We start from the raw sequence: 71,441 nt of genomic DNA, 5'->3' as shown, positions 1-71,441 counted from the left end.
CTCTTGTTCCCCTTCATAGCATGAGTTATGGCCACTTTTCAACGCTCGCCCATTCGATTGCTTGGCAATCACTTGTGAAGTTGGCATGTCATTGCAAAAGTACCAAGGGCTCCTCACTAAAGATAACAAAACCAATCACTCTTACGGGTGTTTCAGCATGCCGCAACTAGTTGTTCAGGTTCAGTTGCCTTCATACACATGAAAGGTACAGTCTTTAGGCAACATGTTTTATGGCACAAGAGCAACCAACGTTAAATGCGGGGGTGCAGCATGTAAAATCTTCAGCAGACAACGTTAAATGATTTCTGATTATTAAATATTATTCATAAAATAATGTTCCTATAAAAAATTCACACAGTATCCCTTTTTATCGTCATTATCACTGTCAGTTTAACATAATATTCACTCCCCTTCTGATAACTTCATGTTGCAGATTTTACGCTAGGGGATGTGGGCATCAATGCCATCCAATATTTCTAAAAACTACCCGAGACAATTATGAATACTTACGTATAATCTAAAAAAGGTATCATCATGACGCTGACCAACCTCATCTGCTCTTCCATGTTGCAAATTCTAGGCAATGCAAGTTTTATCTATCCACGCAATATTCTCAAATAAAATCCATCTTCACAATGTCTGAGGCTGTGGATCAGGAGGGGAAAGGGTAACAAGAAATCTGTGAATCATCTCAAAGCTGGTGAATGTAATAACAGCAGCTGGCGTTGTTCTAATAAGGTTGGTCGCACACCCTCGGTAAAATCCAGGGAGACCCTCTTGTTGAAATACTTTCTTTATGCAATCGACCACACCAGAGTAACGCTTTTCTGAGTGGTGGCCTTGTTCTTGAAGCCTTGAGCGAACTACCTGTACAATCATGTGAGAATAAATTTGTATGTTAGTGTTTCTGTCAACCAAAGACAACTAGCAACCAACAATTTACTGTCACATAGGAAACAAGCAAGAAGCTTAGGGGAGTTGGTGCATGAAGCTGTGGCTTTCTGTTGAGATATAAGTAGTTTGCTAGAAGTTAATAGCTCAAAGGGCCTGTGGTTTCTATATAGGCAATGGAGGTATTTGGGATAGCTTTTCTTGCATGATTTTTTGGCACGGAAATGAAATAAGAGAACATTTTTTAAAGTTATCTCTCTTCACTCCACAGGATTTCTGAATGAAGTCCTTGAGTATCAGCATTCAGGGTATGTTTTTTTTGTCAGTGAGCCCATTTCTCATCTTTATCTATTGTTTATATCTTCCAAACCAGGTCACATGCTCATAAAACTAAAACTTGAATGGTGCGTGATTCTTGCTACCCACGAAAGCTTATAAGCGCAAGAAACATCATAAGATTTTTTTCCTTTTTCTTAAGATAAAAGTGACTGCACAATTCAATGTGAGATCCTATATAATGACAGTCTTATCAACGATTCAACAGTTACTGGCAGCTTAGACAAGGCATTTTGAGTACGATTCTGATTGCTCAAAAACTGAATAGAACTTCAAGTTACAAGCAAGAAATATTTGACAGTCCAAAATTTTTCCTCTTCAAAAACAAATAAAATCCAGAAAGAAGACCATTGAAAGGCTACAGAGCTGCCTGAACCTGGGAGAAAGGAGGGGGCGAGGTGGGAAGGCAGCTGAGCATCTATGACGTTTCTATTTTTCATGCTGATCAGTGATTACATATATATTAACTCAAGAAATCAGACCATTTTTTCAACAACATACCTCGTGTGGATATGTCAGTGTTGAAGCAAATATTTTGGAGACTGATGAGGCAACAGCAACATCACGTGCACCTAGTTTATCCATTGCGGTATTATCTGAAACAAAAAAATAACTTATAAACAATTCTTTCCTGTTTTAAATTACTAAGAGATTAAAACCAGTTATAAATTACCTCGGGTGGCCAAATACATTTTGATCTTCTCGTATGTTGGAAATTGGATGGCAACATGACTGATACCAGCCAATGCAGGCACAAGACCACTGATTACCGCATAAAAAATCTTAAGTATTATTAAAACTCATCTTCAAACTTTAGACATAAATATCTAACACAGCCCAATGATATTCATTGAAGAATTCAATACCTGTACAACCCACGGATGCCTTCCTCATAAGCTATTCTTCTCAAAGCAGACAGTGTACTCCTATATGGAACAACACCAGCTCTCATTCCTTGAGTCTGCAGGACAGAAGCAAACAAAACAATGTGAATGCTGACCACCTCAGCACCTTGAAATATGCAATCATCCACTATTTTTTCCACTTTCCACACTAGAACAAGTCACTTGCATGTATAGAAGATTTAATTACCATTATCTTGTACAATGCACAAATTTCAATGTCATGACTTAGGTACATATTGCAAAACCATATCACATAAAATAAACAAAAACTAAAATCATAATCACAAGCAACCAAATTAAAACAACAAAATTGTTGCTCCTAAGCACGCTGAAGTTGTTGGCTGGACAACTAAGACATCTTACGCATCAGAAAATAATAACAAATGGGAACTCGAGAGAAGGTCCTCTCCTCTCCTCTCCACCATGAGCTCACACTTGGCTAATCCTCCTTGAATGAGCATCATAGGTGGGGGCATGGTATGTTCAGCAAGGAAACAAAAAAAAAAAGCATGACTCAAATGAGCTATAGGTTTTTGCATCCTGCTAAATCTACAAGGTGTATTAAATAAAAAAGCTTGACCTAAAATTCCATAGATGCTTCTGTTGGTAAGTGCTAGATTAACTAGCACATTTTTTTATAATAACAGACAAAATAAGACATGAGCAAAAATCACACACTTGAAGTCTTGTCTTTACAACCCAAAGAGGATTTGTGAAAATAGCTGTTACAGCTCCAGCACCAGAAGCAGCTATCATATTAGCACCTATTGAAAGATGATGACCTTCATCTACACAAGCAACACAATCACAGGCTCATTAACACCAAAAAGAAGAAAAAAAAAGGTACTGTGAGATAAATGTTAAGAGAAACTATGAAAGAGGGGAGAAAAGAAAGCAGCAATGAAGCTTTGTTTAATGACCAGTGAAAGTAACAAATTAGCACTGACCATTGGAACAAAGAAAGCTTTTGAGCTGTTCGTAGATTGTAAAATAAACCTGTAAAAAAAAAACCTAGATCATTAGGAAGAAAATTTAAGGCAGCATGATCTACAAAAAAAGGAAGTCGGAAATGCTAGGGGAAATGAGAAAATAGAATCAAATATTTTAATTCTGATATATTTCATTATCTTCAAAATTCATCCTGTGGCCTCAGTTCTCACTAGTGATTGTTTATTATAAGGATACAGAATCAAGTCCATGAAGTACCTAAAAGAAACAATGCATGGTGGCACTGAAAATTGCCTGTGCTGTAGAGATGAATTCATCAATGACTTCTAGATTGAGGGTTACGACAAGTTAATCATTGTTTTGTTGATTCAGTCTGTGAATGGATTATTTCTTCACTCACCACGTTTCTAAAATTCAGCATCTTACAAGAACGCAAACAAATTTAATCGCATAATAACAGAGTTTATAGATATGCTGTGCCATGCCCTCGTCAAATTCTCATAATCAAGCTCCAATTTAGTTAAAAATGCTTGCAAACATAATCACACACTTCACACAAACTAGCATGGAAACCCAACTCAAGTGCTTCTGTTTTATAACAATAACTAAATGTTGTGACGTACAAAACATAAGTTCGAAACAAAACTCACTATGAGAACTAAATTGAGGAGGTAAGGCTTCAACTTACAGCCCAGTTAGGAAGCAGTGCGAGCACGGTTGGAGCAAGCCCCCGGTACATACCACGCAACCCCTCCCTCCGGAATATTTGTTCCAAACTACTAACTATAAGACTCCCTGACCAAAATTCAAAGAGAATTTCTGTAATTAATAAGCAAACCACACGGATGCAAATATTTAAGGAACTAATTCAATTTTGGCATCTGTTAGAATTTTTATTTTTTTAAGAAAAAATCAAACCTTTAAAACTATTGGCAGCAACATCGAGTTTTGGCAGGCCATGAACCTGAAACCTAGTTTTGATAACATCTAAAGGACAGACGAATGTAGCGGCAATAACTCCTGAATCCAAATTAAAAAAGAAAGCATCAATATTTCAATTAATTGATCTAAGCTAGAGAAAAAAGAAAGAAGTAAGAGTACCGGCAGCAGCACCGGCGCCGGCATTGCAGAGAAGACATTGCTTGGGATTAGGACGAGGATGGACATGAGAATCGGTGGAGGACATTTCATGTGAAAAGAAAAAAAGCAGAGATTCGAGAATTAGAAAAAGAATACAAGGAATCCTCTCTGGAGAGGGAATTTGCTGACAGCCAGAGTTGCATGGCCAGAAGATGAAACCCTGTTTCGATTGTTCGTCGAACCCGTCCGAGTATGTTAGTTAGGGTTTTTTTGTGTGGTTAATAACGGATCGAAGAAATCGAATTAGGAGAAGGTATTCGATAGGGTCGAGGAAAGCATTTATTGTTGGGTTATTGCATTGTAGGAGAAAAGGAGAGAGAAGAACAACAAAAGGAGAAAGATTCAGTTTCCTGTGTGGATTTTATTAGTGAATTTCAAGAGAAGGTCCGGAATAAAAAACGTGAGGCTTTCTTTAATTTTCGTGGGGCAATAAACTTTATGTACAACAACGTCAATTTTATGTAGTCGCCACTCTAAATATCTTAATAAATAATCATATGAAGTATCTTTGTAAATTGACCCTCCATAACCTATCACAAGATTTTTAGTCAATATGATGATATTTTGGAACATGTAGATGGAAGATACGTGTCTCGTGTCTTTATCGTTCGACCAATACTATAATTAATATATAATTAAAATGTATGTCATGTAATTAACTGATCTTATAAAAATTAGCGTAATTAATAAATAAGTTGACACGCTCATGCAATTTCATCAAAGCATGTTTTCGAGGTGTTACAGGATTATAATCTTGAAAATCAAGCATTTTAGTTATTTAAAGAATTATAATAGTTAAGATTTTAATAATTTACCATGCTTAATTAAAATACTTATCTGACCTTCTTCAAATATCATCGGAACAATGCTGATCTTGCATATATAAAACAAACATATCATCATGACATACCTTAATAACAAAGTGGTCATGTTTGTTAGCACTCCTAGAAGTAGTCGAACCTTCTTTAGTCTGAACCATCTCTCTCGATGTCCTATATCAGCAAATTATTAGCCTTTGCAATACAATTGAACATCCATATAGTTTAATTAAAAATAATAATTGACGGTAATATAATTTAAAATAAATACAAAAAAAATATCATACATTATCTAGTTTCACAAGTTTTTCTGTTATGACCCCTTTCTGTTTAATTTAAAAATAATAATAATTATGAGTGCCCCTTTCTAGCTTTCATCTCATTATGTAGACGAGTGGATTTCCTTCGACCTTTATTCATTCACCATCTAGTTGGGCATTTATATACATTTGGACCACCATGTATAGGCCACAACAGTATATTATGCAAAGGTTGAAAACGATGACTATATGCATTTTTATACAACAAGTTAGAGTAGAAATCATCAACAAATTGCACATAGTCCACATTTCGTAAAGTGTAATATGCAATTAAGTGTGAACATGGTAGATAATACAGTTGTCATTTGCTATAAATACAAGTTGTTTCATTGATGTTAATTGTTTTCCACATTTATCGTGTAATGCCAGTTGTTGGAGGTATCTTAGACTGAAATATCTCGCCTTTAAGTTCAAATTGAAGATGTCCCATCAGCAAGTATTTCAGCTATGACATTTGAAGGTTACAATACATCACGACTAAAAAGATCTTCAACTTTTTCTTTGCGCTCCATAAAATATTTATTACAACTAAAACAAATTGTCTACATTAACCAATATAGGCAAGCCATAGACAGTTTTTTAAACATCATTAAAAATCTTTAACAAATTTGTTACCATATTGTCATAACAATGACCACCATAATTATATGACAATGCCTATTTTTCTTTAGACTCAACTTCTAGCCATGCTTTAATCATATCATCAATCTACACCAAATCCTAACATAAAATGTCAAACTCCTCTTTAGGAGGATTTGTACACATCATATGCAACATATTTTTCAAGGTAATATTTTTTAACTTAGTATTTAAGTTACTCACAAAGTGTTGTGAACAATTTCAATGTTATCCAATAGGCTCATGAAAAATTTATGCCATAGAATTCTTAATCACCACATGTTTATCTGATATAATAAACAACTCGGTGTGACCACCAATCACATATCAATGAAGCAAATCTAAAAACCAACTCCAATTTTTATTCATCTCTTTTTTGACAATAGTAAAACACAATGGATAAGCTCTATTATTCGCATCATAAGCAACTACAACCAATAACTTCACCTTGTACTGACTATAAAGGTCAGTATCGTCAATACTAATTAGAGGATGACAATATTGAAACCCATTAATTAAAGCATTAAATGCCCAAAATGCTCTCCCAAATGTTGCCTTATCACCATCAACTATTTTATGATCCCTAATGACAATTGTTCCTAAATTTGAATCTCTGATGGCTAATAGCATTCTAGGTAGGTTTTAAAATAACTATTTGTGTGTACCAAATAATCGCTTTAATATTTTCTGTTTATCCATCCACGTCTTTCAATTGGAGATTTCATGCTCATAATTTCTTTGCACAATACCTTGAATCATTGTAACACTCATACTTAAATCTCTTCATAATTGTCATAACTTAATTTTTGGTTTCCCTCAAAATCACCATTTTCTTTTAAAAAATGAAAAGCAACAAAAAATGAAAAAAAAATATTGGCAAATTGGAAAGAGCAGACTGAGGAGGGTTTCAAATGTATGGGGGTACCAAGTTGGAATTTTGGACAAGATTGGGAACCCAATTATATCCAAGTTCAAAAAATAATACAGATACAAAGTCAAATCAAATGATTATTGGATAAATTTGAAAAAGAATTAAGTTTAAGGATTTAATGAGACTTTAAATTGACCAATTTGATTTAATCATAAGCCTAATTAAAAGTTTAATTAAAATTTAAAAATTAATTTAGGTCAAATTAAAAGAAATAATTAAGTGCAATGACTTAATTAAATTTTTAATGGGTCAAAGTAATTTTATTAGGGACTTAATTGGTGAAAAATTAAGTCTAGAAGCTTAATTTGGACTTACTTGAGAAAATTGAAATTCTAGAGGACCATATTATTGTTTTTAAGCTTAATTGTTTGAAATTAGGGACATAATTACAAGAAAATCAAAGCTTGTTGATCAATCAAGGGTTAAATTGAAGAAATTCAATACCAAAGACCTTTATGTAAAAGGAACACGAATTTAGGGTCCAAACTCAATTGAAAACAAGGGTGAAATTGAAAAAATTAGAAGTTTGAAGGTTAATTAAGGGTAAAATCATAAATTTCAAAACCAAGGATCAAGTTGAAAGAGGCACACGCATTCAAGAGTTGAAATTGACTAAAATCATGGGTAAAATTGAAGAATATAAAAATTAAAAGGATAATTGAAGATGAAATTGAAGACATTCGGGACCAGGGACCATTTTACAAAAGGCACCAAATATTGAGGGTAAAAATCGACATGACCAGGGACTTAATCGAAAGAAAATCGAGAGAAATCAATCCAAAATGAGAGAAATCAACAAAATTAGAAGAACAGTGACCATTTTAAAGAAAGAACAAAATAATGCTGTTTTGGCACCATTATTCGCTTTCTTCTTCATTTTTCTAGCAAAAAGGTTGGTTAGAGCCCTACTTTGCAGAGCTATTTAATGCATATTTTCTCTACCAAATAGGACAAAAAACGCATCCTCTTTACCACTTGACATTGTACTTCAAGACCAACCCAATAATCACCAGTTTGTCACTCCTGAAACCGCTGCCATACTAGTCTAAAGTCACAGACCCAACTAGTTGTTATGAACATGGTTTAGAGGTACAATTTGTTGGGTTTTTAACAATGGCTATGATTAATCCCATAGGGTTGAATGATCGAGATTTGGTTTCAAATGGGAGCCAATAAACCTCCCTCATCTCCTACAAATAGGAGATCCTTTCTTTGGCAAAAAAGATAGGAAAAAAGAGAGAATTTCTAGCTCTTTCCTAGAAAACCAAAAACCACTATTTCCAGACCAACACTCTTTTCCCCCTATTTCCAGACCACTAAAAGACCCAAACCCGAGAACAAAGAAACATAGCCTTTTTTCTTCCATAAGATGATAAACCGCAATCTTTAGTCTCCCAACAACAGTTCCTCCAAGTGAACTAGAAACCATCCAACCAATATCACAACAAGCTGCATTTCCAGTAACAATCTTCTCTCCACCACCGGCAGTGTTTTTCCTTTCAGCAACATCATCTTCTCTGCGTCATGACCAACAACAGCCCAACACCTCTACAACTTCAGCTTATACTCTCGTAAAGAACACAACGCCAACGCCTCCCCCCTTGGTCGTACCATTACCCACGTTGCCAACAAGAATGCTAGACCACCAATTCCAGAGGTGCCTCATCCTGCAATCCCTCTTCTCCATTTCGACCGTGGACAATAACAATAACAAAGGTGGTCCTCCTCACATACCAACCATAAATCACTCTAGTATCCATTAGCATTTCCACTACTTTAAGGTAGACTAGCAACGGCTGCAAAACAATGCCCTCAAGCCAGGTAATCTTCCTCCTTTTACACTCTGCCTTTTTATTGCATGGAAAATATGAATAAATTCATGTCCTGCAGCTGCTAGCTTTTTCCAGTAAAGGGTAAGATCGACTGGACCCTCAGCTTCGCCTACATGGCTAGGTTGGGTCTAACCCAACCTTATATATATATAAAAATAATAATTGGGTCTTCAGTCGACCCAACAAAATGGCTCAGCTTGGGCTTCAGGCCCAACCTGCCCAACCCCTAGGCTAAGGATGTGTTTGGCAAATAAACCTTGCGTGTTTGGCATTGTGGTTGCTTTTTGGTTGTGGTTTGAAAAAAAACAGTTTAATAAAAAGTACCTTTTTGTGAGGTTTATTTTTAAAAAAGTCGGTGTTTGGTTAAAACTGTGGTTGAAAAAAAACAGTTTCTTGTGTTTGGTTAAAACCGTGGTTGAAAAAAAAATAGTTTCTTATGTTTGGTTAATATGCTTTGTGTTTTAGGTTTGATTTTAGAATTACTTAAAAGGACATATATATAATTGCAAAACATAGGTGTTTTGTCATTATGATTACATAACGAAATGAAAAATCACTATACATTAATGTATTCCTTCATTGTTCCATCAAACTATTTGTAATTCCATCGCGTACAAAATCCATACGTGAAGGCCTCTGTGATCCTTGAATGGCCGAGCGAGGAACAATATCAGGTAAAAAGTCATCTGGAATTAAATTGGGATTGCGATCATACTCAGAAAAAACCGCATCATCTTGCGATCTCCTTCTAATATAGTTATGTAGTACCATTGATGCAACTACAATCTCAACTTGTGTTTTGTATGGATAACCAGACATGTTTTGCAAAATTCTCCACCTCTGTTTCCATACCCCAAAAGAACGCTCGATCACGTTACGTAGTGATGAGTGTAAACGATTAAACACTTCTTTCCGACCACTTCGTTGTCCACGACGCCTAAATTCTTGGAAGTGATATCTCTCGCCTTTGTAGGGACCCAAATACCCATACTTATTTGGATATCCAGCATCAACCAAATAGTATTTTCCTATAAAATAATAACAATATGGTAATTTTTAACAAAACTAAAAAACAAATTATATTCCTTCAATTACCAAACCTTCAATTTATTCAAAATCACAACCTTCTAGAGGTTTTGGAAATTTTATACTGCTATTGTCAATAGCCTCAAGAAAAATACGTGTATCGTGTGCACTGCCTTCCCATCCTGCCCACACAAACCTGAATTGCATGTTGAAACTACAAGCGACCATGACATTTTGTGTTGGTACACCTTTTCTTTCAATAAATGGAATTTGATTTTCAGATGATATACAGGCACGAATATGTGTGCTATCAATTGCACCGACACAATTCTACAGGCCACAAAAACATTAAGTAATCATAAACATTTATAAAATATTTCATACTCATTTAAATAACTTAATTAAACAAAAATTAATCTTACCTTGAAATGTGGCATAAATCTTGGATTCATAGCAATTTCTCTTGGTGTGCTCGTAAATTGTGAATCTACTGGTTTTATGACTTCCACAGCAAACAAATATAATGATTTAAGCACTTCTTTAAAACATCTACTAATAGTTTCACCTGAATGCTGAAATCTTTCCTGCACTTGTCTATTTGACGCCCCAACTGCTATTGCAAATAGAAACATTGCCATCTTTTTAATAATGCTCATTCTTTTTGAAGGTTTTAAGTCATGGTGCGTTTCTAATTCATTGCACAGACTCAACAAAGTGGTTGCGTCCATCCTGAACATGTTAACACTTTGTTTCCAATGACCTCTTAAAACCTCAGTCAACCAACGCATTCTTGTGTTGTACGAAACCATACATGGTTCTTTATACATATAATTAATATAATACATGTTTATAGCTCCAGCCGTGCATATAATTATTTTTTTCATATCAATCTGCCTCTTTAAAATAAATTCATCGTCACCATCATCATCATCATCATCATCACTGTTGTCGGCGTCGTTTCCATCACCGTCATCTCCGGCACCAATAATTGAGGCACCACTACCTTCACAACTAGGATAATTAATGTGGTCTACAATGCGGTTCATTACATTATCATAATTGCCATTGAAATCCCCATTAAATATGTCATTAAACCATGGATCATCCATAACTTCAATTACATGTAAACAAAAAAAAATTATTTTTTGTTAATCAAAATATTTAAATAATTAAATATCATTCAATAAAAAAAAACTATCAAAGAGTTGGTGCGACATAATTTTTTCCATACCTGTAAAGCCAACAAAAATAGAGTGTTCCACTTGCTTGTATAAAATGCAATTGAGGTTTTAAATGTTTGTTATGAAGAAAAATAGTTCATTGAAAGTTATTATACAAACATTCCTCTTTATATAGAAAAATTCAATGTTGTTTACGTCTCTTTTACAAGTTTTAGCTTTCAACATAAGTACATTATCACATGTATAGGCTGTAAAAGTAACATATAATGTTAATTTTACAGCTCACACATGGACAACATTCTGACATGTATTCTTTTATTTGTATTGTTCTCATTCTATTATTCAAGATTCCTTGGCCCACTATTTTTATTTACTTTTCACCTAACAGTTTCAACAATTCATAAATTGTGAAACTCCTGTTAATGAACTGCAACATGTACCGAATTCATCTAAGGCAAAACAACAGTAACTAAACTACAATTCACACCTCACAAAAAAAAAAACACAATTTACACCAACAATAATTCACACCTCACAAAATAAACACAATTTACGTAGAATTCACACATCATTTTATCATCAGACCTTACGGCAGACATTCATTCACAGGAGGAAATGCAAATGTGGTTTTATTTTCTAGCCAAAACAACACCTCACATGCACACAATAGCTACATATGGTATATTACAATAAAACAAGCATTATACAACAATGAATACAGCTGAGGAAAAACAAGGCTGCAGCAGGTAGTCTCATCAATCCTCATGGCAGAAAAGAAAACAAACCAATATTCACAACTCACAAGCACACAATAGCTGCACATGTTATATTATAATAAAACAAGCATTATACAACAATGAATACAGCTGAGGAAAAACAAGGCTGCAGTAGGTAGTCCCATCAATCCTCACGACAGAAAAGAAAACAAACCAATATTCACACCTCACAAGCACACAATAGCTGCACATGGTATATTACAATAAAACAAGCATTATACAACAATGAACACAGCTAAGGAAAAACAAGGCTGCAACAGGTAGTCCCATCAATCCTCACGGCAGAAAAGAAAACAAACCAATATTCACACCTCACAAGCACACAGTAGCTGCACATGGTATATTATAATAAAACAAACATTATACAACAATGAACACAGCTGAGGAAAAACAAGGCTACAACAGGTAGTCCCATCAATCCTCACGGCAGAAAAGAAAACAAACCAATATTCACACCTCACAAGCACACAGTAGCTGTACATGGTATATTACAATAAAACAAGCATTATACAACAATGAACATAGCTGAGGAAAAACAAGGCTGCAGCAGGTAGTCCCATCAATCCTCACGGAAAAAAAAAAAAACAAACCAATATTCACACCTCACAAGCACACAATAGCTGCACATGATATATTACAATAAAACAAGCATTATAACAACAACACTCAAGATTCAAGACCTTCAGGGAACAATATAGTGAAGGTAAATTAACAACCAATTCCATCTAAGGGTCAACCATTTAACATTAATAAAAACTGAACTTACAGTTTAATTCGTAGATAAAATACAACATTAAAAACCAACAATTTCTCATACAAGTATCTTAACTCCCAAAAAGCAGTTTAATATAAATACAATAGTAAACAAATTACCGCAAATGGAAATGCCCATATGTCTCAACACAAAATGTGGAATAATACAATGACTCAGAAAAACTTCGACAAATGGAAACTACTTTTTTTAAAATCGGCATCCCATTATTCTGCAACAATAAAATAAACATGTATAAATACAATAAGCAAGTGAACATAGTTAATTGATTAACAGTTAAGAAAATAAAATAATACCATGTCAGCTAAGCACGTTTAGTGCATGCATACATTCGTTGTAACCATCTCAACTTCTGTTGCTTATCACCCATACTGGCCCACATTTCTCTTTTCCTTCTTAAACTCAGATACTCCGTAGCAAAGTCGTGAAACTCATCTTCAATTGAAACTCCAGGAATTGAGTGCAGCTCAGCCATCACCTCGCGAATACTATAGCCTTCACGATCCATATGCACAAACGTGGAATCACTTTTAGTTGACATACTCTCAAGTAATTGATTGCACCTTGACAGCAGTTGAACACCAATTCCATACGTTTTCTTCTTTCTACCTCGCACCTCATAAGGATCTCGTGCTTTTTTTTTTGCCACCGCTTTTTGTGTTGCTACTGCTAGACATATTTATTCCTCTAACCATTCAAGCCATGTCAGTTTGGAAATCTGGAATCACATCTTCCTTCGAATCACCGCTTCCTTCTTCCAAACCAGCACAATCAATATTGGCATTGTTTGTGCCAGGATCGACATCACTGCTAGCAGGTACTCTTGATGAAGGAGCTCATGCAAACTCTCTAGTTGCGACAATGTTGGAACTGCTAGACATGTCAGTTTGGAAATCTGGAATCACATCTTCCTTCGAATCACCGCTTCCTTCTTCCAAACCAGCACAATCAATATTGGCATTGCTTGTGCCAGGATCGACATCACTGCTAGCAGGTACTCTTGATGAAGGAGCTCATGCAAACTCTCTAGTTGCGACAATGTTGGAATACATTCTGTCAAATTTATTCTTCAAAGACGGTTCAATACCGACATGTCTAAATTTTTTGGCTCCTCTAATTTCCTGCATATAAATAAAATCAAGTAATGAAGGATTAACAATAAAAAAATTTGGTGTTGGAATTTGACAACAATAAAAGAAATTGTTAGGATGACGAGGAATTTACCTGAATTTTTTGTTTCCACCACTCGTCGCTAGCTGAAATTGTTCCTAATTCACTATTCCAGCCAACACCAGTTTCAGAAACCAACTTATTCCATATCCTCCAATCCTTTTTGCATCCATCCCATTTGTTTTTCAATTGTGTTTTAGTGAATGCATGGCCAGTTTGTTCTTTGAATGATGTTATAAGAAATTTTCACCTCGTTTTATCAAAATGAGTATTAGGTCTCATTCCTATATCAATAGCCTTAATGCATATATCACAAAATATATGCAACATTTTCTTTGTCCAAGTAGCCTTATCAAAAGATTCAAGACCTTCATAATATCTTTTAACACATTTAACAAAAGTTTAAAATCAATCAATGATATCAATTACATTGTGGCACATATATAACTGTGGACTCAACCAATACAAAAACAATCAATGTTCTGCGTTTACAAAAGCTGTGTGGTTAGCAACAAACATTGACCATGCATTTAATTTGAATGAGAATGTTCCCGTTACTTCCAAGTAAACCAGAAGGACTTGCAATTTGTAATGAAAACTAATTGAAACTCATTAATTTTCAACTGTTCAGAAAACTCAGTTTCAACCATGATATTATTTCAATTATCAAGCAAAACGTCATTGTCATCATAGCTGTTTGGATGCTCAGAAAACATAGGAAAAAAAAACAAAAAGTCAAGAATTTATTTCTAGATTCAAAGTAACACAGCTTTCTTTCGCAACATGCAAACACACAAATGCAAAATCGAAGTTCTGATTTCCTTCAAAAGTAGAAATCAAAGTAATCCTACACGACATGCTAACAGGTCACTCCTTAGGATTTTCTATAAACACACGCACAGTAAAGAACTCTACGGTTTATCAAGCAAAAACAACATCAATGTGCACAGTGAACATATCAGACCATGAAGAACAACACATAAATATTAATTTGTAAGCATCACATTGTTTCCAGTAAACAAATTTTAATCAAGCAGCAGCACTGTAAGCTAGTAGACATCTAAAACCAAACCAGATTTCAACGAAGAACAACACATGATTACGCACAGTACACAGACCATGAAGTAGCACAGAAATGCAGGTTTTAGCTCAAGTAAAAAATATTGAAGAACACATAGTACGGGTCATGAAGCAGTACAGAAAAGCAATGAAATTTGCTCAATTAAAAAAATTGACGAAGGCACAGTAAACAGAAGACAAGCAGCAACAACAATGAAATTTGTAGCTCAATTCAACAATTGAAGAACACACAGTAAATCGATCATGCAGCAGCACAGACATGCAACTTTTAAGCTAAAAAAAATTAAAGATGGAGATAATACAGGAACTTACCTCAGTCTCTCTCTTTTAGGTGTTTTCCCAGCACGATTCTGCAGCTTTGTTCTGCAAACCGAAACAATGGAGACCCAGAACAGAAATGAGATTTTGAGCTAAATTTTAAACAAAATTGACGAAGATAAGGCAGGTACTTACGAGTCTCTCGCTCGTGTGACCTTTCCCAGCACGAATCTGTTGCGTTTTTCTGTAATGGTAACAATAGAGGGACAGATCGGTTAAGGTTTGGGTTTTCAATCTTCGTTTGGAAAGAAGAAGGGACAGAGGGGGGAAAGCTTGCTCTCGAACTGGTGTCGTCCTATACGTGGTTGTTTTTGCAAAATTTTGAAACGGGGTTGTTGTAGCAAGAGACGAGAAAGGGGAACAGTCTGGGGAAGGTAGAAAATGAGAGTTAGATCAATGGTAACATTGATCTGCAACCATAACAGAAAAATTTTGGGAGGGTAGAGGACCGTGTAATGGGAAAGTGTCGGTGGTGAGAGAGAGGAGAAAACGCATAAAGGAACAGTATGGGGAAGGTAGAAAATGGAAGTTAGATCAATGGTAACATTGATCTGCAACCGTTTTGTGAACAGTTTTGGAAGGGTAAGGACCGTTGGGAAAGTAATGGGAAAGTGTCGGTGGTGAGAGAGAGGAGAAAACGCATGAAAAGCAATGCGTAATTGCTTTTCACAAACTGATTTTAATTTCAACCGCAGCCGCACCAGCATATCTAAACACTATCTATGCCTTTCTATTAGTTTTTAACTTATCTTCATTTTAATATCTAGCAAAAAAGATCCGTAAAATTTTTTAATTTCAAAATTTTTTAAAAACATTTAGGGATTCTTCTGAATTTATTTGTGGGTCCCTCATATATTTTTCCAATGATTTTGTTTAATATTGGGCCATAGACTTATATTGTGAGATGTGGACCCAATATTAAAAAATACATGTTTTTCTCTGAAATTCCCAAAAAAAATGCAAAAAGATTTAAAAAATTCCCTCATTTCAAAAATACAAAAAAAATATGCTTTGTTTTCATGCAAACGAATAGATTTTGAAATTTTCATGTTTGTTTTCTTATGCGAAAAAAATTAAAAGTTTGTGATTATCCATTAGAATTTGACCAAAATTTCAAATAAAAACCTTTTTATTTCCCTTTAGAATAGTTAAGTTTTGACTCGATAAGATAAGAATCTCATTACTGAGGAGAACTTTTCTTAAACCTTGAATGAATTATTTTGAACTTTAGAATGATTAGGTTTTTACCTGATGAGATAAGGATCTCCTTACTGAGGAGGACTTTTCTCGAACCTTAGATATATTAATAAATAGAAACACGATTTAGAACAAACAACAAAGTAGACCATAGGTAGGGTGCATTGGGGTTGATATATTTTTTCTTTGCACAACCAGTCCTCTTACCCAGACTATCGTAGACCATTAGGTTTTCTAATGATCATAATACTAAGTGGCGACTCCTTTTTCCCTTCTTTTTTTACTGATAAAGGATAATAATTCTTTATCCTTTCCACTCACATCTACCTCGATAACCCCAATCTAGAAGGATGATCACCGTGATGTTGTACACGTGTGATAACAATTGTCAACATCACTTCAACAATTAGATCTGAGTCAACCTGACAATAGCGTTGCAAAACGAGAGAGTTTTGATATGTGTGTGACCCTTTCAATTTTGAAACTTCTTATGAATTAAACCTTTGGTGATATCCCCCATGTAAATACCATCTACAAACTGGTCCTTTAACACAATGCAATTGAACATAAGTTTTAGTTGAATGATGAACCCTGTACTGCAATAAATTTTTTATATGCCATTGCTTTACCGTATTAATACATTCAGACTTGTCTCTAAATTTTTTCCCAACCTTCAATTCATTAACTAATAAGCCCAAATACCAATGATTATTAGCCCAGTCATTACATCCGTATTAATCATCCATACTCATAACCTCAAATTTATGAATAGGAGAAGCCATGTATTGATTGACAGGCTCAGCTAACTCAACATCCCTATCTTCCCCATCTTCTCCATCTTCCTCCTCAACCTCAACTTTATCAATGTGACAGTCATCTTTGTCATCACTTGGTTCAGATTTTCCATAGCAATATGAAGTAAATGTCATACTCAACTGAGGTTTCGTATTAACAACTTCCTACACCAATATTTGTTTACTTGTATTACCACCTAACCTAAATGGACTAGCTGCTTATGATGCCCGTGTGGTTCTCTAAGGGTAATTTGAAACCCGAGTCAACTCCATACTAAAAGAGTTTCATCGTCTAGATCTACTATTTAAGTATAACTCCAACATATTAATCCCTACAAATCCAAACATTGAATTCACACTCTCATCACTAAATATTGGTACATCGATATAACGAGCTTGATTGGCCCAAGTTTGCAACATCCTCCAAGTAATTTTAACTTTTATTTCAAACATATTCCAACCAGATCAATCACAAAACATTCTAGATAAATTGTTAAGGGACATGTCTAATGTAGCCGTTAGGAATTCATGGCTTCTTCCATTATAAGTGATATCATTTTCAGTATTGACAATGATACCATCATAGAAGCATAATATTCTTAAATTACAAGATATTTTGTCAAACAACATAACAAAATACAATTTTAATTTATTAATATATTGGGGTTAATCAAAATGCATAATTTATCAATAAAGTTATGACGATAATATAATCAAATAAAACCTAAATTCATCAAATTAATTGGTAAACACCTACATTCATCAAATTTTGCTATCATAACAAAATTATCAATCAAATTCATGTATTTTATAGCTAATTTTATTATTTTATATGTAATTCGGTATTATCCATAATTTAACCTAAATCAACACTAACTCTTCCAAAATAATTTTATTGATTCACAATGAACAACAACCCAAAATTATTGATTATTTTACCAAATAACATAATTATCAACTCAAATTAGATCTAATTAACCTAATCTTTAATTCAAAACCTTAACATTCTATAAAATCAAATTAGCACATATTAGCATAAACTACATTAAATTGATAGAGGAAAAATGTTCGATATACCTCTAAATATAGAATGTGAGTGGTGATGGTGACTAGTGATAGATGTTTTGGCTAAAAAATTGATAAGCCGAGCTAGAGAGTGAGAGAGATGGCTTACAATCTGGAAGTACACACAGAGAAAGAGATGGGTGATGTAGTGCTGCTGTGGGTGTTTTTGGCGGTAGGGGGAGAGAGAGAGAGAGAGGAAGGTCGTTGAATTTTGTGAGAGGGGAAGGATGGTAGTTGTAGGGGGAGAGAGAGAGAGGAGGAAAAAAGGAGAAAAAATAGAAGAAAGAGTCTCAGAGTTTAAATCTCAGGTGAAGTCATAGATGTCATTTGCGATTCGCGTGTCGCAGATGAAAAATATAAAATAAGAGTTGTAAATGACAACTATGACATGAGAGTTGTAATTGCCATCCGCGACTCGTAAAACTGTGTTAGATCTCCAAATTTTTTCTACATTGTGTTATTTTATCAAAAAACTTTACTATGCTAAAAAATAAAACAAAAACTCAAAGAAATTATCGTAGTCTAGTCATCATCAATAGATGTTTGAGAGTGTGGTAAAAATTGCTTTTCAAAGTGCTTTTTTACTTAAAAATACATTATAATAATTTTTTATTATTTTTTTAAACTCATTTTTTATATTAGTACATCAAAATAATTCAAAAACACTAAAAACAAATTCAATTTTTTTTTTTAAAATAAGCTAAAACTCAATTCCAAACACATTAAAATAGTTTAGTTTTTACTTATTGCCAGTTTGCAGCAAAACCAAACTGGTTTACGTTTATCCGCTGCTGGCAAATATTTGTTCTCTTTTATTATTATTATTATTATTAAAGAATATTAGTGCAATCTTCAGTGTCCAAGTGATACACGGCGCTTGATAATCGTATTAGAATGGCGTTATGCCAAGTTTGACCTTTCAAGGCTGAAAATATTCAGTAAAGGACATGGATGAAATTTTCCAACCAAACATGATGGTGTCACGTTGATTATTTAATTTGTTTTATAACCACCAGTGTTTCAATTTCATCCTCATAACTTGCATTATTTAATTATTGCATAATTAACAACCTGAAATCCTGCTTAACGTATTATATGTTTTAATCATAGTTTTTAGACCCGGTTCAAGACCCGGGTTCCGGGTTTTGACCGGATCATTGGGTTGCCCTAGTCAATTCTTTTAAAAAAAAAAAATTAAAAAGACGTCGTTTTAGTAAAAAAAAAAAAGTCAACGGGTTGTAACCTGGTTTTTGACTGGGTCTTTCCAGGTCGCCGAGTCAGCCGGGTCACACCGGGTTTTTCTTCCCCTGTTTTTTATTCAACCTGGCCCGGTTCCAGTCCCGGGTCGGCCGGGTCTCGGGTCGACCCGTCGAACCGGGCCGAGTTTTAAAACTATGGTTTTAATAGTCACACTTGACTACCTGCCTTTTCATATTTTCGAATTAATTTGTAAATTAACCAATAAAAATTTAGATTTTTTTAAAAAATATTTTGTGAAGAAAGTTACAGTAGCTCGCATCCCACATGTTTTAGTTTTTTTTATAATTATAATTATAATTATTATAAAACAAATCCAAGTTTTATCAAATATCTCGAGAAAAATTAGAAAATTTATTTTCAATTATAATGTATAAAAAAATTCAACCCATTTCTCATTTGTGGGTTTTTCATTAGATTTTTTAGACCAATTTATTAATATGTGTCAGAAGGTTTTGTTTTGTTTTTTTTTTCTTACCCGAGTATTCTTATATCAATTTTAAAGAATAAAACTAGTCTTATTTGGGGTTTGTAGCTGCTCCTCCCAACAAGTGTGTTTCATGGGGATCAAACTTGTATTCTTACCCTTATAAGGATATAACAATACCTTAACTGCTAGACCAACACGATATAAGATTTTATTTGATAATCAATAATATATGTATCATGAGATGGTGCGATAACTGTGATGAGATGAAAAATGAAAATACAAATTGGAAATAAGAATATAATTTTAATAAATATCTCCCCTGAACATTTCAAGAAAGTATAATTATAATGTTTTTAAATTTATAAAATAATAAGATAGTGTTTAAGATGCAATAAGTATAAATAAATACATATTAATTCATGCTTAAATATTTTCTTTTTTTCTATGATGTAAAAATAATTTTTTTTATTGAAATTATACATAATTGTATATAAATATCATAATTACAGAGCAATTATCTAAATTACAAAAGGGAAGAAGTTTTTTATGATGTATTAATCGAATCTGTTTAATAGTTAGTGATCAGTAATTTGGTACTAAGTAAATAATAATTATTTTTCCTCTAAAGACAATAATGTAAGCTGCGATTATATAATAAATAGCATAATTATGAGATAGTTAATTAAATTATTAAATGATAAGATAAAATAAATAAGAATATTAATTTTCCTGATTGGATTGTGATATGCTTGTCAAAATCGTGATAACCCTATCTAGGTTATCATTGCATTCCAACGGGAACGCTATTTCAATTTCCCCCTTATCCATGAAAAGCCCTATCCCTGATTTATCTTGCAGAAACCCCTGACCTAGATCCGTCCCTACACGACATCTCCCCGTCCCAGGTGCGTTTTGACTAGTTCCTTCTCTCTAACTCATGCTCTGTTAGATTATATATATAGTATTTTATCGGCGCTCTCTGCTCCTACCTTCTCCCCCTACAGTTATTGCTTCTGTATCTGTCTCTGTTTGATTCAAATATCACTTAATAGTTGAAGATGGTCCTAGGGTTTTAGGGCTGTCACAGGTTAAGTAAGATGAAGAGGAAAAGAGAAAGAAGATAGATCGAAAACGATAAGGAAATTTCGTAATTTTCTTTCACTGAGTCGTAACAGAAACCATCTGTACATACACAAACTAAATACTTGGTTCTATACATTTGAGCCTATAAACTTAGAACGAACAGATGAAGTACCAGGTGACTGGTCTTGGTGATTTTGCAATCTGTCGTGGCAGTATGATTAGCCTGAATGTAACTAACAGATGGCACCTAATGGCCTCCTCCCTGAACAAAAACCCACTGAGTGGTTTGGAGTGGTGTGGGGTTTTGATTACAAGTCTAAGAGGAGTTGCATTTTGTTTTACCATGTTAGTTGGATTATGAATACTAAGCCCTTGCTTGTGAGAATTAATGGAATATGTGCCTTTTGCATATGAAGAATATGGCTAACATTACTATAGTTTGATAATAGTATGCAAATGGAGTGTGATTATGGCGGAGCAAGTGCAATTCTTGAATCAGTTCATGGTGTAAGTGTGATTATGGTGGTGCAAGTGCAACTCTTGAATCAGTTCATGGTGTATGGCATTGGAAGTTTGCAGACCTGTTTTAAGGACCACTTGACAGGGAAGAGACCACATCTTCAAAATGTCTTCCCCCCCCCCCCCCCCCCCCTCATTACAAGAGCTATGTTATGGCTCTGCTTGCACTATTGATCGGGATTATTTTGGTAGCGTGTTCAAAGCTTTAAGCTAGAGTTTCCAATTCCAGCATTTGGGTCTTAGGACGATGCCCATGAAACATTCTGTGTAGTTTTTGTTGGCGCTTCTGCTGTCCTCGAAGTTTGGCCTGAAGTTTATAGACTTTTTACATTTTATGATCTAACTGTCCTCCTGTTTAAATCCTGGTGGGGAATTTTGGGCCTGAAATAAATCTTTGTAAAAGCAAAGGTGAAAGTTTGTTAAGGACAACCTCACATTCTAAGGACCTAAACTGACAGTAGATACACGATGGCAAGCTACATAATGAAGATGACAAGTAAGCAAAGAGGCCTTCAACTTGCTTTATTTGCTATCACATTTACCCCATTTCAAGTTCCCAACCTATGATCCTTGAGAACAAGGATCAAATGAAGCAAGGGGGCATTATAACCTATTTAACTATAGGAATTAATATACCAATCCTAGTGATGGGGTGGAAACATCTGGCGTAGAGCGTGTTCAAAGTTTCTATTCTCAAACTTTGGAATCAAGTCTTTAGTGCATTTATATACGGTTTCTCAATATAAAGAATCAGTGAATGAAAATTACTAAGTTTTGTTTTCCGTATATCCTCTCTGTTCTTTCACCCCTCCTGTTTTTCTCCCTTTTTCTTAAAACTTCTCTATAACAATTCCACAGCCCTAGGATTTGTTACATAAAAATGCAACAGTTACTATTATATCAATTTTTTTTCCTGTCCCCCCTCCCCCTCTACTTTAAGAAAAATTGGTATCATTAAGTGAACAGCAACAGCATTGTGCCATAACCATCTTCATGTTCGTGCATTATAATCAATAGCACTTGTTCATCAATTTGAGGGCATCGATTATCATTTGAATAACCTAAGAATCAAACATTGAGGATGTTTAGGTTGACATGGAAAACAGAATGGCTTTATTGTGTTGTGCTTGGTAGTATATTTAGAGGAATGTGACTGGAAATAAGAGACTGTCTCTGCATTAACTATTAATTAATAACTTTTTAATAAGCAGGGCAGTTTGGAATGCTGAAATGGGCATGCAAGCCAGAAATGGTAATGATCGTCTCCGGACAATTTGGACCCCTGAAATGGATCGCTATTTTATTGACCTTCTACTAGAGCAGGTCAGCAATGGAAACAAGTTTGATGATCATCTATTTAGCAAAAAAGCATGGAAGCATATGACCTACTTGTTCAATGCAAAATTCAAATTCCAATGTGAAAAGGATGTTTTGAAAAATCGGCACAAAACACTGAGGAATTTGTATAAGGCTGTCAAGAAGCTCCTTGAATATAAGGGCTTCAGCTGGGATGAGAATCGACAAATGGTGACGGCTGATAATAATGATTGGGATGAATATATTAAGGTGAAAAGCTTCTCACTTCTGCTAAATTGAAAAGAATTATTATATACTTGAAATCTCATGTGTTATAGTTGCAGATACATCCAGATGCACGTGCATTCAGAATAAAAACTATACCATATTATAGTGATTTGTGCTTAATATATGGAGATCCAACCGTTGAGAAAAAAGGTAAAGAATCTAACTTTGATGCTGTCTTTGACAGTAATATGTCTGCATCACAAGGACTCAAGGATTTAGTTTTAAAATCCGTCACTGTCTCTTGATGGTTGGTTACCAGGTGACAATGTGCCAGAGTCACTGCCTTTGCCACTACCTTCTGAGAATGAAGAAGTCACAACCACCCAGCCAAATATTGGTAGTGAGGGAGTTGCTGAAATTCTTCAAGAAATCACAATTGATGAAGATTACAGAATATGTGTTTCAGAAGTAGTGGATGACTCTGTGACAAAAGGGGTAGGGGATGATGTGCAAGAGGCTGCACCAAATATCACAGGAAGCATGGCAAGCAACCGCACTCGGACATATTGGCAACCACCAATGGACCGCTATTTCATTGACCTTATGCTTGAACAATGGCAGAAAGGAAATCAGATTGATGGTGTATTCCGGAAACAAGCATGGATGGACATGATTGCATCTTTCAATGCTAGGTTTGGCTTTAACTATGACGTGGATGTTTTGAAAAATCGCTTCAAAACTCTGAGAAGACAGCATAATGTTATAAAGAATCTCCTTGAATTAGATGGGTTTACTTGGGATGATGCTCGTCAAATGGTAACTGCTGATGATTATGTTTGGCAAGACTATATCAAGGTACGTGTCTATTTACTGTATCTGGAACCCATAACCAACTGATGCTTGTTAAATTGAATAGCAGCTGTATAAAAGCCTTTGATGCTCGTCAAATGGTAACTGCTGATGATTATGTATGGCATTGAAGCAAGAATATTATAAAAGCCTTTGATATGATAAAATGCAGACGCATACAGATGCACGGCAGTTCATGACCCGGCCTATCCCATATTATAAAGATTTGTGTACGATATGCAGTGATCAAGACAGTGATGAGAGAGACTGCTTCTCTGCTCAATATGCAGAGCTGCAAAATGATTTCAAGATTGCCAAGTCTTGTGGAATGCCACAGAGCTCTCAGTCGCCAGCTGCATCAAATTCCAGTGGAGATGAAGTTGGTGGTATCTCGGACCCTGCTCATACAGCTTCAAAATCCAGTGCACCTACACAGAAGAACAAACGTCGATTAGAAAACCATTCAAATTCTGCTCCCCCCAAAAAGCCCCGTGGTGATGAGGATGGCATGGCTAGTGCCCTTCGTGAGATGGCAACTGCAGTCTCATCTTTATCAGATAAAAGGAAGGATGAAAACTCAAACTCCAACTCTATAGAGAAAGTAATTGAAGCTATCCAATCATTGCCTGAAATGGACGAAGACCTTGTATTAGATGCCTGTGATTTATTAGAGGATGAATTGAAAGCGAAGACGTTTATGGCACTGGATGTTAAATTGCGAAAGAAATGGCTATTGAGGAAGCTTCGCCCAGAGTCGTAGGTGATCTTTGAAGTTTACACTTCATTCTTTAGCTGGCCATATTTGGATCAAGTTATTTTTTACTAGGCTACGTAGGTTTACATGCTCGCCACGGCTAATGTAAATTTAGTGGATTTTTGAGAACTTTCCCCCTTGAAAATAGAACAGTTCGGAATGTAATGACGTAAATTCAGAGAACTAAAAAATATATCCATTTGATTCTGTGATAGATTGGGATATGAATGACAGTATTACATGAAGCGAACTTTTCTATTCTTAAACACAACTTGTTAGTGTCGTTTCCACTGACTCATTTTCTGGGGGAACAAAAAAACACCTGAGCATTATGAAGTTTGAAAGTGGAAGGTATTGTGGCCGCAGTTCACAGGAAAAAGGAGTCTCCACCCCTCACCAGTGGACTCGGCGAATGCAGCTAACCCGTTACCGGCTCAAGTCTTTCAGTGCTTGGAAGCTCTCCGTTACCGGCTCAAGTGTTACTTTTCAGTCTGTTCTTTTGAGTATGGTCCTTTTTCTCATATGGGTCAGAGTCCCAATCTTAAAGGTACTTCCTCCATCCTAAAGGTACGTGCTCCTTCACTATACTTTTAGCTTCTTCCTAATATCCTCTTTCTATTATAAAGCACGAAGGATCGAGTATCTAGCCTGTTCAATAAAAACCAGTATTAAAGAAATGGACCACTGCGTGCCTTCTCACCTAACAGGAGAACATATACATCAAGTATCTTTATTGTTGATGAGGCCATCCAAGCGGGGTGAGATAATTCAGGTCGATTTGTGAGCGAGTCATAAGCACCATAGAGCCATGCATTGAAGAACCATAACCAGCAATTAAAACCCCATTATTAGTGGCAGAATCACCACCAGGATCCTCAAAACAAGATTTTCCCATACAGGCAAAGTGTACACAATAGGAATTTGATTGGGATTTGAGATTTTGCTACAAGAATAACGCTAAATTTCCATTAAGCACAGGAGCTTTGAAATTCTGGCTCCGATATGGCCTCATGGATTACATACAATTGCGGGATACAATTCAGAGCTGCATCTAATCTAGCTCTATTAGACAGGGTATATTCAACATAGCATTCACAATTAAGACCTTTTTGTTTTAATCTCAAGTTGACAACCAACAACGCTAATATTGTGTTTCATTCATTGTCCATCATCAAATATAGTGGACAATAACAGTCCCTGTACGAACTCACTTCTCCTTGCCTTCTCCATGTGTTCCTCATCTGACAAAGGTGATAGGTGATCATTCCTGCAATAATAAAAATACTATCAGAGTTGGTACGGCAAGAAAACAATCAAGTAGCGGTATTAAAATGAAAACCTTCGCAGAATCATAATCATACTAGTATGAATCCCCACATTAAGACAATAAATCAAACCACAGGAACTTCAAGGTTCCAGTGAGCTTGGAATCAAATGTAGGGCTTTCTTGTTTACCATGATTGTCGCTTTGTCAATATTTCCTTCCCATCCTATTTAGGAAAATTTACCTCCCTAGAGTTCTTTTGTTGTTTCCACCCAGAAATTTCCAAGTGCTTACTATAATGACAGTGGTGCTATCCTATCTTATATAGCTCTCCCAATATTTCATAAAATGACATTGCATCCATCCTTCTTCTCATCATCGTTCACTAACAAATTATCAATAATTGGCACTTGTAACATTGAAATGCTTTGGGTCTCTTTTCCACACTTCGGCTTCGGAATATAAGCTAACCTTATATATTCTTTCAACCATCTGCCATCTATTATATTGTTTTTTTTTTTTTTTACTTACCCTGCCAAGAACTAGCCCTTTGAATTTTTTTTTTCCCAGCAAAACATATATATAGGAACAAACATTAGCACAAATGTGAATGATGTCATAAAGCATAACCAAACACCTAACCTTTCCAATAGTTTCACATCTGAGTTTTTCTCTTCTACGGTCACTTTACTTGATAAACTAGGCTGTGCACTCTCATTCTTCTCAGCAGGGGGTACATTGCAAAGGAATGAAAGCAATGGATCAGGTGCTAAATTGGAGGAAGAAACCACTGAGGATGATCCACTAAATAACGCTTGCCAATATCCATCCTCTAACTCCTTCTTCAGAAAAGTAGAATTCGAATGTGACTCACCTTTCTGAAGTTTCAGTTTTTGCAAACTGTAATCTCTAGTCAAGGATGCAGACATGGTCTCAAGTCTAAATAAAAGAACTAAAAACAATTCAACTGGCAGTAAAAGGACAAGATGCAGTAAGCAAAAGTAAATATCAAGTAAAAAGATAAAAAAAATTCCAAATAAAAAAAAAAGGATATCTTGTAAATTGTTCGATGTTCTGTTGTTATGTGATCAACCATATCCACCCCCACCTTGGTGAAACAAACAGGGCATACCTGCAAACAAATATCAGTGATTGTAAGCAAATTGTACTTCCAAAATTATATATCAAGCTGGCTATGACATGTGCACAAAGATCCCATTATACTTATGATTAAAACATATTAAGTGAACCTCACACATGCTAGCAAGCTAGAAACAGATTCACTCAAGTCTCCCTGCCTTTCTCTTAACAAAAGAGATAGGCATCAGTTTAGGTTTGTCAACAGATTCATCTAGATGAATTTCTCATTTCAGGTATAACTCAACATAATTAAGATAAAATAGCAATTCAATGAAACGTGATCCATTAGCTTTGACGCGGCGTATAGTGAAAGAAAGAACTAGGGTTTTTCAAGCTCTAGAGTTACAACCATAAACTATAGAGAAAACTCTGAACTGAAAAGTTCTTAATAAATCAATCTTAACTATTTGAAAAATAAGCAACAAAGCCGTTGTTTTAAGTAGCTGATATTGTGTTCCCCCCTTTGCTTTGATTAAACAACATTATAATAGGCATTCACCTCAGCAACATCTATCAATATTTCCTTTTCTTTGGAATCATAAGAATGCTCGGTATTCATAGATTTGTTTTGATGATTCTCATAGTTAATATGCTCTTGAATGCTATCAACCTCAAGAGGAACACAATCTTGCTTCTTTGACCCTTCTAATAACTAGGAATTTTCTTCAATAAAAAGTACAACTCTGATAACCATCCATCAAATATTTTCTTCGAAAAATCCCCACTAAAAAAAAGAAATTTCATCAAAATTAAGAACACGTTTATGAAAAGGTTGAGTGCATCGCCTAACATAAACAGCACTCTCCATGTAGTCATGATGCCTATATAGGTCTGAAAGAATAGATACGGGGTGGTTCACCCTGAAGTAAAGTCTCTCAGCACATCCATCTCCTCATCACGATACTTGTTTGTGCCTCCCTTAGACAGTTGATCCAATCGATCAAATCTTTATGATAGGGTTCTCCACATTGTCTCTCAAGCCCTCATAATGTCCCAGATGGCTTCCATTCCTTCAATGCGGGGTGGGAAGTTATTACTAACGTCTATGTCCATCAAACAAGCTAACCTACTCTGATATCAATTGACATAGTGTATAGCGAAAGAAAGAACTATAGTTTTTCAAGCCCTAAGTTTACAGCCCTAAACTGTAGAGAGAACTCTAAAGCAAAAAATTAATAAATTGTTGAATAATCAATCTTAACAGTTTCAAGAAATAAGCTACAAAGTTGTTTAAATAGTGGCTAAACCGACCTAGCTAATTAAAACCAAATCAAATTAAAATTTTGTAACCTCACTAGGAAAGGAATCCAAAAATAGCTGGGAAAATAAAGAAAAATCCAGAACATCTTCTTCCAGGCCTAATTTGGACATGAAAATGAGGACCTTCATTGGCTAAGGCTTAGCCAGCTAACCCCTGTAGAACCAAGCATTTAGAACACACTAGGAAAATTTCAACCCGATCTACCCATTGCATAAAAAATTGTGCAAATTTTCATCAAAAAAGCTATTTGAAATGTCTAGACTTTTTCTTGAATTTAGACCTGTTGATACACGTCCCACATCAAGTTTAGTGTGAGAGAAATGGGGTGAAAGCCAATATCATAATCCAAAGGAGAATGTTCAAAATCATTTGCAGAAAATTGAATAACAAATTCCGCATTAGTAAGAAGCTCGAGCCTCTGTTGACTAACAATGCCATTTTCAATGAAGATAGCATCAAAACTTGGCCTACGGTATGTAAGAAGAAAAAACTTCCCAAACAAAGAAGAAAGTCTTAAGATTTAACTACTAACATTTTACCAATGATTGTTTACAATCACCCTTTCTGTTTTTTTATTTACAGAAAAACAAAAAAACAAAAAACAAAAAAAGCATATAGTACGCAAATAGGATTCAATATCAAACAAATCCGACAACTCTTTGATAAAGCACATGGCCCAGATTATAAACGCATAAAAGCTGAACTACAAAAGGCATTCAATAGATATACCAAACTTTTCCGCCCCTTTTACTATTATAAAGAGAAAGATGGTCAATTAATGATTCGAAAGGTTCTACCCAGCAATCAACATAGAGCGATGAAAAGCATTAAAGGGTTGCCCAGCAAGCAGGCAATACAAGGAAGCTACGCAATAAATCAAAGGGACAAGTTATTATTACAGAGTAAAATGGTAAAGTAAAATACCCCAGACTTGGCTTCTAAATAATGCTCCACATCAACATGGAAGCACAGCTCAACTAAATCAAAATCATCTGTACAATAAGGGCACTGATACTCCGTCCTTAAATCATCATCATCATCTTCTTCTTCTATCTCTTCAAAATCAATGCAAAGATCTGTTTCAACAACAACCCATTTCTTAGGATTAACAATAAATAAAAACCCCTACAAAAAAAGACAAGAACAGAAAAAATTACCAAATATATATAAGAGGAGAAAAAAAATGAATCTCGAACTGACCAGAAAGAGACTTGAGAACTGATTGATAGCTCCTTGAAGAAGAAGTAGAGAGACCAAAGCTCCACGTGTCATCTTCCATTTTAATTTGATTATAGTTCACTAATAATTAATTAAATTTACGTCTTATCTTTTGCAGAATTCTTGATTCTTTCTCTCTGGGTTCTTCACCTCTCCCTCTCTCTCTCTCTGTAGAAATAAGGGCGGCAGCAGGCAGTATGTGGCGCGGAAAGAAGGCAAGTGAAAATTGCAGAGAAAAATCGAAGGTGTTGATTATAAATAGATTCTTAATGGACACGAACTCGGAATTATCAAATTACCCTCCTCATCCCGCTTATTTCACAAAAAACTACCCTCAGCACTCTACTTTTATATATATATATATATATATATATATATATCTTATTGGGAAGACCCTCGAGACCGACAAAGAGACTCTGGATCCTTTTTATACTACATTGTATCATATGACTCGGTGTCAAGGAATTGTTTGTTTACGTGATCCAATCTATTTTTTTTAAATGTTTTTTAAATTATAAAAAATATTAAATTAATATATAATTTTTAATATATTAATGTTAAGAAAATTAAAAAATATTAATTTAATTTTTTAATTAAAAAAACTTTTTTTAAAATTCTATTTTATATTACCAAAACACATTTTAAAGCATAGTTTTAAGACCCGGCCCGGTCCAAAGCCCGGGTTCCGGGTTTTGATCGGGTCACCGAGTCGGTCGGATCAGTTCTTTTTTTAAATCAAAATGACGTCATTTTAGAAAAAAAAAATAAAAGTCAACAGGTTTACAACTAGATCTTGACCAGATTTTATCGGGTCAACTTACCGGATCAATCAAGTCACACCATATTATCCAGGTTATACCAAATTTTTTCTTCTTTTATTATTTTTTTAATCTCAAATTAATTGGATTTCAAAACTATGCTTTTTAAAGTGTTGTTAGGAAAAAAATTACTTGTTAAATAAGTTCTATTTACTTGTTAAAGAAGTTCTGTCTTGCGTTGTGGGCCGCTGCTGACTGACCTGGTGCTGGGCTGTCCTTGTCCTTTTGCCTCTTTCCCCATCTTATCTTTTGAGTTTTCGTACGACGCCATGTTATAATTGATTTGACCCTTCCATTTTTCGAGTTAGCTGCCGTTTAGCTGCTTATCATGTTACGAGATAAAATGATAATTTTATAAATAAATAAATAATTATTAAATTTAATTTTTAATTAATTTAATGTTGAAAAATAAAATTTAAAATAAAATTTAACTAAAAAATAAATCAAGTTAATTCAAGTTAACCTGTCAAACATAGATTATAAGACTGAGATAATCCTATAAAACACAAGTCAAAACAATTTATGAAATTTAATTATCAATTATACTAAGGTGGAAGAATAAAATTAAAAAAAAATTAATTAAAAAAGACATAAAAAATCATTATAGTCAACCAACTAAACTTGTGACTCGGGTTATGAGACTATAATAACATCATATAATTCAAACCAAAATAAATTATGAATCCTAATTCTCAAGCAATCCAATATTAAATGACGAAATAAAAAAATCAACTAAAAAAAGATAAAAAACTTGTGTCAACCGACCAACCCGCGACCTAGATCATAAGACCGCGGTAACCACATAGAAAGTAAATAAAAAAATTATAAATCTCAATTCCCAATCAACCCAATTTTGAAGGATTAAATTAAAAAAAAAGTTAAAAAATAATCAAAGTCAACTCGGGTTAACCTGTTAAACCAAGATCAGAAGACTGTGATAACTCTATAAAAAGCGATTCGAAAAACAATATAGAGTTCGATTCTCAATCAACTCAATCTCAAATGAAGAAGTTGAAAAAAAAATGAACAAAAAAATGACTCGAGTCAACATAGTTAACTCGTAAAACTCGTGACTCGGATTATGAGATCAGAATAACTTCATACAAAATAAATTATAAAATTCAATACACAATAAATCTAATTTTAAAAAATAAAATTAAAAAAATAATTGAGTACCAAGCTAAAAAAGAACTTTGCTTTTCAGTGTTCACTATTACAGTGAAAAGTCATACCCTTTTAATATATGTTAATTAATAATTTGTCGAGCCTGATTGGTTGGTTTCATTTGGGACCGATACACTATTCTAAGCCCGAATTACTCCTTTAGTAATTCTAAATCAAATCCCTTCATCAAGTTTGTTAACGAGAATTCATTTTAATTGGTAAAAAAAACTCACTTGTTTCATCTTCAATTAATTTTAGAACCAATTTCAAATTAGTCCCTCAACTATTAACTTATTAGTAAATTAAAATATATCTTAATCTTTTGTTTTTCCCCTAGTTTTAATTCTTCTTTCTTTCTTTCAATTTAATTTGCTTGTGATTTGTTTAGAGGCTTATCATTTACTTGTTCTATTAAACATCAATAATGTAATTAATATGACCTAGTTTTTTTTGTTTTTAGTCTCTGATATTGATTTCTTGGTATAAAAAAATATTGATTATTTTTTTTAATTACTTCTTCTCTTATTTAGTTTTACCTATTTTAAATCTATTTTTCCCTTTCTATTTTCTATCTCTTAGTTTCTTTTCTAGGATTTTTAATTTCAATTTTAATATTAAGCATAAATTTGAGAGGACATGTTGAATTATAACCTTGACTGTCATTAATCAAATAATACATCAAGATCAGCCTAACAAGAACATGGACAGAGTTTAAAATAAACAAAATGTTGAACTAAGAGGCTATTGTTTCACCGTAAAATATTTTATATAAATTTTCTTGCAATATTTAGTAAATAATGGTTGAGAAATACAATTATAGTAGAATAATAATAATAATGTTTTATAGTGATGATTAAGTCATATTGGATTGTGGTTATAGTATTTGTAAAGGTAGGGGTGGGGTGGGGTGGTAAAGATGATAGTGTTGGTTGAGTGATAGAAGTAATGGTGGTGGTGGTTGGATGAAAATTATTATAATTTAATTTTTTACCTCTCTTAAAAATATCCTAAAAAAGATTTAAAAAAAAACATTTCAATAATTGAAATTTGCTAAGTAATTGAAAATAAAAAAGCGAATGACTAAATTGAAAAAGAAAGCAAAATACAAGAACCATTATAATTGAAAGAAAAAAGTTGAAATTGGTAAATAGTTGAAAATTAGAAAACCAAAAACTGAATTAGAGGAATTAGTGAAATTGAGGGATTATTTTAATTGTAAACCCTTAGTCAAAAATAGATAAATCTGGGTTAAACAAGATAACTATTTATTGAAAAATTACAAATTAGAGAGAAAATCTTATGAATCATGATGAATATTTTCAGGAGATTAATTTAAAATTTGGAGAAGATAAAGTAATAAAATAGTATGCGAAATATTAACTAACGATAAATCATAAAAAATTCCCGATCAGGAAAAAATAATGATTTGAAGGAGAAAATTTTGTAAATTGGGTGAGATTATATGTAAAATAGAAGGAAATGTCAAGTAACTCAACGCATGACCTTTTGTGTTCGGTATAAACCCCGCGTCCAATCGTGTTATTGGGACTGAAAGTGGTAAGAAACTCTGAGGAAAGTTTTATGATAATTATGAATAAGAATCTTCAAAGAATTAGTCTAAGACCCACAATGATTTAAGTAAATTATATGTTATGTGAAATTTAGATTTTGGCATGAAATTACCTACTGTCTAGTTTTATGATATTGAGTGTATCTTCAAATTCGACCATTGGATTGGGTTGAGATTTTATATGGGGTCTTATAACATATTGTTTTACCTTAGGCTTCACTTTTGCCTCTCTTTAAAATCATTTGAGAAATCCTTCTAAAATTATTAGATTGAAGCTTGTAAATAGGCCTGCGAGGAGTGAAACACATTTAGGTCGAAATTAAAAAGCTTAGTTAGAGGAGAGGAGTTTGAGAGACAAGTATGGGTGATGAAGAGGAAGAGCAATTGAAGAAGAAATTGGAAAGAACTCTTCAAATTAAACTTGAAACTGTTGATAAAAGTGTTCTTTAGTTTTCTTCTTTGATTTCATATTTAGTAAAGGATAATTAAAAAACTTCCAATGTTGTAATTCTAGGATTCTTGAAAATTTATAAAAAAATGAAAGTTTCTTTGAATAGATAGGTTAAGATGTTAATAAAAAGGCTTAATCCAAATAAATGATGGAAGAAAAGTGAAAAAGTTGAGAAGAAAATCTTACCTACAAGGCTAGCCGATTTTGATCTAAGAGGAAGGGTGGAAACTCTAGGTTAGAATTGGTAATATTATGTTTTGAACAAGTCATGTGAAAGAGAAATGGTGATTAAAATGTTTGTTGTTATTTATTTTTTTGACCCCATAAAAAAAAATTAAGGAAAAAAGAAAAAAATATATAGAAAAAATCCAAAAATACAAGAGGATACACATGAAGAAAGCTCAAAAGATTGCCCAAGTTGGCGGTAAATGACCAAAATGACAAGCGAAAAGTTGAAAGACCAAAATATACAATATTGACAAAATTGACGGTCCAATTTTAATTGACAAAAGACCTATTTGGAGAAAATATTTGTATTTGGGGTAAAGAAATACAAATTTGGATAAGTAAGGACTCAATGAGTATTTTGGAAGGCTTAATTATTTTTATTAAGGACTTAATTGCAAGGAAAATCAATTTTTTGGAGTCAATTTAGGTTAAATCGGAAGAAATTAAAGTTTAGAAATTGAAATTAGACTTTGGAAAGTTTAATTGGTCAAATCATGAGTTTAATTGTGAAAACATTAAATTTTATAGCCAATTAAGGGTTTGATTGAAGAAATTCAAAGTCAAATACCAAATCGTAACAGGCGCGAGACTTTAACGGTTGAAATTGACCAAATCAAGGTGCAAATTGAAGAAAATTAAAAGTTTGATGGTCAATTAAGGGTTTAAATGCATAAATTAGAAACCAGGGACCAAGATGAAAATGATGCTAAACTCCGGGGTTGATGATTGAGTTTGGAAGGAGTAAAATTGCATGAAATTAAGAGTTTGTGAAGCAATTACAAGTGCGCAATCAAAAGCAATTGAAAGAATAAAGACTAAAATGAAATCTGTCAAATTCAAAATTAAAAACTCTAATTTCTAAGGATTTAATTTAGACGACGTGTCATTCAACAATTGTTCATCTCCTTCCTTAGTAGTTTTGGATGATTGGGTTGACACCTTTCAAGAGCTCGTTGCGGAGTTCTAAACCTCCAAATGGCACAAGTTTTTTCACAAATGGAAGAAGAACATCCCTTCTACAACCCTATTTTTATGAAATTGGACATTTACATCCCAATTCTTCTATAGAAGTCTCTAATATTTTGTCCCTAATCAGCCATCACTACAATTTCAGATTCGCAAAACCAGCCTAGTATAAGAGCTTCTAGCTGTTAGCTGTTAGAACTTTTTCAGTTTGATCAAAGAGCTGAGATTTGATTAATTTTTAAGGAAATCCACCAAAAAACATAGAAAAAAAACCCTATAAGTACCCCTTGAAATCAAAGAAAGAAGAGGAAGAAAAACATAGAGAAAAACGTGAGTAAAGACCCTCTATAAAAACCCTATTGTGAAGGTTCAAAAGCTTAACACAGAAAGTCAAGCAAACTTTGGAAAGAATAGAAAGTGAAAGGGAAAGAAAGAAGGAAAATATAAGGGAAGTAGTAGCCTATAGCTAGCAAGCTTGGAGAAGGTATAATCCTGTTAAATCTCAAGAATGGAGTTCATGTGGCCTGCCCATTCATGCTGTTTTCAATGTATGATGACATTTTTTAATTTTTTAGCATTATTTTATGTTTTAACATTTTTTATAGATTGATGAATGAAAATGTTGTTTTCTTTGCTTAATGTTGTTTTATTTGAAGCATGCTCCTAAAGAAGAAAATTCCCAAAACATTCTGGCCAGAATCAGTTAACTGGGCAATACTTGTGTTGAATAAAAACCTAAATTTTGTTGTTAAGAATCAAACTCCAAAAGAAGCCTGGAGTGGAGTTAAGCCATCAGTGGAGTATTTAAGGTTTTTGGGTGTGTCTCTCATGTGCGTGTACCTAATAGCAAAAGTAAAAGACTAGATAATAAAAGTTTAAGTTGCATCTTCCTTAGAGTCAATAAGGAATCTACATCATAAGGAACATAAGGAAGCAATCATAGCTAATTTGGAATGGGAAGATAATGAAAAAGGAGCAATCATAATTGCTAAAAATAAAGAAGGTGCCGCTAAAAATGAAAAAGAAGGTGATGCTGAAAATGAAGAAAAAGAAGAAGATGCTACTGACTTGAACAATAACACAGGAGGAAAACTAGGTGAAAAAAATTCTCCTAATTTAAATGGAGAAAGAAATAAAAGATACTAGTTTTGGATGAAAGATTGTGGAATAGGGGAAGGTGTCTCTGAAGATGATGACAACGTGGCTTATTTTGTCATGTTTGTGGTGAATGATCTAGTCTAATTCGAAGAAGCAATGAAAAATAAAAAAATAGAGATAAGTCATGGATTCAGAAACAAAGGCAATAGAAAAGAATGATACTTAAGAATTTAAGGAGTTGTTTGTAGAATGTAAGAAAATTAGAGTGAAGTGGGTATATAAAACAAAATTTAATGAAAATAAAGAAGTAGACAAGTACAAGGCAAGGCTCGTAGAAAAAGGCTATTCTCAGCAATATAGGATATATTTTATAGAGGTGTTTGCAACTATGGCATGATTGGATACGATCCATCTAATAATAGCACTTGCAGCTAAAAAACAATGGACAATTTACCAATTGGACGTGAAATCAATATTTTTGCATGAAGAGCTTAACGAGGAAGTGTTTGTTGAGCAACCTCAAGGTTATATGCATAAGGGTAAGAAACAACAATTTTATAGGCTTAAAAAGGCTTTATACGAACTTAAGCAAGCTTCACAAGTTTAGTATAGTCGTATAGAGGCTTATTTCATGATAGAAGGCTTTGAAAAATATCTTTATGAACATACCTTATTCACATAGACAACAAAGGAAGGTAAAATTCTAATTGTGAGCATGTATGTTGATGATCTCATTTTTACTGGAAATGATGAATCTATGTTTGCTGAATTTAAGAGTTCAATTATGCTTGAGTTTGACATGACTGATCTTGGAAAGATGAGATATTATCTTGGTATAAAAATTATGCAAAGATCTGATGGGATATTCATTAGCAAAAAAAAATAAAATGCTTTGAAGGTTCTAGAGAGATTTGGAATGAGTAAAAGCAATCTAGTTCTTAATCTCATTGTCTCAAGTTGTGAATTGTTAAAGATGAAGATAGAGTCAAAATGGACAACATTTTATACAAACAAGTTGTAGGAAGTCTCATGTACTTGACTCCTACTCAACCAGACTTGATGTTTGTGATAAGTCTTATTAGAAGGTATATGAGTAGTCCTACTAAGTTTTATATGCAGACAACAAAGAGAGTCCTAAGATCTCTAAGAGGAATAATCAATTTTGGGATGTTCTACAAAAAAAAAAAGAAGGAATTGAGACTTACTGGTTTACATAGACATTGATTATGCAAGAGACCAAGATGACAAGAAAAACACTTCAGGTTATGTTTTCTTATTAAGTTCAAGGGCAATATCGTCGTCATTAATGAAGTAGTTAATTGTAACTCTATCTATCACATAGGAAAAATTCATTGCTGCCAGCCTCTTGCGTATGTAAGGTAGAATGGTTAAGAAGGATTTTGGAGATGTTTGGTAAAAAAGAAAAATATGTCTACAATTGTTCATCGTGATAGTAACTCGCCTTTAAACTTGCGAAGAATTCAGTAATGTATGGACACAATAAGCATATAGACGTCTGTTTTCATTTTCTTCATAAGATTACAAAGGTAGGAACCATGGAGATGGTGCAATGCAACAATCAAGATCAAGTTGCAGATGTGATAACAAAACCTCTCAAGTTTGATGCATTCTTGAAATAACAATGTATGCTGGGTTATTGTCTAGAAGCATGTATAAATTGACTGCAAGCTACTTTCAATTTAAAGGAAGAATTGCTGGGCTTTGGTTAGAATTGTAGGTGGTTTGTTATTGCTCGTTTCAATAAATTCTTATTATTTAAAGAGTATCTGCTTGTTTTGACTTGATCTTTAGCTTGTTTCCACATAATTAGGTTTGTTAAAACATGGGTTGTTTTTCTGCTTTATTGTTAATCTTTGTAAAGCTATTTTATATAGTTAGAATTGTAGGTGGTTGTTATTGCTTGTTTCAATAAATTCTTATTGTTTAAAGAGTATCTGCTTGTTTTGACTTGATCTTTAGCTTGTTACAACATAATTAGGTTTGTTAAAACGTGGGTTGTTTTTCTGCTTTGATGTTAATCTTTGTAAAGCTAATTTATATAGTTATTTGCTTTATTATTTAATAGATGTTGAACTTTTTTAAAATATTTATGATCTGTTTAAGTTCTTGTTTCCAACAAATATATGAGAGGATATTGTAACAATGTTTTTTTATATTTTAAATTCATCTTATGTTTAATTAGTCCCCCATGCTTAAAAGAAAATAAAAAAAAGGAACATCATTAAAATTAATAAGAAATCTAAAAGATGAGGGTTTTTGGCTTTGTAACATGTGAGAGGATTTGTTTTGAATTGTAATAGTGTTTTTTATTTTTTTTACTTTAAGCATTATTATTTTTTATTTCAAATTCAATCTTGCACATCGTGTTATCTTAGAATTGAGATTTAAAATTTATTTCGATTTGTTTTCTATATAATTATCACGATATCAAAAAAACTTTTTGATATTAGATTGATGCTCGATTTTGCAAAAAAAAAAAAAAATGATTTTAGTGATCGGAAAAAAACTTCAAAGAAAAAATTTGAGAATGAGGCAAAGAATGATTTTTTTAAAGCTGCTGATTGTCCAACACTTTTTTTACTTCTTTTTTTCATTGAGAGTTTGACAAATTTTGTTTTTGGTCCTTGTTGTTTGCCACTTTTTTTATATCTAAAACTTCATTTTGTTCATTTTTTAGATTCTGTGTTTGGAAAGGAGAGAGAAACTTGCTAGAAAATGATGAGGGAAAGAGAAAGTGTCGGTTGGGCACATTTTAGTGATAAAAAAATCATTCTTGGTGTCAACATGTTTTATTTGACGAGAAGTGTTTTATAAAGATATATTTTACCCTTCATCTTGTTGGACAAAGCACATCGTGTTTGAGAGAGAAATTGTTTCGGTTTAATTTTGTATTTTTCGATCAATTTGGGTGTGTTTTGAGAAGATAAGTTGGTTGGTTGATATGAAAAGAATATTTATTAGGTGTTTTTAGATGAAAAAAGGTTAAGAATAATTTTTCAGGTAAAAAAAACCCCAGCTTGATTTTTCAACCACCTCAATGGTAGTTAAAAACTAATCAAGCAAGCAACATCTCATCTGTTTTTTTTTTTTTCCAAAAAATAAGGTCATCCATCCTTTTTGGCGATATAAGAAATATAAATATAAGGTCATGCATGGGGACCTAGCCTTGTAAGCCCTTACTCATGACTTTTTATTTTAATGCATCAGGTGCACTTGACCACATAGGCCTAGGTGTTTAACCTTTTTTTAACTTTAATTTTTTTTATTTAAAATTAAATTAATTAAAATGGAGTGATCAAATATATGAGTGAAATGCCTTACCTAGTGGATATTCAATTAAAATTAAGATTAACTAGAATAAATAAATAAAAAAGTTTTTATTATTTTTAAATAAAATTTCATATAATTTTTACTTGGTTTTCTAATAAGATTGTAATATATTTTTTTTTTAATATTAGTAGGTGTTCATTTTGTTCAACCCTACATAATAATTGTTTTCCTTAAATTTTATTCAATTGCTTATCTTTGTGTATCTATTTTTTTATTATCATTAATTAAATAAAGAATTGATTTAAGAAAACAAAGTTATTAAAGTCATTCGGGTTCATAACTCGTGTTATGAGATCAAATATAGTAATCTACATCTATCTTTAATTTTTTAGTTTAGTTTATGGTTAACATTAACAATTTATTGATATATATGATTCTTAATTTAATTAAAAATATGCATTGGTTTTCTGATTTATAATTAAAAATTTTCTTGATTTAAAAAACATATCGGAAACGATCACACTTTTTTTTGTGAAAAAGGTTTTTGATCGGAAAAACGCTAATCAAACCAGTAATAAAACTGACTAATACATCCGTCTGTGCTATGTTGTGGGTCAGACTATTCTTTTTATAAACTTAAAAAAAATGTCAATAACATGAAGATTTTTTTGGCAATATCATTAAATCCGATCAAACAGTTTGATCTTGAAACCTGCCAACCTGATTCCTAACCTAGTGAATTATTTAATTTAATATGTTCAAATACAACTTGGATGACCGGTTAAAACATGACTTAAAAAACTTTAAGATAATTTTCTTAATATTAAGACGATGCTAGATTGGATCAACCTCAATCATCCTACGACCTAGGTGACTTCAATGAGTTTAATAACTTTTTTTTTGTAAATTATTTTTATTTAATTTTATGATAAAATTAGATACTTGTAAAATCGAGCACCAATCCTAAAAAAATATTTATTTGAGATTGTGATAACCCTATAAAAAATATAAAAAGGATAAACCATGAATTCCATTTCCCAATCAAATCAATCCAATATTGAAGAAGAATGGAATAAAAAAAATTGGAAAAATTAAAGGACCAAAAACTAAAAAAAAAAAATACGAGATTTGATAGGTAAACCCGCTAAACTCGTGAATCAGGTAATCCGGATCAAAACATTAAACTTACAAACCGAGTAATGGACTCCACTGAAATTAATAACTTATTTTTTTCTAAACTATATGATAACAACAATAAATAATTATAAAATCAAACGTCAAACCAATACTGAAACTTTTTTTAGGACTATAATAATCTCATAGAAAATAAAACGATACTAATCATGAAACTCAATTCTCAATTAGCCCAATATCAAAGGATAAAATTAAAAAAAATAAAAAAAATAAAAAAAAAAGAAAAATTAAACTCGCTAACTCCGTTAACATGCCCATGAACTTTCTAAAATTTAATAATATTTTTTATTTCAGAAACTATTTTTTTAACTATATGATAAAAAGAAAAATAAATGATCATATAATTGAATTCAATTAGTAAAAAGAAAAACCAACACTAAACTTTCGAATCAGGACAACTAGGGTTACTTCATCAAACTTGCAAACTAGATCATTGACTCTACAAAGTTTAATACTCTAGTTTTTTTTAAATCATTTTTTATTTAACTAAGCTTTTTAAAATACATACCATACCACGATGCAAAGATATTTTTTTATATCATAATAACCATATAAAAAACAAATTAAAATAAATTATAAGCTTTAAATCCCTATACACACATCATATAAAAACTAAATTAAAAAAATCAATAAAAAAGGTCAAAATACAAAACAAAACCAAAAAAAACGATATGAATTACTATTACAAAGTGCAAAAAAGGTAAAGAAAAACAATATTTTCCCCGTACATTTTATCTTGAATCTTTGCCGTGGGAAACTACAGGCTGCGTGGAGGTAGCACATGGGAGCAATATTGTGGTTTATCTTGACGAAAACCAAATGGTTTCAGTACATGAACAACAGAAGATGAAATAAAATAAAAGTAGAGTAAAGAGATGTTAAAAATAGTATAGATAGAGTCGTAAACAACAACAAAAGTGCAAACAAAGCGATAGGCCGTAAGGCACTTAAAGGGCAGTGTTGTTAGCTAATTATGTCAAAATTGCAGAGGTAGCAGTTATCTTCTTGTTGCAGAAATCAAAATCGCCAGTTTTCCTGCGATGGAGAAACAATGAATTTAATTATGATAAACAGAGAACGGATGTGTGAGAGATGTGTAATGTGGGCATGTGTAGCTAAACATAGCATGGAAGAATGACTTGTTAGGATAAAACATAAAAAGTTTCTCATCATCTGATCCTTCATTTAATTTCTTTTTCTTTGGGCGTATTGAATGGTCTCAATTAAAAGCTGTCGGTTTCTTTGTGCTCTGTTGCAGCTGCAATTCAAGTTGTGAGAATTGTGCGAGCAATTGAGAATTAGATAATATCTCGAAGTTTCATGCTATCGCTGTCGAGAATTAGATTAATTCTTTTGGAAAAAATCAGAACAGTAAGGATGCAGTGGATTAAGAAGAGAAAGAAGCACAACAAACCTATGAAACCCTCAAAAAGAAGTGTGCGGATGACAATTTGGGGCATAACCTGCCAAAGTTTTGTAGGTGAAAGAATAGTATGAGAAATCAGGTGGTTGCAGCTCCGCAAGTCTGCTGACAAAATGTAAGAAAGAAAAAAGCAATTAACGGGACATAGAAGGAGATGACATGGAAGTCAGCAAGCAAGGCAGATAAGAGCTGGTAAAAAAAAGAAGAAAGGGAGAGTAAATCTTACAGAACAATCTAAAAAACCCTACAGCCTAGCTGGATGCACAGAAAAAACAAAGGAAAAATTTCTGAAGCACTGATATAAATGTAAGTGGATGGCTATAAAAAAATGTGTGGATTCTGCCGCAACAATGAGAGTTGTTGTCATGGGAAGAAGCCAATGCAAGTGTTTCTCGGTTAACCAAAGGCTTGCTGACTTCCATAAAAAAATAGCACAACCTGCCGCAACAAGTTTTTTTTGTTATCCAAAGGCTTGCTGAAAACCAAAAAGCGACCAATTACATGCCTTCCAAATAATAATAAAAAAGGCAATGAATGCAGAACATTCTCTATGCAGAGATGTCGAGCGAGTGGAAGTCACTGCATTCCTAAGGGTTTCAATGATTGCAGAAAAAGGTAAGACTCCACTGGAGAAATGGGAGTTTGTTGGGGTTTCACTTGGACATACATCCAGTCTATCTAACACTATTCTTTCTTTCTTTTCCACTGCAAGTCCCTTCTTTCTGGCATGCGAACATGTGGGTATGTCAAGAAGGCTATTTATAGCAATGTGCGTAGGGGGAAGAGGCCAGCCAGCCTATGTTTAATCTTCACTTTCTAGAGCTATGTGAAGTCATCTCACAGCCCATCCATTGTCTCCATGTTCTAACAATGCACAACATATCCAATATCTGCATAGAGAGCATGTTCCTGTTATAGCATCCATTGTAAGTTTTCAGACCTTTTATAAGTAGTTAATTTAATAAGGGTGGGAGCAGTAGTTTCTAACGACATTCCCACCATTCTTAGTGCACAATAGTTGAATAGGTCGACGCGCCTCTCTCTTGTTATATTTCTCTGCAAAGATATCTTATATTCTCTTTACCTAAAAGAAGAGCAAGAAGTATTACTGAAAGCCTAATTTATTCTATTAAGATCTCAGGAAATATAAACACTACTAATGCTGAATTTTCAGAAAAACCATGCCAAGCCTAATTATTACGGATTAATCTCCTGTGCATTCTAGCTTTTTTCAAGTGTGTGAGATTCACTGGTTTTCTTAGTCCTTTATATTGCTTGAAGATCCAGATTTAGTCCCCAAACAATAAAATCTTTGTAATTTGACCCAATATCTCATGGCCAATTTGGGAAACATTTCAATTCATCTTTCATTGCCCCTTGATTACTTTGACTGACAATTCTTTTTAATGTTATTATTTTCATTTTTTCTCCAACCTGTGAAGCCACAAACATCCAATAATAAACTTTAGGAGATTGTTACTTCTAGTATTCCCTAAATTACTAAAAGTTTATAATTTTCAATATGCATGCATGTACTCTGAACTAAAATTTAATGGAAACCTAGGCAAGGAAAGTGTTGTTTGCATTATCCTTCCTGCTACACGTACCACACTGTCATCCTTTGTGCTACACGTACCACACTGTCATCCTTTCTGCATCAACAGACAGCAGATGCTATGACATAAAAAATGCTTCATACTCGAATAGTTGCAATAATTCATGGAGCCCAGTTGCAACACTTTTCAGCAAATGTTTAAGAATGGCATTAACTTTCATGCACGTGTTTGAACAGCCAAAAATTTCAAGAAATAAGACTACATAGATGTTTGCCTAGCTGAATTCCTGCTTACTTGAATGTAATTGAGAAATCATGGGGCAAATAGAACTAAATAGACTGGTTAAAAAGTGGAAGCCAAATTGAAAAAACATCCAGTCAGGGAGCTGACAATGCAAGGGGAATAAAAAAGGGAAAGAGCTGTGAACAAAAAAAGAAGCCTAAGCAAACATGGAGAGGAAAGGAGAAGCCCTGCACCTCAAGCCTCAACAGACAACAAACAAATGGTGGTGGCTCCCTGTAACAAAAAAAAAATAATAATAAATAAATCAAGAGAGCATCATAACAGATGAATCAGTAGAGGCTAAAAGCAGCTGTCGAAGCCGAGGCTAAATAGACTGGTTAAAAACTGGAAGCCAAAGTGCAAGAACACCCAGCCAGGGAGCTGACAATACAAGGGGATCAAAAAGGGAAAGAGCTGTAAAAAAAAGCCTTAGCTAACCTGAAGAGGGAAGGAGAAACCCTGCATCGCAAGCCTCAACAGACAACAAACAAATGGGGGTGGATCTCTGTACTAAAAAAAGAAAGTAAATTAATAGAGCATCATAACAGATGAATAAGTTGATGCTAACAACAGCAGTCAAAGCAGAGGATAAACTTGTGTCCAAGAGAAAAAAAAAAAAAAAACAACCGCAAGATCAAAGATTCAAAGTGCAGAAAACAAACCAAATCCAAAGCAGTCCAAAACAGCAAAAACAATGTAGCAGATAGAGTTTCTTTTTTTTTTCTAAGAGGAAGGAAAGAGGGGGGGAAAAGTGTATATACCCTCCCGCCAAACCAATGTCCTCTCAATTGTAATGGCACTCAGAGAAATCACAGTAACAATCAATGTCAGAAGCCCCTCAAACTTTGAGGCACAGAAAAACAACAAAAATCACATACCAAGGGCAATCAATCTAGAAAATAGGGACGAAAAAGTTGATACAACCTCCCGCAAACCAATGCCCTCTCAATTGTAATGGCACTCAGAGAAATCACAGTAACAATCAATGTCAGAAGCCCACTCAAACAAGGAGGCACAGAAAAACAACAGAACTCACGTACCAACGTCAATCAATCCAGAAAAAGGGACGAAAAAGTTGATATAACCTCCCGCAAACCAATGACTTCTCTCAATTGTAATGGTTCTCGGAGAAATCAAACGTCGAAGCTATGTCAAAAGCCACTCAAATAAGGAGGGACGTGAAATCCACAAAACCCACAAACCAATAGCAACGAAACCAGAGAGTAAGTAAAACCCAATTATAGTCAATTCCTAACAGAACCATAACAGGAAAAGGAGAAGAAAGAGATTTGGAAAGCTAACCAGGTCGTCAGACACCAACCGAATGTCACACCACAAACAAAATTGGCAATCCTCCCAATGCAACCCGGGACAGAAACACCCAGCCTCTAAAACGCCAAAGAGAAGAGAAAGGACATGTTAGCAAGTGTGCATTTAATGCTCTGTGACGACATGCCCACCCATCAAACAAAAGAGCCACATCGTAATAAAAGAAAGCCTGGGAGCAGCAGAGGAGTCTCAAACAAAAGAAGAAGAGCCAAGCCACGATCAACAGACGTCAACGAATCCTCCTCTCAAGCTTTGAAGCACCAAAGCCACTTCAATAAGAGGACGGCGCGCCTAGAAGCCTACATGCAAGTGGGAAAAAAAGTCATCAAACCTGAGCCTCACAGACCCCGCTTGTTCAGCAAGATGAAGAAAAAGCGCGCGAGAAGAACGTTCTGCTGATCGTGGGATTGGGAAAGCCCAAAGCCCGAAAAAACCGTTCCCCGAGGATTGGGATAGCCCAAAGCCCGCTCAAATATCAGCAGCCCGGTCGCGATCCAGAAAGGCGCAAAGTAGCGTAAGTTTTCTTTCAACCAAAGCTTCTGATTCGTTGAGAATGCAATTCAAAGCTCCTCAATATCCCACGAATTCCACTTTCTCATACTTTCCCACTCTCGTCAAATTCCAATAAAACCATTTCCTCACCCTTTACAAAAAGAATTTTCACATCTCCAACTTCTTTCAATTTTTCCGGCTATCGATGGCAACAAGAAACCGTACCGTAGTGTACAAGAAGCACAGAGATGAAGTCAAGAGCGTGCGTGCTCCTTTATCATCGTCGCTGCCCGGTTCTAGCGGTCCGGTTATCGAAATGGTTAGCGCTTCGTTTCTTCGCTCCCAACATTCCTCTTATACTCCACTGAGCACCGAAGATCCAGGTCCTTCCACTTCCAGGTAGCTCTCTCATCTCTTTCTAATAATTTGATTGTTTTCAATAAAATTTTGCTTTTGGTGCAGTGGTGATGCGTTTACGATTGGTCTGCCGCTGGCGTGGGTGGATGATTCTGAGGAAATATCGCTGAATATTCAAAGAATTCGAACCAAAATGGGTGAGTTAGTCAAGGCGCACGCGAAAGCTTTAATGCCAACATTTGGAGACGGAAAAGAAGATGAACGAGTGATTGAAGGTCTTACTCGAGAGATTACGGGTTTATTGAGAAATTCCGGGACTAGATTAAAGAAAATTTCTGCAAGTGAGTCTTTTGAGGACTCAAATGTAAGAAAGAATGTACAGGTATATGGTTTTAACTGTCAATGAGTCTTTCTGGTGGTGGCTTTTCGGGGAGGATTGTAATTAATGTTGGGTTTGTTTTTCAGCGGGCGCTTGCAACAGAACTTCAGAACTTGTCGATGGATCTCCGTAGAAAACAATCCATGTATCTAAAACGTCTGCAGCAGCAAAAAGAGGTCTGGAATACACTTGGTAGTATGGAAACTGTTGTGTAAAATTGGCCATGGCTTTCTCACTTTGTTATCTTATACCGCTCGTATGCTATGCTACTGTTGGATGAGGTTGCTGTTGATGTCATTACTGTGAAGTGGTGATACGCAGCTACTTGATCATGTTGAATTGTCTTGCAGAATCACTTGTTCATTGCGTCCTCTGTAATTTTATTATTATTTTATTTTCTGGTGCAGGGACATGACGGGGTTGATTTAGAGATGAGCCTGAATGCGAACAAGTTTAGATCGGAAGATGATGGATTTAGTGACGTGGTATGCTGTTTTTTCTTTATTGGGCTACATTTGCTATAAGCGACTTGGTTACTTGCATAGTATACTTACAGAATGTCATTTAATTATCCTTTCATATATGGAAACCGAGGGATGCAAGTCATTTAGAAAAACAGCATGTGAAGTATTTGGAGATTGAGCGTATTCATTCACTTGATCTCCCCTCCTCCTTTCCCTTTCTCCTCTTTCAGGAGTTTGTGGTTGTGGGTAATTCCGAACGTGTAGCTTTCTAATTAGATAATTTTGGCAATTGAATCATGGTTTTCTCAACTTCTTGTGTTCTGTACCAGTAATGCTTGTTCAACCAGTCCTGTGCAGTGCTTGAAGAGTAATGTTTGATAAATGTAGGGTTTTAATGAGGGTCAGATGCTTAAGCTAAAGAAGAGTGAGCAATTTACTGTTGACAGGGAAAGCGAGATCAAACAGGTATTTACACGTGCCTAATTGGTCATTTGAGAGTCAGTTTCCAATTCCCATTTCAATTGACCTAGGATTTGTTTGTAGGTCACAGAATCAGTGCATGAGCTTGCTCAAATCATGAAAGACCTATCGGTTCTGGTGATAGATCAGGTTTGAGCCACATCTTATATCATGTCATGGAGGTGGATTTATCTATGATGGGTTCTAATCAAATCAATACGTTCTCAAGCAGGGCACAATTGTTGATCGGATAGACTATAATATTCATAATGTTGCGTCAACAGTAGAGGAGGGCTTTAAACAGTTGCAGAAGGTCCAATTCTCTCTTTCTCTCCGACTTGCAGAAGCTGGGATGATAACATATTCACATGTGTGCATACACGCTACCACCCACGGCACAGCACATCCATCTTTCTAGAACAGAGTTTCTAATTTTGTGAAATTCAACATGTTCTTTCTGTTGCTAATACCATCCATACACTGATCAATTCTATGTAAGGAAAGTCTATTTTGATGCATAATTTGCTACTAAATTTTCATCTCTTTTCAACTATGATTCATTTTGGTTATCCTGGTTTTGCAGGCAGAGAGAAATCAGAAGAAAGGAGGAATGGTGATGTGTGCAACAGTACTTGTTATAATGTGCTTCATAATGCTGACCCTCTTGATCCTCAAGGAGTCGCTGTTGTGATCAAATTATGTTGTCATTTGACACCTTGAGCCTGTTGTGCATAGCTCTCGAATTCAATGAAAAACAAACTGACTGATAGGTTTTAACCCACTTGGATTGTGGAGATTAAATGGTTCGAGATCACATTTTACCATGCCGGTAGCTGAGCATCCCTCCCCTTCATCATTTGATTGGTGGGCTCGTCCAGCTTCTGTTCTTTATTGCAAGTGTCTACAGACTACCGCCCTCATTTCGACATGGAGATGCTTTTTTGTGTACATGTGAGCAGGCATAGAAGCCAAGGGTATATGATGGTTGAACTAATACTAACCAAAAGTTACTGCACGAATTTGTTAGCATAGCATCCTTTCCGTTCATGCTTATTTTGTATATAATGTTTTTTTTTAATCTAAACGCTTTTATTTATTTTAAGTAGAAGGTGTTTTTTTTAACCAAGAATGGATGGATTTTTCTTTATAAATACATCATGGAGATAAAAATTATTTATATAAATATATTAAAGGAAAAAAAATAAAACATAAATTACAACAATTTCTCTGAAAGATGATCATTTTAAAAATAAATACTATTATTAAAAAGTGTGTACTAAACAATTTAAAAAATAAAATAAAAGAGGGTGTCATTTAAATTTCATTTGTTTTATTGACAATTTATTTATCAAAATATTATTTGTCGAACCAAAAAATTATAAGAATCATAAAAGAAAATTTTAATTAAAAAATAATATTATATTAAAAATAATATATTCTAAGTTTTTGAAGTCTATTTTCAATGCAAGCATTTAATGATAGAAAGATTTGCAGAGAATAAGCCAGAACATTAAACTTAAGAAGAAAAACAAAGACAATCAAGGTTAGAAAAAAAATTGCTCCATAATTTTATTAAAAAATAATATTGAAAAAAGAATTCTTTTAAAATATATTAAAAAAAACTTATTTAAAAGCTTTGAAAATAGAAAAAGAAAAAATTCTAAAAAAAAAAAAGAGGCTAGGCAACTAGAGTGATTCACATTGCCTTTTAAAAGATAAGGGTGTTACGACAAGTTTCTTTATCCTCCTTGCACTAGGGACTGACATAATAACATTGATGGAGATAAAAAAAAATGGCATGTATGGCACGTGTTAGCCGTGCTAGCCATTTAAGTTAAGCTTAAACGACTAGTCTTTCTAGCCATTCAGGGTTGTCAAACAACTATAAATCATGGTCATTTGACCTCAAATGACTAGAATTCAAGTATTTTAGGACTTTAGCTATCTAAATATTATCTTCACATACATCTTTATGTATTTTTCAGGTTTTCTAGAAGTTGCATACACAAATTTTTCATGTACATAACTTTTTATATGCATCATTTTCTATGTTAATGGCATGACCCATCACAAACATTTTTAATATATAATACAACAATCAACTCGTCACCAATAACAAGCATGATGCAATGATATTTTTCTTCTCCATAAAGCAAGTTTAAAGACCGGAAGTATAAATACCCTAATCATAGGTAATATCCTAACTCTTGTACTTTACACATAATAGACCTAGCCACACAATTTCATACATGATCATCAATCATCCAATAATTCCATAAACCACCATGAACAACCTAATAATTCTAAGAACCGCAATCAATCGCCAACAATATCATGAACTACCAGCAACCGTTAAAAAACTCTTAGAACCACAAACAATTACCAAACAATTCCTAGAACCATAAATAATCTCTTTATTCGTCGAACATACTATTTCTTTTACATTCTCCTACTATTTTTCCATTTACTGTATATATTTTACTCCTTTAATATCTTACTAACTTAAGCATAGGAGTGCTCCCTGTACCAACAAGAAAGCTCATGGACTAGCCCAAGATCACGGCCCTAAAAATCCTATATCCAATCTAAAGTATTTTAGAACTTTATTAGTGACATTGTCTATGAAAAATTGAATAAAATCTAATTCATTTTTTTCATCAAAAGTTCTTTTCATGGCTGATAAAATTATCACACCATGAAAAACACAAATTGAAACGACCGAGAAAGCGATCAAAACACAATCAAGGGGATCAGCTTGACCATGTTAAGCCTCAAATCTAATAAAACACCTCAAATGAAAGACTCCACAAATATATTTCATCAATCACATATCTTATTTCAAATACAATTTTTCAACAAATAAATCATAATCAATAACCTACAATAACAACCTTTAATAAAATAATATTACCAAACTCATATATGATATTATATTATTAATTTCCCTACTAATACATAACCAATCTCACCATGCGCATAACTCACCACACCATGTACATACCCATCACATGGTTTGTATAATAATCAGATATATGCAAACACTCATATTTAATAAATACTTATAAAAAACATTTATATCAATTATTCACAATCATTTAATGAATTTCAAAATAAAAGTACAGATATAAATTTATAATACTTCTAAGATATATTTATAGTAATCATAAGTGGTGCTTCTAAAATAAATAAACAAAATTAAGCACAACATTGAATCCATTCCAAATCCAAATGGAAGCAAATGAAACTTGATAATCCACAATTAATAAATTTGAATACATGTTGGGACCTAACTGAAATCTATCTTTTACCATCAGTGATCAAATTGTAATTTTTCTAAAATTTAGGGGTTAAATTGTAAATTTACAAACATTAAAGAATTAAACTGAAAAATATCATAAATTAATTACCAAAATAAAATTATTCATCTTTAACCACATAATCAATTTTTTGCATGATTTCAAAATATATTTCAATGGTCAAATTGTATTTTTTTCCCTAACTTTAAAGACTAAATTGTAATTTTCACAAATCAATGACCAAAATAAAATTTGATCATCTTCGACCTTTAAAAAAATATATCCGGATTTTCAAGCAAGGTTATTACAATTTTTTTTAACCCTTCTTACATATCAATTAAACAAATCAATCCCAAACCATAATTCCTAATAAAATCACCTAAAATCAATTAATTCAATCACACTGATATCAATATATCAATCAAACTTAAAAACATATAATTCAAATCTTCGTCAACCTTGATAAATTCAAAATTACACTTACAATAAAAATCATACATATCAAAATTTAATTCTTACCTTAACAAGTTATTGAAATCCATCATCCATATAAAAAATCATTTTTTAATTGGAACTTACATATAACTGAAAGAAAGGGAAATAAAAAATATAAAAAATTGGTGAGAGGTAAGAGAGAGAAGGGATAAACCTAGTCTCGCTAGGGCTTGGCCCAAGCATATTGGTTTTCAGTAAAAATCACTTGGACATGCCATGCAATAGGATCTTAACCACCTAGACTTGTCAATATTTTCAATTTTTTTCTTGGTTTCATCATCAACAAAGCAATTTCAAATAAAAATATGTAAAATAATCAAACTAAAATATTGTTTTCTAATGAAAAGAAAAGAAAAGAAAATTAATAATGTTATTTATAATTACTAAAATCGCATTTACAATTGTAAGTTTTATGATTAAAAAATCCAACGTTTATGTATAAGATTATAATTTAAGTTGTTAAAATCATAACATATAATTATTAAAATCCTTTTAAAAATAGTAAAGATTTTGATGCAAAGAGCTCTAAATGACTTTTTTTTTTGCTTAAGATCCTAATGCAATTGGGATTTAACTTGTGAAAATAGTAACATGGAATCTAAGTAGCATTATTCATGATTACTAAAAACCATTTAAAATTTAAAATTTTACGATTCAAAGAACCCTGAATGATTTTGTTTATTTGGTGTTTAATTTTTTATTTGTATGTGATTTTAATCTTAGAGGTATTGTTTGGTAATTATCACTTTTTTTTTTGGATAAAGTAGATTTTGTTTATTTGGTGTTTAATTTATGTGTTTTGGATAAATGGATTTAATAATTGACATTTATTAGTACTATAGTAACTAAGAAGATACTAAATATTTCTAATGCCTTAACAATTTCATTTTATTTTCTAAAATGGATTAATCAAACATGCTTAATGAAAGATTTTATCAAACAAAGCATAAAAGAGGTTTTCCACTTTCCTGTTATAAGGTAAGAACTCCACATAAACATATGTAATGTAGGGGTGAAAAAAAAAACTAAAAAACCGATTAAACTGAGAAAACAAAAAAAAAAGTCGAAAAAACCAAACCATGAAAAAAACCGATTAAAATTTTGAAAAAACTAACCGGTTCGGTTTCAATTTTACAAGCCTGAAACCAAAAAACCCGAACCGAACCCAATCCGGAAAAAAAACCGAGCCAAACCAGAAAAACAGAGCCAAACCAGTTTGAACCGGTTTTTGTCCTAAAACAATCGAACCGAATTGAACCAAAACCGGTCGGTTTGAACCGGTTTCGGTTTTTTTTTTAAATAATTTTAGTTTCATTACTTTTTTTTAATAAAAACCGAACTGAACCGAAAATGATCACCCCTAATATAATGAATGAGAAATGATGGATTGTGGATTTAAAAAAAAAATAAGTGATTGGTAAATATGAAAAGATTATTTATCCCATCAACTTGTTTAATTTTTTTATACATGTTGCATTACTCCAGAATATATTTCCAAAAAAAGAAAAATGAAGTATTGAAATTATTCTCTTAAATTTAAATACCAACCTAAAAATATATTTTGATAATTCTTTGGATAAATGTTGCATGGGAATCTCAATCACAGTAAATATAATTTAAGGATGAGTTTTCAAAACCTATTACGACTTTGTTTATTTTTTGCAGCAGGAATATTATTTAAAAAATATATATTTTTTAATATTTTTAGATCATTTTGATATTAAAAATAAATTAAAATAAAAAAAATATTATTATTTTAAAAAATAATTATTGCCACAATACCAAACACAATAAAAAAAATTTTAATTGTCAATTCTAATCTAAAAACTCTCTTTTATCCCCTAATTATTTTTTTTATGGTTTCTTTTTTGGTGATTTATTAGAGCATCTCCAATACAGCAGTTAAAATAAAAGATAAAATGAAAAAACTATACTTTTACCTTTTATTTTTAGTTTTAACCATTCCAATGCTAAATTGTCTATTCTTATTTTGAAAAGCTATTTCTATATTTCTTTGTAGAGAAGCTAAAAATAAATGACATGACATGTATATGTTGGTTATTATTATTATTTTTTTTGTTTTGTATTAATAATATCATGATTATATTATATAAAAATAACTAAATTAGTTATATAATTATATTAAAATTAGTTTAACATGAAATATATTAAAATATAATTGGTTTTTTAAATAATTTTTTACTACTAGAATGTACATAAATTAAAAAACTATATTTATACTATTTAAACAATTATTTTATCCATTTGACTCTTCTTTAATATAGTTACCATTGGAGATGCGATTATATCCAAAGATGGAGAAGCCTTGTAGTAGATCATGGAAGCAGAAAAATCCAGAGCGGGAAAAGCACATTGGCCCTGAGCCTTTTGATTTTCTTCCCGACATTGACCACATGACAATGTCGCGTCACTAACCCGACCGTTTTATTTAAACACTGTCCGTCAGATCACATTCCATGTACAGTTCAGATTAATCGACCGTTGTGGTTATTAAACCCCAACCCTCTTACCTCCTTTACTTCCTTTTGGTTCTCTCTCTTTCTCTCTTTCTTTCCAAACACCGCAACCATCATCTGGGTTCTCGTCATTTTATATTTCTTTTACTTTCCAAAGAAACAAGATTCATTTTCCTTTTTCCGGCATTTGAATCCTCCACTCGTGAGAGAGAAACCAAAAAAAAAAAAAAAAACCTCAACAACAAAGAAAATGGTGAAAAGGGCTGGTTCTCCATGTTCATCTCCAGTGACCATAACTGTCTCATCAGGATGCAAAGGAGGAGGAAGTAGAAGCATGGGCTTAACAAGTCCAGTACCAAGAACTTCCATTTCAAACAACCCAAACTCCCCTCTTAGCAACAATAGAAATAGAACATCTAGTGGAGGCAGATACTGTTCAACGTCCAGAGACGATGCCACGGAGGAAAACAATTCAGAGTTCGTCTCGTACACTGTCCATATACCGCCCACTCCAGATCACCAGATCTTTTCAGCCTCACAGTCAAGCCTAGCTGAAGACATAAAAAATGCTAGCAAACCTGATAGGAGTTTCATTTCTGGTACTATTTTCACTGGTGGGTTCAATTCTGTTACACGTGGGCATGTTATTGATTGCTCGGTAGAAAACAACGAGTCCCTGAAATCTGGGCTTGTTTGTGGCATGAAAGGTTGTGACGAAAAAGCAATTAAGGGAAAATGTGAGTGTGGGTTCAAGATTTGTAGAGATTGTTATTTAGACTGTGTGGGGTCTAATGGAGGAGGTCATTGTTCTGGTTGCAAGGAACCATACAAGGATGTTGATGATGAGGGGGAGGATGACGATGACGATGATTATGCTTATGATGAAGCTAAAAGTGAAGCAGACGATCAGGCACTGCCGTTGCCTAAATTGGATAAGAGGCTTTCACTTGTGAAGTCGTTTAAGGCCCAGAATCATCCACCTGATTTTGATCATACCAGGTGGTTGTTTGAGACGAAGGGGACTTATGGTTATGGAAATGCTGTGTGGCCTAAAGATGGGTATGGTGTTGGGTCAGGTGGTAATGGGTTTGAGCAACCTCCAGAGTTTGGAGAGAGAAGTAGGAGGCCTTTGACCAGGAAGGTTAAGGTTTCCGCAGCAATCCTCAGCCCTTACAGGTAAACCCACAAACTATGATTTTGATTTTTTCTTCAAACTTGATATTAAAAGAATCTTATTTTCAAATTGAACAGGTGTTGTTATGACTTGAATGTATGATATTGATTACAAGTCTAGTTTTAAATTGGAAAGAAAGAAAAGTTTAATCATTGATGCTTACTTGCAACTCCAGATGATGAACGATCCAATTTTTTTAGTTAAATCAATAACAAGCCAATTGCATCACCTACTTTTGATTATTATCTAAAATCTGAAGTTATTTGTTACGATGCAGGCTACTCATCGTGATACGTCTTGTGGCTCTTGGGCTTTTCCTTGCATGGAGAATCCGACACCCTAATCGTGAAGCTATGTGGTTATGGGGGATGTCCATAACTTGTGAGGTATGGTTTGCACTGTCGTGGATTCTTGATCAGCTCCCTAAGCTCTGCCCTGTACACAGAGTGACTGACCTCTCTGTGCTGAAAGAGCGGTTTGAATCCCCCAATCTTCGAAACCCGAAAGGTCGATCAGACCTCCCAGGCACTGATGTATTTGTTTCCACGGCAGACCCTGAAAAGGAACCTCCTTTGGTCACCGCAAACACCATCCTTTCAATACTTGCGGTTGATTATCCAGTGGAAAAGGTAGCTTGTTACTTATCGGATGATGGTGGATCCCTCTTGACGTTTGAAGCTCTGGCTGAGACAGCCAACTTTGCAAGAATTTGGGTACCTTTCTGTAGGAAACACAATTTAGAACCCAGGAACCCTGAGGCCTATTTCGGGCAGAAGCGTGATTTTCTCAAGAACAAAGTGAGACTTGATTTTGTTAGAGAGAGGAGAAGAGTAAAGCGAGAATATGATGAATTTAAGGTGAGGATCAATTCACTGCCTGAATCAATTAGGAGAAGATCAGATGCATATAATGCCCATGAAGAGCTTCGAGCTAGGAAAAAACAGATGGAAATGGGGGGAAATCCATCAGAAACTGTGAAGGTGCCCAAGGCTACCTGGATGTCAGATGGTTCTCATTGGCCGGGGACTTGGGCTTCTGGAGAAGCAGACCACTCAAGAGGAGACCATGCTGGAATAATCCAGGTAATTCTCTTGCTTTTGACTTTGTAAACTTTCTAGAGAAAGAGATGTTGAATAGAGAGTCATTCTACATTTCTGTTTTCTTTTTCAGGCTATGCTAGCTCCACCAAATGCAGAACCTGTTTTTGGTGTAGAAGCAGATGGTGAGAGCTTGATTGACACCACAGAAATTGATATTAGATTACCAATGCTGGTCTATGTGTCTCGCGAAAAAAGGCCAGGCTATGATCACAATAAGAAAGCGGGGGCAATGAATGCTCTAGTTAGAACCAGTGCAATCATGTCAAATGGTCCCTTCATTCTGAATCTGGATTGTGATCACTACATCTCTAACTCTCTGGCTTTGAGAGAAGGGATGTGCTTTATGCTTGATAGGGGTGGTGATAGGATCTGTTATGTTCAGTTCCCACAAAGGTTTGATGGGATTGATCCAAGTGATCGGTATGCAAACCACAATACAATATTCTTTGATGTAAGCATGAGAGCTCTTGATGGGCTACAGGGTCCGATGTATGTTGGGACAGGCTGTATTTTCCGCAGAACAGCTCTTTATGGGTTTAGTCCTCCTAGAACCACAGAGCACCATGGGTGGTTTGGTAGGAGGAAAATCAAATTGTTCTTGAGGAAACCCAAGGCAGCAAAGAAGCAAGAGGATGAGATAGCTTTGCCAATCAATGGGGATCACGGCGATATTGATGATGTAGATATTGAGTCTTTGCTTCTTCTACCTATAAGGTTTGGGAACTCTACTTCTCTAGCTGCATCTATCCCAGTTGCAGAATACCAGGGAAGGCTGCTTCAAGATTTGCAAGGAAAAGGTAACCACGGAAGACCAGCCGGTTCCCTTGCGGTGCCTCGTGAGCCTTTAGATGCTGCAACTGTTGCAGAGGCAATCAGTGTCATCTCTTGTTTCTACGAGGATAAAACTGAGTGGGGAAAGAGAGTAGGATGGATATATGGTTCGGTGACAGAAGATGTGGTGACTGGTTATCGTATGCACAACAGAGGATGGAGGTCTGTCTATTGTGTAACCAAAAGGGATGCATTTCGAGGAACAGCGCCAATTAATCTAACAGACAGGCTTCACCAAGTCCTTCGATGGGCAACAGGCTCAGTGGAAATCTTCTTTTCACGGAACAATGCACTATTCGCTACTCGCCGGATGAAATTCTTACAAAGGGTTGCATATTTCAACTGCGGAATGTACCCATTCACATCCATGTTTCTCATAGTTTATTGCGTCCTACCTGCAATCTCTCTTTTTTCCGGCCAGTTCATAGTCCAATCACTCAGTGTGACCTTTCTAGTTCTCTTGTTGGTGATCACTATCACCCTATGCTTGCTTGCAATTCTAGAAATCAAATGGTCAGGAATCACACTTAATGATTGGTGGCGAAATGAACAGTTTTGGTTGATTGGGGGGACAAGTGCCCATCCTGCAGCAGTTTTACAAGGACTACTGAAGGTTATAGCAGGAGTTGACATCTCATTCACTTTGACATCTAAATCTGCCACGCCTGAAGATGGAGATGATGGATTTGCTGACTTGTATGTGGTTAAGTGGAGCTTCTTAATGGTCCCTCCTATTACAATAATGATTCTGAACCTGATTGCAATTGCAGTAGGAGTTGCCAGAACTATGTACAGCCCATTTCCACAGTGGAGCACGCTCCTTGGAGGAGTGTTCTTCAGCTTCTGGGTTCTGTCCCATCTTTACCCCTTTGCCAAAGGCTTGATGGGAAGGAGGGGAAGGGTCCCAACCATTGTCTATGTGTGGTCTGGACTACTCTCCATCATCATTTCTTTGCTGTGGGTGTACATAAGTCCTCCTAATGTAGTTTCATTACTGGCTACATGAAGTTTCATTTCCTTCGATGAAGTTTCTCCACTTCATCTTTGTAGCAGTGTTTAGCTTTTGTGTATGCAGATGAAGATTCTCTACTTCCATCTTTGTAGCCGTGTTTAGCTTTTTGTTCATTTTAATTCAATTGATTTGGACCTCTTGTTTCCATCGCTTTCTTATGCAACGAATATATTAGTTCCTAGATAATTTGCGACATGTTTCTGAAATTTGTAATGTCAGAAAAGTCTTCAACTGAGGAAATCTAACTTTGAACAGGCTAGTATTTGTTTTACCTGCCTTCAAATCCAGCCCGTCGTTTAGGGTTTCAAGCAGGCCTTTTAGTCTCTGAATTAGAATTAAACAAATCAAGTCTGAAGCTGCCATCACCCCAGGTTCTTGCAAAATTCTCCGGTTTTCATCTATAGGAACATATTGAAAGTTCTCCGAGATTTGGCACTTCTGTGTGCGTCTGCCAGCCTCGGTTGGATCATAACCTGAAAGCAGATAGCTCCATTTCAGCAAGTCTATTTTGTTGCTGTGAGAATAGCTGAAAGCCAAAAGCGTTTTGGCAATGTCCCTTGAGCATGGTGTTCTGTTAACGAAGTTGTTCTAAATCTAGTTTAAGCTCTGTCACGTCTCTTCATCGGTCACATCTGCGTTTGTAGGTGGTGTTTCCTTTGAATTTTAAATACATTTTCATAGTTGAATCCGCACTGCAGAATAATACAATTCATGAACTTCTTATCACAAAACCTTTGGCATCTTATTCTAGAAATGAAACATATCACAACTGTCTCTACAATTTCATAGGTAATCCAAGTCCTCCCTCTCTTACTCTGGTGTGAATTTCGCATCCTATGTGTTTCCAATTATTGATGCCTCACAAAATCAATGAACATTACAGGAGTGAGTCCAAGTTGAAAGAAGCTGCTACTTCTGCTACCACTCATGGTTAGAGAATCAAAATCCTGAACTTGTCCATCCCTGCCTTGCATCTTTGTAAACATGCAAGTTCTTCACATGCCACAGATAATTGTTTTGGCCTCAAAATAAATATGACTGTTTGGCTTGTAAAGCATAGAAACACCTCCGCTGAGATGAAAGTCGAAGAAGTTCAAGCAATGCCCGATTTTCTGTCATTCCTTGTCTAACTGTTGAACACTAACTGGTTCGTTACCACCTTTCATGATTTTCAAAGAATGAAGCTAATACTAGTTTACAAGAAGATATTTGGATTACTAATGGGACTAGAAATTAAACTGTGTACTTGTATGATATAATTAAGAATGATAATATAGTTTATAAATGTGGAGACCAGAAAATTCCCAGTTCGCGAGGAAATATCTTCCATGGACATGAGGATAAGTGTGCTCGGTAATGACAACCAGGAAGAAAAATATACTGCAAGAAAGAAAAGATCAAACATGGGAAGAATCTTTTTAAATAAGAGGATGTGGGTATGAGAGGAAAGCACCTCAAGAGAAGATTAGAGTTGAAAACCTCACGGACAAAATTTCGTAAGGATGGGAGAATGAAACTCCCCCGCTGAAATTCTAAAACTTCTGTGGGAAACAAAAAAATTAAATATAAATAAGTCTTACATCGTAAAAATGATCTTTAACTCAATGGTTTAAAATTAGTAAATTATTATATTTGAGTGGAAATTCTTTGCAGGAGAAAAATAAATATAAGAAATAAATAAATACACCATAAATTGAGGTGAAGTGTTCCAAAAAAATTAATTGCAAAATATTGATAAATATGGTTAACAAGCAGAGTAAAATAATATCGGTGGATGGGTAATTACTTAAAAATTACATTGAAACTTAGAGTAGTGATTTTTTTGTGCACTTGGAGAGAAAAAAACTCCTCCATTCCCTATTTATTGAGGCCGGAATCATTGTTATTAAAAGGAATAGAAAGAGAGAACTCATGTCCATTTCAAATTCTCCTTTCTTCAAAATTATTGGTGAGAATTGGTTAGGGGTAAACTGAGTGAAAAATTAAGAGGGAAATCACACACAAATTACTTAGAAGGTGGGGAAATTAAGGGATCAAATTATTAGAGAGAGAAACAAGAAACTTTGAAGAGGAAAGAAGGAAAGGAGAATGAAGTTGCAATGAATTCCTTATTTTTGTTCCAAATTATTGGGTAAAGTGTTCTAGTAACCCAATTTCTTGTTAATTTGTGTTTCAACCTCATTACCAAACTAATGGATTAATGTGTTTTTTTTTTTGCATAAAATTCATGTTTAAAAAAGGACCAAAGGCAAGGTCACCTAACCTCCCTCGGCTCAGCTAAGCATTGAGCTTAAGTACATAACTATTCATTGAGAGCACGTATATATGGGTTGGGCGAGATGCCAACAATTCCTACGCTCAGTTACATGCTGAGCTCAAGTACATGTAGGTTTGGTGAGCTATCAAATCCAACAATTCATGGGCTCAGATACATCCTAAACCCACGTACATATGGGTCTGGCGAGCTGTCAGACCCAATATCCCTAGCTCAAACTATACATTGAGCTCACGTATATATGGGTCTAACGAGCTACTAGACCTAAAGATTCGCGGGCTCAGGTACGTTCTGAGCCCAAGTGCATATGAGTCTGATGAGTTACTAGACCCAACATCCATGGGCTTAGACTACACGCTAAGCTCACGTGTGTGTGTGTGTCTATATATATATATATGTGTGTGTGTGTGTGTGTCTAGTTAGCTATTAAACCTAACAATCCCTATACTTAGCTATGCGTTGAGCCCAAGTACATGTGGTCTGGCGAAATGTCAAACCCAATAATCCATAGGCTCAACGTATATAATATAGGTCTGACAAGAAGCCATACCCAACATCCTTAAGCTTAGTTATATATTAAGCCCATTTACATATGGGTCTAGCGAGCTACTACGCACTAAGCCCAAGTACACGTGGATCTGGCGAGCTGCTAGACCTAACAATCAATAGGCTCAGCTACGCGTTAAGCTCAAGTACATATTGGTCTAATAAGCTATTTTACCTAAAATTCCTAGGTTCAGATTACACATTGAGCCCACAAACATATAGGTTTAGTTAGCTGCTAGACCCAACAATCCTTGGACTCATCTACGCGCTGAGCCCACATATATATGAGTTTGACAAGTTGTCAAACCCAAAATCCCTAAGCGCATGTACATATGGGTCTGGCGAGCTGCTACGCGTTGAGCCTAAGGATTGTCGGGTTTGGCAAGCTGTTAGACCTAATAATTATTGGGCTCAATTACGCGTCAAACCCAAGTACATGCGGGTCTAGCAAGGTGTCAGACCCAACTTCTTTGAGCCAAGCTACGCGTTGAGCTTATATACATGTGGGTCTGGTGAGTTGTCATACCTGACATCTCTGAGCTCAACATCTCACTGAGCCTAGATAAATGTAAAACTAATGATCTTTCTAACCTCTTTATTGAGCCATAAAACTCCGTTTGTTTTTTCTCATAAACCTTAACATAAATGTTAAGGTCAAGGGTACTCATATCTCTATACCTCTGGGTGTATAAAAATCTTCAAAAGAACTTTCTATTTATCATGTATTAATGACGTGTAAGAAATATTTATCTCTCACTAATAATGTGTAAGGGATATTTATCCTTTTTTAATAAATGTATCAATAAAATATTTTTTCTTGTTAATGTTATCAAGGCAAGATGACATTTCAACCCCCCATATCTATAAAAGAACAAGACTCATGAGCTATAAAGACTCTATAAATCCTTTAATGAATAAAAAGGTTCATAATCTCCGTTATTTACTGCAAATTTATTTTCAAAGTCTCTTTTTAAAATATCATTGTCTTTTCTCTAAAAAAGATACTTACTTAATCATCAAGAGCCTTGAAATCCACCGAAAAGACATTTTGTATGTATCGACTACCAGTCATATGGTCAATGAGAATGGATCACATTGTTAGAACTAAAAGATTAATTGATTGTCTAAGATGTAAGCCCTACCCCTCAAGCTATTTGAATTTTTAGGATATCATCAATTATCGCTATCTGTGGGGAATGATAAAAAAAAAAAACCATCAATTATTCTTTATGAATTGGTTTTTGACACTCCTTGTCGCTATTAATGGCAAATAATCAAGACACATGTGGAACAGGATGTGACACGAACCTCCTTGCGACTACTGGTATAACTACTTTATCAGAGCATCAACAATTTTTCAATCAAGTATGACTCCTCATTGAGGTAGTGCTAGTTAGGCAAGGGAATCATCAGGTTTGATAAGCCTGATACAGTAACTATGAACCAATCTCTATCATGATTTTTAGTGATCTTTAAGTTAAATTTGTATTACTTTTGAGCACTAGTATATCGGCTAAGAGAAGCTCTGTAGAGCTATAACATCACTCAATTAGAAGGATGGTTGTCATAACCTAATTTTGGGTTCCCTAGAATTGTTTTTATAAAAAATATATATTTTTATTCAAAAATTCAAAAAAATCTAAAATCTAAAATCTAAAAATATTTTCAAGACACGAGGAAATAAACCATTGAACTACAACATACCAAAATACTAAAAGAATAGTTAGACTATGATATTTTGACAAAATAGGATGAAGAAAGACTTAATAGAAAGAAAATTGAGGGTGAAATCCAAACTTGACAAAAAGTGGACGAATTAATTAAGTTTAAAGACTTAATTAAACTTCTAACATGTTTAATTGACTTATTTAAGGATTTAATTGAAGTAAAATTAAGTTTGAAAGTCAATTGAGCAAAAAAAAAAAACAATTAAGTTGAAGGACTTTATTAAACTTTTAATGGGTTTTGTGGATTCAATTCAAAACTTAATTGAAGGAAAATTAAGTTTAAAAGTCAATTAAAAAAATTAGAAGTTTAAAGACTTAATTAAACTTCTAATGGGTTTTGTGGATAATTGAAGAAAAATCAAGTTTGGAGGTCTAATTCAGATCAACTCACAAAGATTTGAAGATTAAAGGGATAATTAAAACTTTGAAAGTCTAAATTGATGCAATCAGAGGTTCATTTGAATTAAATTTGAAGATTAAATGTTGATTGAGGGCTAAATTAAAGAATTTCAAAACCAAAAACCAAAGTGCAAAACGGCGCATGAGTTTAAGAATTGAAATAAACTAAAAGGCAGGGGTCAATTTGAAAGAAATTAAAAGTTTGATGGTCAATGGGGTCAAATTGAATAATATAAAAACCGTGGACTAACTTGGAAAAGGCACTCAAATTAAAGGATTTAAATCAAGGTTTTGAGGGGGGCAATTGCAAAAATTAAGAACTTTCAAGGTCAATTACGGTGCATATGCTGAAATTGGAAAGGTAGGGACCAAATTGAAATTTCCTGAAATCCCAATTAAAAATCCTATTTTTAGGGTTTAAACGAATGACGTGTCACTATTTTTTAATGAAGAGATTGAATGACATATCATTTCATCCCTGTTTACTTCTTCTTTAACCGAAAAGGCTAATAAAGATGTCACTTTCAAGTGAATGAACATGACATCTCTGACCACCTTAGGGGCTCCAACAACCACCATTCGACTGTGAAACATCTCCTTTATAAGGATTAGTTGCTCCTTTCAAATATTTACATCTCATTTGCTTCAATAATGTTGACAACATCTTATCCTTAGTCAACCTCCTTTGTGTTGACAGATGCAGGCTGAGTGGGGACCAATCTTCCAATAGATGAATGAGGAGTTATAGACCTTCAAATCATATAAGGTTTATTCACGATGGTAGATATGCATCCCCTTTACATGATTTATGTCCTCCTATGACACGATTATATCTCATTTGCCACCATGATCTCGTCAAAATAGCCCACTCAGTCAGTCATAACTAAAGAAGAAAATTGCATGTTTAAGTAGACTTATTGGTTGCTTTCTCTTGATAGTTTTAAGCTCATAAAAGGAAAAAATGAATCGGAATACACATTTCTAGAGAGGTTGGTGGAGAGGATGAGCAATAATCTTTCATAAACCACCCATTTATACGAAACCACCATGGTTTTGCAACTTTTGGTTTTAGTTTGCTTATAAAAGAGCAAGTGCTCTTGAGCATGTGAAGGTTTATTTTAGAGGAAATCACAAAGATAAAGAGAGGAAACACAGAGGAATTGAAGGGAACACCTTATAATTGATTAAAAGAAAAGCTATAAGGATTGTGTGTTAAGAAGGAAGGAAGAGAATCAAGACCAATCTCATATTGAAAAGAAGTTGAAAATTAAGAGGAAAGAAGTAAATTACCTAAATAAAAAATCAAAATCCTCCTTACAAGGTATACCTTCAAATTTTGATGGGACATGTAATGCTAACACCCTATCCTTCTCTTTTAATACTTTATTGAACTATTGTTGGTTCATATATTATGCTTTGGTTTTTAATTTTTTGACAACATTTGTGTTTAGATGCATTTGTTTATTTTTAAATTAATATCTATATGTGTGTTAAGATTGGATTTGAGGCATAGATTGTTATCTTAAGGTTGTTTTGATGTTATTTAATATTGTTAAGAGGTATTCTAACAAGTTTAAATTCCTAGACTATTAGATAAAATTGTTTTGATTCTTGCTATTTCTCAGCAAAAGCATGGTTATGTGTTATTCTTGGTGGAAAGTTGGGTTGATAAAGCTAGGTTTATGATAATGTCAGTCAAGAGTAGATGTTAGAATCAATAAAACAATGTTTATAGTTAAGCATATCCCTTTTTGTTTTCTTATATGGCTTTATGGCTAAATCTCTATTTTTATTTCTATTTGTTTTCTTTCATGTTCTTGAGAGTTTTGGTAAGTCAATATAACTTGAGGTTGTTTTTGTTTTGTTTAAGGCTTGATATTGGGACTTTATCTTTTTTATGGGTTTTAGGAAGATTTTATGTTCACTGTTGAACATTCATGGATGCAAATTTTGATTTCCTGCAAACTAATGTTTTGACTTTATATATGCACTTCAGTCGAAGCCGAGACTCATACATGTTTGTTCTCTATCATTAATTTATCTATTAATCTCTTATTTTGGATTGATTGATCCTTAGAAGTTTGAATGTTGGGGTTTGTGTTCTTAGTTGTCGAGCTTGATTTTAAGCCATTCTTGGTTTGTTGTTCTTATCCAATGCATCATTTTGTTTTAATTTTGTGCTTTTCAATTGATGAAATATGGTCTTCATCATTGATTGCATTTCTAGGTTCTTCGGTGTGTTTTTCGTGTTCTTAGCAAAATTCAAGCGAAAAAACCTTTTGATCTTCTTTTTTGCAAATCTGAGAATGAATCTTTTTTTTTTTTTTTTGCTTTTAGGCTTTGGGTTGGGTTAAGTCCATCAAGGTAAGGGCGTATTTGGTATGCCAAAAACTTTCCAAATGAAATTTTTTTTTTCATGTCCTTAAAACGTGTTTGTCAATCATGACCTTAAGACAATTTTTAAGCTTCTAATTTTTTGCTAAGGCAAACACACCCTATTGATTTTATTTTTTGTATTTTCCAAACATGACCCTTGTTTTTTAATTAATTCAATTTTATACGTTCAAGTGATCTATTTGTAATTTTTTATGTTTCTCATATTTCACCCTTTATTATTTGGGATTATGACCTGCAGTGAGGTGCTTTTCTGGTATTAAATAACATTTTTTTTCTTTTAAAAAAATACAAAAACAACAAAAATCTATCTTTAAAAAATATATTAAATATTTTTAAATTATATATGGTCAAGTCTCTCAAATGGAAATTATATTTGCATAAAAAGATTTAGCATTTTTTAAAAATACAAAAATTCAAGAAAAATAATTGTTTTTATATCTTTGCATGCATGTTTGGATTTAATAACAAGTTTATTAAATTCATGAGAACTTGGCCAATATTTCAATAACAACAAAGAAATTAGTTTGTTTATTTTAATACCTTTATTATAAACTTATACATATTCTAGATATTAAAAGAAACAAAAGAGAGATACAAAAGATTCTTGTTTTGTCTTTAGAATGACTAAGATTAACCCATAAAATAATGGTTCACTCAACTGGGGTGAACCTGTTTTGACCAATAAACAAACCAATAGTTAGAAAAACAAACCAACTATATGTGGGTCTAGTGAGCTGTCAGACTAACAATCCCTAAGCTCAGACTACGTGTTGATCCCAAGTACAAAGTTGTTTTTCATAAATTACATAAAATGAAATAAAAGAAAGATAGAAGCAAGAATGACGAGGATTATAAAGAAAACAAGACTACGCGTTAAGCCTGCATACATGTAGGTCTAGCTGCTAGACCTAACAATCTTATGGCTCAGCTATACGTTAAACCCAAGTAAATGTGGGTCTAGAAGCTGACAGACCCAATAATTTGTGGGCTCAACTACGCGTTAAACTCAAGTACATGTGGGTTTAGCGAGTTGTCAAACCCAACACCCCTATGCGCAGCTACGGGCTGAGCCCAAGTACATGTGGGTCTGACGAGCTGTCAGACCTAACAATCTCTAGGCTCAGACTACGTGTTGAACCCAAGTACATGTGGGTTTGTTGAGCTGCCAAACCCAACAATCTCTAGGCTTAGCTACGTGTTACGTCCAAGTACATGTGGGTCTAGTGAGCTATCAAACATGATATCCCTGAGTTAAGCATCTCATTGAGCCTAGGTAAATGTAAAACTAATGATCTTTCTGACATTCCTATCAGGCCACAAAACTCTGTTTATTTTTTTTCTCATGACCCTTAACATAAAATGTTAAGGTCAAGGGTACTCATCTCTCTACATTCCTAGGTGTAAAGTTTTTTTTCAAAATGACCTGCCACTTATCCTGCAATAATAATGTGTAAGGGATATTTATCCTTCTTTAATGCATGTGTCAGAGATATTTTTCCCTCGCTAATTCTATCAGGGCACAATAACACTTAAGCCTTTTACAAAAGGACAAGACTCGTGGACTATAAAGACCCTATAAATCCTTCAATAAAGAAAAAAATTCACAAACTTCATTATTTACTGCATATTTATTTTCAGAGTCTCTCCTTAAAATATCATTGTTTTTTCTCTCAGAAAAATATTTATTTAAATATTAAAGGATTCCCAACCAAAAAAGATCTTTTGCAGTTATTGATAACCGGTCATAATGACCAATAAAAAAAATCAAATTATTAAAATGAAAAAATTAACTAATTATTAAAATGTAGCGTTTACCTTCTAAAATTTGCTACTTTCTTCGTTTAGTGTCGGCAGTAACGTTGCGAATCATTTCTTGTTCAAAGTACCATCATCCTGGACAATGTCGTGAGACATCCAGTCGAAGTTTATTATAGATTATATGCCGAGGGACCGATTTGCTTTGTTTTGTTCTGAGTGTTATATTGTGCTAATTAGAGGTAAATTGGATGCGGAAGGCAGCCATGTACCTTTCATGCGTGAACCGACTGATCATGACATGCTATCAGCCTTCTATAGCCTCTCGACTCTCTACACCTCGATCGAAGCATGCAAGATTGCTCCTTTTTTTTTGAACTTCAAAAAAAATAAAGCACACATCCACCTTCCATGCCACCCACATGAACAACCTACCCTCTCCAAAAGCAAAATAAATACTGAAAATCTCGTGCATTCCGTGGTCTGGAACACGTACTTCCTCTCTTCTGGAGAACCATCTGACCATGTCAAATCTCCATTGAATAGACTATATATCTCAATAAATTAACTTACGTTTTCAACCATTTGTGAAGCAAAGCTGTCAAAGTCAGATTCATCTTCTCTGTGATTTCATTAAACACCCAAGGCTGTTGCCAAGTCTTAATCAGCATTGCTGGCATTATACAATGATGTACACAAAAATATCTCATCTGCAGACGGGCAGCCTACAATGGAAATACCCAACGAATACCAAGTTTTTTATTTCCATAATTAATACGATAGATTAAAGAGAGAAAAAAAAAACAACCCAATAATGGTGTTGGACTAACCACATGTAACCAGCTGATTCCAGGAGAGTCCAGGCAACTGGCCACGTGTGATGCCAGGGCAAAAGGAATCGGTCCCCCATCCCTACTTTGGACATTTGCTACGCAACAATGACATATGGGTCCCTCTTTCGATGCCACAAAATAAATTTGATCACCCAACTTCCAATCTTTTTTTATACGTACATTTCTTCAAGTCGACTTGTCGAAAATTAAAAAAAAAAAAATATACATACAGAAATAAGACGTGGTTGCCACCAAAATGCGCAACGGGGCAGGAAGGAGAGGTGGTTCACAAGTCCTCCGCCGCTGCCACCAAAGCAAGGCAAAATACAGCCCATGGAAAAACTTAACTCCAAATTCTTCCAAATTAGCTCCGACGGCCGGCACCACTCCCTTGGTTTGGATACAAGGCATTCGTTTTGGCCATTACACAAAATGGACGGCCGCCTAGCAAACAAGTTTTGGCTCACATGCCCCAGCCCATGGCCCCTGCCCTTTTTGGTTCATTACACTCCACCTACACGCATGTAAGCTTATCGTTCAAATGTCTCTTTCTTCCTTTTTCTTACTTTCATTGCTACCAGTAGAGTGTCTCTACAAATATTCTAAAAAATGGGGTGCAAAGAGGGAAAACAACTATTCCAAGTCCCTTTCCCAAGCACTGTTATACATAACTCACATGGCCTCCGATTCGTCCGAAAAGAAGACAAAAGCCGCCCTCCGTGTGCAGTGTCAAGTGTGCACCACATTATCCCATACCTTCTGACTCTCACGGTCTCACCACTAACCTCACGGGCACTACTAAAAGGAAGTGAGTACTAAATAAAGAGAAGAAATTCACAGGAAATTAAACAAAGCAAATGGTGCCCGATCAGACCAGACCGACACCGACACCGACACCGACACCGAACAAATTTACAATTGCAATTTGCAATTGATCTAATAATTTAATGGCATTAAAACACGCAATTCGGACACTTCACTGCTACTATTTGTCTATTCCATTCAAGATGAACTGTCTCCCTCCATAGGAGAAGGACAGCTTTCTCCCTCTTTTTTAGCAGATATGTTCTGTTTTGCACTAATTGCTGCAACTTTTAACTACACACCAAGATGCACCACCGTAACAAATTGAATGCCGCCCTTGTTTTTATTTTTATTTTTCAAAGGCAGGAATGATAGAATAGAATACAAATCGCCTCAGAAATGACTTGAAATTAAAACTAAAAAAAAAAATGAGGTCATATGAAGAACAAATGCCAAAATATGAGAAATTATAAAACAAAAAAATAATAATTAATTAACAAAAAACGTTTCCTGAAGGGTAATTAATTTACCGGCGAGTAGAGTAGAGTTTTTCAAGGTGGGCGTCCGTACAAATCGTATGGTGCCCACAGTGCATCAAGAGGGCACGGTTGCTTTGAGTCGAGCCTGAGCCACGGCTTTCCACTACCTGACCAATGCAATAGACTAACCGGACCCGGATGCAAGTCCCGGCAACTCCCTCTCACATTATCACCACCTAACCCATGTTGGTTCCACCGGTGCTCAATCGGCGCCACGTGTCCCGCAAACACCAAAAGATACGACGGCAACGAACCCAGCTCATAAATCCGGTGACTCTTCTGGATCTCCATCCACCTCTCAATCCGCTTCGTGTACCCGGCCCATCTCCATTTCACCAGATCTATCACCATCACTCCAGTGTTAAAGTAACAGGGTTTCCGCCCCCGAAATGTCCCTGAAAACCGCTTGTCGGACCAGAAATCCGCCGTGAAATACTTGGTGAAGTTGGCGTGGCAATATTCCGGAGCTCCGATTATTCTAGAACCCAAATTAGTAGTCCACAACTTTGCAATATCATCAACGACAACTAGATCAGAGTCCAAATAAATCACTCTTTTAACACATGGCTCAAGCAAATCAGCCAGATAATTCCTAGCGTAATTGAGTGGCTGCTCCAGCGCTTGCCTAACTGAGGTGGAAATGAGGCTGCGAACAATCTCCGGATCGAAATAATAAACTTTGAACTTCAATTGAGGGAAAGTGGATCGAACCAGGGATTCCAGATTGGTCTCAGATACTAAAAAATGGAAGAACACATTCTCCGGACACATTGAGTGCTGCAGAATTGAGTGAACAGCAGCAACTGAGCCACGAAGATACTCCACGTCGAGAGTAATCGCTACGTGGACCAATGAAGGATAACAGACACTTGTTTTGCCTCTGCTTTGGTGGTCGGAGAAGCCGCATTCATCAGCATTGCGGAATATAGTCGATTTTCGGAAGGATAGTTGGGTGAGGGAATCGGCAGGGGAGAGGAGAAGGGGGAAACGGAGATGACCGTCGAGATTGGAGGAGTGAATGGCTTCAGCTGGAGGGAAGGATTGGAAAGACGGAGAGAGTATAATCATGACAAGAGCGGCAGAGAAGAAGCCCGAAAATCGTAGAATCCAAAGCATTTTCGCACCGTAAATCCCTCTCCTCCTCCTCTTCTTCTTTGATTTGAAATCGAACCGATCTGCCACTATTGAGATAAGGGACGATCGAAGGAACGCCAAGGTTCCCTTGAGGTCCGCCAGGCTTGCTTGGTCTACACTCTCTGTAGCAGCAGTCGATGGGTGGATTAAATGAAAGGAAACTTTCGATTCTCTCTCCCCCCTTTTCCTTTCAAAGTAGTACTACCGTGAGAACGAAGCGACTACAAGAATCCATGAAACGAACCAGGGGGCACAATTGGACCCCTGGTGCTAGCGTGCGCCACCGTGAACTCTACTCCCCCTCCCCCACCTTACCTGTACCCTATCCCTCAATAAAATGAAAAGAGAGGAGAGGAGAGAGAAGAGAGGAGCAGGGCAGAGAGAGAGAGAGAGAGAGCGGGGCGCTTTGCCTTGCTTTGCTTTGCTTCTCTCTATCCAGCTTAGCTTTGCTTTGCTTTGCGTTTTCCACCATAGATAGAAGGCCAACTCTCTAATTTTATAAAAGAATAATAAGATGCAATAGTAAATGGTGGCAGAAGAATTTTAGGAAATAAAAATCTGTTATCTACGATTTGATAAATGAATATGTTAACCGTATTTGCATTGCAGGGAGAAGTGCTCTTCTTTTAGAAACTAACTTACAGCTGTCCTTTTCTTCTATCACAGTTACGATTGTGTCCCTAGACCTTCTTTGTGCTCGCCTGTCCTTCCTCCTGTTGTTAACCATTTATCTTGGTTCAATTTAGTCTTTGATGAAAGAAAAGAATGTGCGATTATTGTAAATGCATACTTCTAATTAAGAATTTAATATTTTTATTCAATAAAATAAAATAAATATTATATAAACCAATAAATTATATAAAAAAAATCTTCATCGCGGATAAATTAATTTAAAATAAGTTCATAAATGAAATAATTAATATATAAATAAATAAATATATTTAATGATAAGAAAATGATTAGAAGAATTCAATAAAATAATTGATATATTTTATGCAATAAATGTTTAAGAAAATTTGAATTTCTAATGAAAATTCGTAAATTAATTATTTTTACAATATCAAATATAACTTTTATGCAGAGTCTCTTAACCACAATTATTAAACCCGGACCGGCCCGCGCAGGTCAACCCGATGGTTGGACCAGTTCAGGTTTGTTAAAAGACCGGCTGGTGCAACAACCCGGCAAAACCCAGCAGGTCGACCCATGACTCGGGAGAATCCGGACGAGACCTGATGTTTTTTTTTCAAATGTAGTTTTTCTCCTATACCCCTCTTTTTTTATATTTTTTAAATTGGTTATTAACTTTTTTTAAAGTTCACTATATAAATATTAGAAAAATATTTTATTTTTTCAATGTGATATTTGAAACTCTTTAGTATATATACTCTATGTTTCCAGTAAAAAAGTTATTTTTCCAATGTGGGATTTGAAACCCTTTCATATATATACTCTATATTCACAAGAAAAAAGTTATGTTTTTTCAATGTGAGATTTGAAATCTTTTAATATATATATTTTATGTTCCCAAGAAAAAAGTTATTTTTCAATGTGGGTTTCACATATTCTATGTTTACAAGAAAAAAATTATGTTTTTTTAATGTGAGATTTGAAACCCTTTAATATATATACTCTAAAGAATTTTTTTTTTTTTCATAAAACTTAAAATTTTATTTCTTGACCGGTCAATCACAAGTCATGTATGATAA

At 34.4% G+C, this 71,441-nt stretch overlaps 6 protein-coding genes and 1 long non-coding RNA gene across 10 annotated transcripts; 3 read left to right on the top strand and 4 right to left on the bottom strand.

Moving 5' to 3' along the window:
- Positions 1-299: 299 nt before the first annotated feature.
- LOC7460198 (nicotinamide adenine dinucleotide transporter 1, chloroplastic) lies at positions 300-4,635 on the bottom strand. Its single transcript, XM_002302701.4, has 9 exons — positions 4,182-4,635; positions 3,999-4,100; positions 3,769-3,875; positions 3,080-3,128; positions 2,811-2,920; positions 2,094-2,188; positions 1,901-1,989; positions 1,729-1,823; positions 300-867 (listed from the first exon to the last, which is right to left on the bottom strand). The coding sequence occupies exons 1-9, from the start codon at positions 4,264-4,266 to the stop codon at positions 631-633; spliced, it is 969 nt and encodes a 322-aa protein (XP_002302737.1). The 5' UTR covers positions 4,267-4,635; the 3' UTR covers positions 300-630.
- A 15,913-nt stretch (positions 4,636-20,548) lies between these two features.
- LOC7460429 (L10-interacting MYB domain-containing protein) lies at positions 20,549-24,748 on the top strand. Its single transcript, XM_024595499.2, has 5 exons — positions 20,549-20,710; positions 22,619-22,973; positions 23,048-23,141; positions 23,251-23,786; positions 23,953-24,748. The coding sequence occupies exons 2-5, from the start codon at positions 22,638-22,640 to the stop codon at positions 24,538-24,540; spliced, it is 1,554 nt and encodes a 517-aa protein (XP_024451267.1). The 5' UTR covers positions 20,549-20,710; positions 22,619-22,637; the 3' UTR covers positions 24,541-24,748.
- A 599-nt stretch (positions 24,749-25,347) lies between these two features.
- On the bottom strand, positions 25,348-29,709 carry LOC7478855 (protein DEHYDRATION-INDUCED 19 homolog 6). Its single transcript, XM_024595501.2, has 5 exons — positions 29,400-29,709; positions 29,124-29,275; positions 26,853-26,930; positions 26,441-26,700; positions 25,348-25,801 (listed from the first exon to the last, which is right to left on the bottom strand). Exons 1-5 carry the CDS (start codon positions 29,476-29,478, stop codon positions 25,693-25,695), a joined length of 678 nt encoding a protein of 225 aa, XP_024451269.1. The 5' UTR covers positions 29,479-29,709; the 3' UTR covers positions 25,348-25,692.
- A 12,307-nt stretch (positions 29,710-42,016) lies between these two features.
- LOC112326598 (uncharacterized) lies at positions 42,017-45,125 on the bottom strand. Of its 3 annotated transcripts, XR_008058440.1 has the most exons (4): positions 44,499-45,125; positions 43,897-43,968; positions 43,653-43,692; positions 42,017-43,272 (listed from the first exon to the last, which is right to left on the bottom strand). It is a non-coding gene; the product is annotated as an uncharacterized LOC112326598 (long non-coding RNA). The 3 variants fall into 3 exon arrangements; XR_008058439.1 differs by lacking the exon at positions 42,017-43,272 and having other exon boundaries at positions 43,404-43,692; positions 43,897-43,963; positions 44,499-45,109; XR_008058438.1 differs by lacking the exon at positions 42,017-43,272 and having other exon boundaries at positions 43,404-43,692; positions 44,499-45,106.
- A 6-nt stretch (positions 45,126-45,131) lies between these two features.
- Positions 45,132-48,046, top strand: LOC7460430 (tlg2p-like protein a). Of its 2 annotated transcripts, none has more exons than XR_002980293.2 (8): positions 45,132-45,678; positions 45,742-46,018; positions 46,102-46,191; positions 46,423-46,500; positions 46,867-46,944; positions 47,023-47,088; positions 47,171-47,432; positions 47,522-48,046. XR_002980293.2 is itself a non-coding variant. In XM_002301457.3 (8 exons), the coding sequence occupies exons 1-8, from the start codon at positions 45,485-45,487 to the stop codon at positions 47,627-47,629; spliced, it is 972 nt and encodes a 323-aa protein (XP_002301493.2). In that variant the 5' UTR covers positions 45,132-45,484; the 3' UTR covers positions 47,630-48,046. The 2 variants fall into 2 exon arrangements, 1 of the variants encoding a protein (XP_002301493.2); XM_002301457.3 differs by having other exon boundaries at positions 47,171-47,251.
- A 5,227-nt stretch (positions 48,047-53,273) lies between these two features.
- LOC7478856 (cellulose synthase-like protein D5) lies at positions 53,274-57,470 on the top strand. The gene is made up of 3 exons (XM_002301458.3): positions 53,274-54,382; positions 54,658-55,462; positions 55,551-57,470. Exons 1-3 carry the CDS (start codon positions 53,457-53,459, stop codon positions 57,315-57,317), a joined length of 3,498 nt encoding a protein of 1,165 aa, XP_002301494.3. The 5' UTR covers positions 53,274-53,456; the 3' UTR covers positions 57,318-57,470.
- Positions 57,471-68,376: 10,906 nt separating this feature from the next.
- On the bottom strand, positions 68,377-70,316 carry LOC7478857 (probable galacturonosyltransferase-like 7). Its single transcript, XM_024595932.2, has one exon. It carries the CDS (start codon positions 69,712-69,714, stop codon positions 68,611-68,613), a length of 1,104 nt encoding a protein of 367 aa, XP_024451700.1. The 5' UTR covers positions 69,715-70,316; the 3' UTR covers positions 68,377-68,610.
- Between the last annotated feature and the right edge of the window lie 1,125 nt (positions 70,317-71,441).

The sequence above is a fragment of the Populus trichocarpa genome, chromosome 2, assembly GCF_000002775.5.
Source record: "Populus trichocarpa isolate Nisqually-1 chromosome 2, P.trichocarpa_v4.1, whole genome shotgun sequence".
Lineage (NCBI taxonomy): Eukaryota > Viridiplantae > Streptophyta > Magnoliopsida > Malpighiales > Salicaceae > Populus > Populus trichocarpa.
This window is presented reverse-complemented; position numbering and strand designations above follow the sequence as displayed.

Coding starts and splice junctions, on each gene's coding strand:
- LOC7460198 (XM_002302701.4), bottom strand. CDS start 4,266: ATGTCCTCCACCGATTCTCATGTCCATCCTCGTCCTAATCCCAAGCAA. Junction 2,921..3,079: donor AAGCTTTCTTTGTTCCAATG/GTCAGTGCTAAT, acceptor TTGCTTGTGTAG/ATGAAGGTCATCATCTTTCA. Junction 868..1,728: donor CACTGACATATCCACACGAG/GTATGTTGTTGA, acceptor ATGATTGTACAG/GTAGTTCGCTCAAGGCTTCA.
- LOC7460429 (XM_024595499.2), top strand. CDS start 22,638: ATGGGCATGCAAGCCAGAAATGGTAATGATCGTCTCCGGACAATTTGG. Junction 22,974..23,047: donor ATTGGGATGAATATATTAAG/GTGAAAAGCTTC, acceptor TTATAGTTGCAG/ATACATCCAGATGCACGTGC. Junction 23,787..23,952: donor TTTGGCAAGACTATATCAAG/GTACGTGTCTAT, acceptor GATAAAATGCAG/ACGCATACAGATGCACGGCA.
- LOC7478855 (XM_024595501.2), bottom strand. CDS start 29,478: ATGGAAGATGACACGTGGAGCTTTGGTCTCTCTACTTCTTCTTCAAGG. Junction 29,276..29,399: donor AGTTCTCAAGTCTCTTTCTG/GTCAGTTCGAGA, acceptor TTGTTGAAACAG/ATCTTTGCATTGATTTTGAA. Junction 26,931..29,123: donor ATTTAGAAGCCAAGTCTGGG/GTATTTTACTTT, acceptor ATTTGTTTGCAG/GTATGCCCTGTTTGTTTCAC.
- LOC7460430 (XM_002301457.3), top strand. CDS start 45,485: ATGGCAACAAGAAACCGTACCGTAGTGTACAAGAAGCACAGAGATGAA. Junction 47,089..47,170: donor CGGTTCTGGTGATAGATCAG/GTTTGAGCCACA, acceptor GTTCTCAAGCAG/GGCACAATTGTTGATCGGAT. Junction 47,252..47,521: donor GCTTTAAACAGTTGCAGAAG/GTCCAATTCTCT, acceptor CTGGTTTTGCAG/GCAGAGAGAAATCAGAAGAA.
- LOC7478856 (XM_002301458.3), top strand. CDS start 53,457: ATGGTGAAAAGGGCTGGTTCTCCATGTTCATCTCCAGTGACCATAACT. Junction 54,383..54,657: donor GCAATCCTCAGCCCTTACAG/GTAAACCCACAA, acceptor GTTACGATGCAG/GCTACTCATCGTGATACGTC. Junction 55,463..55,550: donor ACCATGCTGGAATAATCCAG/GTAATTCTCTTG, acceptor TTTCTTTTTCAG/GCTATGCTAGCTCCACCAAA.
- LOC7478857 (XM_024595932.2), bottom strand. CDS start 69,714: ATGCTTTGGATTCTACGATTTTCGGGCTTCTTCTCTGCCGCTCTTGTC.